Below are 72089 nucleotides of genomic sequence, written 5' to 3' on the forward strand. Positions count from 1 at the left end.
CATTTAGAACCTCAGCCATGCCCTGTGCCTTCATGTGTAGATCTCCTTTTTGGTCCCTAATCGTTCTTACCCCTCCTCTCACTACCAGTTTGCTATTTATATGCCTATAGACGACTTGTAATGACTTGATGAAGGGATCGAGTGTAATGTCTCCAGGTTTGTTGAAGATACAAATCTAGGTGGGAAAGTAAGCTGTGAAGAGGACACAAAGAGTCTACAAAGGGATACAGACAGGTTAAGCGTGTGGGCAAGAATGTGGCAGATGGAGTATAATGTGGGGAAATGTAAGGTTATTCACTTTGGTAGGAAGAACAGAGAACTGAATATTTTTGAAATGGTGAGAAACTATGAAATGTTGATGTCCAGAGAAACTTGAGTGCCTGGACACCTGAACTCCAGGTTGTGCTAACCTAGTATAATCATCCAAAACCTGATGACGGAGAAAGTCTAAAAAAAACTAAGACAATAAACAACCCTTGGTGGTTTCTGAGAGTCAGCAAAGTGGGATGGTTTACGACCATGAGTTAAGATCAGTGGTGCTTACGTACAGAACAATGCAGCCGAATCGTATAAAGATAGGGCATGCTCCCTTCTCAGATGTTAGAGCTCTCAATGGGGGATAGTCAGAAGTCCATTTCCACAGGCAGTCCGCAAAGGTCAGGTCTGATCTACCTGGATTCGCAGACAGTCCAGGTTGTGTTGATTGCTTGTCATTAATGTAATCTGTAGACAGTTGTATTATAATAATAATACTGTTGAATGTAATGTTGAAGACACCTGTCGTGCAACTCTGTTGTAATCAGTCTATTAAAATTGCTATTTTGTAACCACTCGGGCTAATTTCAAGCGGAAGTTATTGTTGATGGATTAACAACCCATAGTTGCGACAGTAACGGGAGAAATCCGCAAACAAACATTCACTTTAAATAGAAGCATCACACCCATAATTTATATTTTCACACGTTCATTTTTGCAGTTCTCACCAAAGTCCAAACATCGAAAGTCCACGTGTTTTTCAGAAGATTCCCATCCTGTTATGTATTTTGAGCAGTTTCCTACATGTATAAACATCACACCCATAGTTTATATTTTCACACGTTCTTTTTTGCAGTTCTAATCGAAGTCTAAACACGGAAAGTCTAAATGTTTTTCAGAAGATCCCCTCCTGTTATGTACCTTGAGCAGTTTCCCACATCCATTTCCTGTGATGTGATAATTCTGGGTGCAGGATGAATGGAATTGGATTTGCTGCAGTCCGCTGACAGCAGGCGATGGAAGCGAGCGCCATGCTGCCGCTGACAGGTGACGGCGACTTCTGATGCTGCCTGACATCCGGTGGGAGTGGGCGGGGATTTGAAAGCCAACCCATTCCACCAATCTCGGAGCTCTAAAGCGGTGCTTGACAAACATTGATAGAAACAAACACGCAATGTAGCATCCAGGCCTCGTGGCGCAACGGTAGCGCGTTTGACTCCAGATCAGAAGGTTGCGTGTTCAAATCACGTCGGGGTCGCAGTTTTTTCCCTGAGAGCCGGTTTGAACAATTCTGCAATTCAAGTTTTCTTTGCGTCTTCACAATGAACAGAACCCTGCTCGAAAGTCTGCCTCTGGCCTGGAGGGAAGCACCTGATGACCTCATTTCTTTAATGCAAATAACAGAAGACAAACACACATCTTCGTTCAAAAACCACCCTGCAGGTGGACACATAGTGAGATAAACACAGGGCAGAGATGCAGACAGTATCCGGAAACATCGGGAAATAGACAAGAGAAATAGATTGAGCGCTTTGTTATCAGAAAATTGTCTGAACCTCCACGGTCAATGAAAGGGCTTTTGTTGGTCGGTTTCCCATTGAACCGGAGAATTCGGGAGAACTTGGTGGATGGTTGGTTCGTATTCCATTGTCCCCAACCATTGGAAAAGGTTTGCCCATCCCACCCGACGAACTCCTTTCAAAAGCCACTCTGTCCAAAGCCAATATATCCTTCCAGATTAAAAGAGAATAAAACTTGAAAAGAGCGTCACTGTGGATCAGTTTTCTCTCACTCAAAATTATCTGTTTAATGAAGTAAAATATGCAGGTGACAAAGAATACGGCAACAGCCACTGTCTCTCATTTTGGCAGGAGAAGAAAATCGATCTGTCTGTTTGTGGAGACCAAGTTCCAACATAATGTTTCCGCCCGGGATCGAACTGGGGACCTTTGGCGTGTAAAGCGAACGTGATAACCGCTACACTACGGAAACCGATGGCATGGTATGTAACACAATGGGTAGCTGAATGGTGTGCTCTCTCTGCTCGGACTTGGAATGTGTTCTTTCCATTGCAGCTGGAGACACAGACAGTGGCTGCTCCCCCTTATCTTTAAAAACTCTCAGGGTTGTGGGTTTGAGCCCCACGTTGGGAGAGTACCGTTTTAAACTTTTATGCTGCTTCCACCCGCCCCCCTCCGTCTCACCCCGCACTTTGGGGCCGCGCCCGGGCTGAATCTCTCCAATTAGGTTTCCGCCCTTGTCGCAGCAAGAAATGGTCCTGATCAAAGTCACAAATGATGCCCTATGTGACTACAACCATGATAAACTATCCCTCCTCATCCTTCTCAAATACAATATCTCACCGTGCTGTTATGCTGTTAGACTAGTTTCATCTCTCTGCTCTTATTTGGAATGTGTTGCTTTTTCGTCTGACAACACTGAGTATCATGGTATTATGTTAGTCCGCCAGAGGAGATCATTCGGCCCCTCGTGCCTGTGCCCGGTCAAACACACGTATTCGTTCAAAAATCGTTCAGAGACAGATTGAGTGTTTTTTTTATCAGAACATTGCCTGAACCCCCACAGTCCACAGCTTTCCTCCCCGCTATCAACCACACGGCCTACTTTTATGTCAACCGCAAATTTCTCAATCATGCCCCCTACGCTTAAGTCCAAATCGTTAATGTATACCACAAAAAGCAAAGGACCAAGTACCGAGCCCTGCGACACCCCAATGGAAACAGACTTCCAGCCGCAAAAACACCCGTTGACCATTACCCTTTGCTTTCTACCACTCAGCTAATTTTGGATCCAATAAGCCACATTCCCTTGGATCCCATGGGCCTTTACTTTTTCGACCAATCTGCCATGTGGGAATTTTTCAAAAGCCTTGCTATAATCCATGCAGACTACATCAATTGCGCTACCCTCGTCGATCCTCCTTGTCATCTCCTCGAAAAATTCAATCAGGTGAGTTGGACACGACCTCCCCTGAACAAATCCATGCTGACTGCCCTTGATTGGTCCGTGCCTTTCGAAGTGACAGTTGATCCTGTCCCTCATTTGAAATGGAGTCTTTCTCCTGCTTGCTGCAATAACAGATAAGGCGGTTATTAGTACTCAGGCCCAGCTAGCTCAGTTGGTAGAACATGAGACTATTAATCTCCGGATCGTGGGTTCGAGTCCCACATAAGGCGAGGACCATTTTTAAGTTTCATGCTGCTATCACTGGCAGAAATAATGCAGAATAAAGCATGATGTCGCTAGTCAGAATGGCCGAGCGGTCGAAGGCGCTGCGTTCAGGTCGCAGTCTCTTCTGGAGGCGTGGGTTCGAATCCCACTTCTGACATTGCTGATTTTTACCAAGACGTGGAAATATTTTATTTGTGGATTGGGCTGCAGCTGATTTTTCTGCGAAGTTGATTTGCTCCTCCCACAAAAGCAACTGGCTTTGTCATGCATATGTGACTTGAGAAGTTTTGAATGGTGAAATGTTTGACATATTAATGACCGGGACAAAGAAATAGAACAGCAGTGGGAAACATTTAAAACGAAGATCGATAGAGTCCAGGAGAAATATATCCCACGACAAAGCAAGAAAAAACTAGCCAGAAATGATACAACAGGGATGAATAAAGAAATAAGGACAAAATTGAAACTAAAGAAAAAGGCACACACGAGACAAGAAAGGAGAGAGGGGAATGTGAAAATACTGGGAAAGTAGTCTAAAGAACTATTGGAAAGGCAAAAAGGAATATCAAAAAAGCGAAGTATTCTGGACACATCAACAGCCAAAGAAAATTTAGGATTGGAATAGGGCCACTCAGGGATACACATGACAAACTCACAGGCAATGACAGCGAAATGGCAGAAATATTAAATAATCACTTTGCTTCAGTATTTACCAGGGAGACGAATATTGTGGGCATGACAGGAGAAGAAGAGATCAAAAAAAATATAAAGACATTTAAGATCGAAAGGGGGGAGATAATTCATAAACTAATCAAACTTAGAGAGGAAATTTCCTGTTAGGAGCCGAACGACAGTTTCAAACCGCTCAGCCACGCTAATTTCCGTATTACTGTTCAGGAGCTCAGTTCACAGGGACACGATTACTGCGCTCCATTTAGAGAGGCTTATTGGCAGGTGGAAATTGACCTATTAATAGAATCATAGAATAGGACAGCGCCATTCGGATGCCATTCGGCCCATCGTGCCTGTGCCAGCTCTCTGAAAGTGCTGTCCAGTTAGTCCCACTCGCCTGCTGTTTCCCCATAGCCCTGAAAAAGTTTCCATTCAAGCGTTTATCCAATTCCCTTTTGAAAACTGTGAGTTAAGAAAAACAATATTGAAAGGGGTGCTGGGGCCTCTGCAGAGTCGATGTAGAGTGTGTGATGATTGAAGTTATCAAGATGGTTGCTTTACACATGGTATGTTGTGCAATCATCCTGAAATATCTTCAATATCCAATACAAATTGAATTGCAAATCTGACGGACAAACACTGGAAAACAAGTCACGAGTGAACGCAAATCATCTGGGACCCGTTTTCAGCCTCACCGCACTTTAAATAAAGTGAAATAACTTTGCATTGAAAAGATTTGGAACTTGCATCTGTGCCTTTATCTGTTCCATTTCTTAAAGTTGCTGGCGTCTGATGATGTACACGCCTCTGCTCCCTCCATTGAACAAGAAAGGAGGTGTTTGACGTTGACGGGACCTGTTGGTTCTGAGCTCATTCTTTACATTGAGTGGGTTCGCGTCCTTCAACTTTAGCCCAGCGGTGAACTTCGCAGCAAACAAGTTCGACACCGTCTCACCGCGGACGCTGACTGCCATGTTTATTGTAAACAATTTTACAACACCAAGTTATCGTCCAGCAATTTTATTTTAAATTCACAAGCTTTCGGAGGCTTCCTCCTTCTTCAGGTGAACGTTTGTTGGAAATGACAAACGTTTCCAACAAACGTTCACCTGAGGAAGGAGGAAGCCTCCGAAAGCTTGTGAATTTAAAATAAAATTGCTGGAATTTAACTTGGTGTTGTAAAATTGTTTACAATTGTCAACCCCAGTCCATCACCGGCATCTCCACATCATGCCATGTTTATTGTTATTTCTTTCAGCCCTAAATAAATAGTGACCGTGATTTTAAATTTGCACTCAGTGATTTTTAGGTAGTCTCCTTTCAGTGTTTCAAAGGCGACCCCTAATTTATGATAGTCCGGCCATTTCACCAGCCGTGTTGAAAACAAAACATGTCTCTGCTTTTCGCGTCTTTTTTTGAAAGGCAAAAAATATTTTTCCCGTGACCTCTGAAGGATGGACAAGTACAGTTCAGAAAGCAGAAGCAAGTTCACCGAGCTTAAATCGTCTGACCACGTTAAAGGCGATATATACAGATATATATATATATATATATATATACACAAGTAGTTGCTGTCTGTTTCTGTGGTTGTCTTTTTTCTGTGTGTGTCCATCTGCAGGTCGATTTTGAATCAATACCAGTATTCGTGTCAGTTTGTTGCATGAAATAAATGAGGGTATCAGGCGCTCCCCTCCCTGCCACTGGGGAGGTACTGAGTCAGGGTTTAGACCAAACTTCTGTTTTGTTTTGTGTGAAAAAGCAATTGAAACCTTCATTCGGGAATTATCCAGTCTCATGTGAGCGGTGAAAGAAACAGTGACCCCGATGTGATGTGAACACGCAGCCTTTTGACCTGGAGTCAGACCTTTGCGCCACGCACTCTGAAGACAGGATCCTGGATGTTATTATATTTTTTGAATGTTTCTCAAACACCGTTTCATATATTGGTTAAATAGATTGGGCTTATCAAATCTCCGCCAGATCCCACCGGGTGTGAGACAGTCTTGGAAGCAGCCTTCACCCCCAATATCACGCTGGCATTCATCGCCTGCTCCCAGCGGACTGCATGAACAGGGCTGGGAGATATGGACTTTGTTCACATCATTCAGCAATGTGAATCGTTAAATATTTAATCATTTTTAATGGCGACAAGGTTTCAAAACGTTCCCGCCCGGTTTCGAACCGGGGACCTTTCGCGTGTTAGGCGAACGTGATAATCACTACACTACGGAAAACTGATGCTTCCAGCTCTGTGATATGGATATCACCCCTCAGCCAAACTAATTTCCGAATTACTGTCCAGGAGCTCATTTCACAGGGATACATTCACTGCGCTGTATTTCGGAAGGCTGCAGAGAAGGACAGGTAGCGATGGTCAGGCAGGGAATCCCAGAGCATCGCGCCCACACAAACATTTCACTGTTTTTTTCATGTACCTGTTATCCGACCGCAGTTTAAACTATTGCGAATGGCATGCTCAGATGATATTGTTCATTGAGTGTTTTCTTGCTCGAAACATCAGCCTTTACGGTTAACAGCCGAACGCGCTAACCGATTGCGCCACAGAGACCAACCGGTGTGGTTTCTTGCAATATACACGAAAGCAGCGTGTCACCTGGCCAAAGTTTCATGTTGCAGCCACAGAAATGTAGTTGTCCACTATCAGTGTTACTTTTCCAGAAATAAAGGAAGGAACATTGTTTGTGGAAACATGGAAACGGTCTGATCTCGCTCACAGCATCGATATCACCGCCAACCAGCTCTCCTGCAACCGGCGCGCTAATCGCTGCTTTGTCTGTTACTTATTAGCACTGCGGGAGAACCTTCGTCACATGGATTGCAGCGGTTCAACAAGGCGGCTCACCACCACCTTCTCAAGGGTAATTAGGGATGGGCAATAAATACCGGCCTCGCCAGCGACACCCACATCCCATTAACGAATAAAAAAAATTATTAATTTCAGATTCTGCATCAGTTTGAGGTGCTGTATTGGATTAAGTTTTGTATTTGTTTGAGGTACTTTATTGCTTTGAGATACTGTATTGGATTGAGATGCTGTATGAGTTTGAGGTATTAATTTATGTTTCAGGTTCTGTATCGGTTTGAGGTACTGTATTAGTTTAAGGTGTTGTATTTGATTGAGGTACTGTATTAGTTTGAGGTACTTTATTAGATTGAGATGATGTATTAGCTTGAGGTATTATATTAGTTTCAGAATCTCTATCCGTTTCAGGTATTGTATTAGCTTGAGGTACCGTATTAGTTTGAGGTACTGTTTTAATTTGAGAAGCTCTATCAGTTTGAGGTGTTATATTAGTTTGGGGTATCTGTATTGTAAGGAAAGAGTTATTGAATTAAGATTAACCTTTAGCTTTTGCCTCTTAAGTAAGGAAGTATAAATCTCTGTTGGGAGAATGAAACTACAATCATAAGACAGATTTGCTTCATTTTATATGCATGCATATGTTTAATATAGAGACGAGTAGATTCTGAAGTCTAGAAACTCTTGGATCGGAGCTGATATCATAATATTCATAAGTTTAATTATCCTTTTGATATAAACAATTCTCTGACAATCATAACAAGGCCTTTAAATCAGTCAGAGCTGGTGTGTATGTGTGTCAGACAGCATTGTGTGCTATTCGTCTTACCAGCTTCAAAGGGAAGCAGGAGAGGTGTGACATCTGTATAATTGCTACGTATCATTCCAAGCTGACGCAGCGGGAAAGGGCTGCACTGGTGAGAGATAAACACCATTCTGCTCTCTGGTCAATGGGCAAGGCCATATGTTTTAACTAACAAGTTCAAAAGTTATAGTTATAATTAATGCCTAAAGCAGAACACCTGGCTGTGCCGAAGGAGCCTGTTTGCACCACAAGGCTGCATCTCGTGGAGGAGTGTAGTTAGGTGATGAGGGAAGTGATACTCTGATAACAGAGAAAATGCTGGAAACCCTCAGCAGGTCAGGCAGCATCTGTGGAGAGAGTAACAGAGTGAATGTTTCAGGTCAATGACCTTTCATCAGAACCACGTTGGGCAGTTGTGTTAGGTAATAGTATGAAACATTGGAATTGTTTCACTCCTGTGGGGTGATTCGGGTACCTTCATCGCCGTTGGATCCTGGAACTCCCTACCTAACAACACTGAGGGAGAACCTTCACCACACGGACTGCAGCGGTTCAAGAAGACGGCTCAACACCACCTTCTCAAGGGCAATTAGGTTTGGGCAATAAATTATGGCCTTGACAGCGACACCCACATCCCATGAACGAATAAAAAAAATCTCTGTGCTCCTCCAATTCTGGCCTCTTGCGCATCCCCGATTTAAATCGCTCCACCATTGGCGGCTGTGCCTTCAGCTACCTAAACTCTGGAATTCCATCCTTAAACCTCTCCGCCTCTCTCTCCTTTAACACATACCTTAAAACCTACCTCTTCGACTAGGCTTTTGGTCACCTGTACCAATATCTCCTTCTGTGGCTTAGTGTCAAATTTTGTTTAATAACGCTACCGTGAAGCACCTTGTGACGTTTTACTACGTTAAAGGCGCTCGACAAATGCAGGCTGTGTCCTCTGGTTATCGACCCACCTGCCAATGGAAACAACTTCTCCCCATCCATTCTATCAAAATCCCCTCATAATTTTGAATACCTCTATTAAATCTCCCCTTAACCTTATTTTGCTCGAAGGAGAACAATCCCAGATTGTCCAGTCACTCCACATAACCCATCCCTGGACACGATGCAAGGCGGAGGTTTGCAACCAGGATTGCAAATTATTGCCAGTCGGGAGCTGGACAAATCGAAAGGAACCGAAATGACAAACAGCTTTGTGAATCTGTAGATACGCTTTGGGAAACGGAATTGGAGGCGAATAAAAGACTGACCAGACAGGCGGCCAAGACGCAGCTGAGTCGGCATGTCCCCCTGGAACAGTTACTCTGATGTTGTGGATGAAATTAAGAGTTCGGAGCCATTTAAAGCGCTCCCAGTTCCTGCAGATCAGGGATCAAAACCTGACATCAGCGTCAGGACGCTTAGAATATTTGTTCATGGGATGTGGGCGTCGCTGGCGAGGCCGGCATTTATTGCCCATCCCGAATTGCCCTTGAGAAGGTGGTGGTGAGCCGCCTCCTTGAACCGCTGCAGTCAGTGTGGCGAAGGTTCTCCCACAGTGCTACTGAGTGACAGACAAAGCACCGGTGGGCGCGCCGGTTGCAGGAGAGCTGGTTGTCGGTGATATCGATGCTGTGAGCGAGACCAGACCGTTTCCATGTTTCCACAAACAATGTCCCATCCTTTGTTTCTGGAAAAGTATCACTGATAGTGGACAATTGCATTTCTGTGGCTGCAACTTGTAACTTTGGCTAGGTGACACGCTGCTTTAGTGTATCTTGCAAACACGTGCATTGGGTGGTCTCTGTGGCGCAATCGGTTAGCGCGTTCGGTTATTAACCAAAAGCTTTGGTGGTTTGAGCCCACCCATGGCCGAAAATTGCACCTTTTTCTTCCCACTTTCGGATTCATTGCCTCATTCTGATCGCCCTGAAGCCGGTGCCATGTTTTAATTCCTGGTCTGCAGCAACTGGGAGCACTTTAAATGGCTCCGATCTCGTAATCTCATTTCAAGTTTTCGAATGTGTGATTTGGCGACAAGAAAACACTCTGTGAACAATGTGATCTGAGCATGCCTGATTCGCTACAGTTCAAACTGCGGTCGGATATCAGGCACATGAAAACAGTGAAATGTTTGTGTGGGCGCGATGCTCTGGGATTCCCTGCCTGACCATCTCCACCGATCCTTCTCTGCAGCCTTCCGAAGTCCAGCGCAGTGAATGTATCTCTGTGAAATCAGCTTGGCTGAGGCGTTATGTCCCAAACACGGGACTGCAAGCTTCAGGTTTCCGTAGTGTCGTGGTTATCACGTTCGCCTAACACGCGAAAGGTCCCCAGTTCCTTTCGGGCGGAAACCTTGTTCCCATTAAAAATGAATAAATATTTAACGATTCACACTGCTGATTAAATGTGAACAAAGTCCATAACTTGCAGCCCGCTGAGAGCAGGCGATGAAAGACCCGTGATATTGGGGGTGAAGGCTGCTTCCAATACTGTCCCACACCCGGTGGGACCTGGTGGAAATTTGGTAAGTCCTGTCTATTCAACCAAGGTGGGATAAATGAAACGGTGTTTGAGAAACATTCATATATATATATATAATAACATCCAGGATCCTGTATTCAGAGTGGATGGCGCAAAGGTCTGACTCCAGATCAAAAGGCTGCGTGTTCACATCACATCGGGGTCACTGTTTCTTTCACCGCTCACATGAGACTGGATAATTCCCGAATGAAGGTTTTAATTGCTTTTTCACAGAAAAGAAACAGGTGTTTCGCCTAAATCCTGACTCAGCACCGACCCAGTGGCAGGGAGGGGAGCGCATGATACACTCATTTATTTCATGCAACAAACTGACACGAACACTGGTATTGATTCAAAATCGACTTGCAGATGGACACACACAGAAAAAAGAGAACCACAGAAACAGGCAGCAACGACTTGCATATATATCTGTATACATTGCCTTTAACGTGGTCAGACGATTTAAGCTCGGTGAACTTGCTTCACCTTTCTGAAATGTACTTGTCCATCCTTCAGAGGCCAGGGGAAATATATTTTTTCCCTTTCGAAAAAAGACGCGAAAAGCAGAGACATGTTTTGTTTTCAACACGGCTGGTGAAATGGCCGGACTATCATAAATTAGGAGTCGCCTTTGAAACATTTAAAGGCGACTATCTAAAAATCACTTCGTGCAAATTTAAAATCACGGTCACTATTCATTTTGGCCTGAAAGAAATAAAAATAAACATGTCAGTCAATGCCCGCGGTGAGACGGTGTCGAACTTGTTTGTTGTGAAGTTCACCGCTGGGCTAAAGCTGACGCCGTTTAAAAAACGCGAACCCACTCAATGTAAAGGATGAGCTCATAACCAACAGGTCCCGTCATCGTCAAACACCTCCTTTCTTGTTCAATGGAGGGAGCAGAGGCGTGTACATCATCAGACACCAGCAACTTTTACAAATGGAACAGATAAAGGCACAGATGCAAGTTCCAAATATTTTCAATGCAAAGTTATTTCACTTTATTTAAAGTGCCGTGAAGCTGAAAACGGGTCCCAGATGATTTGCGTTCACTCGTGACTTGTTTTCCAGTGTTTGTCCTTCAGGTTTGCAATTCAATTTGTATTGGATATTGAAGATATTTCAGGATGATTGCACAACATACCATGTGTAAAGCAACCATCTTGATAACTTCAATCATCACACACTCTACATCGACGCTGCAGAGGCCCCAGCACCCCTTTCAATATTGTTTTTCTTAACTCACAGTTTTCAAAAGGGAATTGGATAAACGCTTGGATGGAAACATTTTCAGTGTTATGGGGAAACAGCAGGCGAGTGAGACGAACTGGACAGCTCTTTCAGAGAGCTGGCACAGGCACGATGGGCCGAATGGCATCCGTATGGCGCTGTCTTATTCTATGATTCGATTAATAGATCAATTTCCTCCTTTCACTGAGCCTCCCTAAATGGAGCGCAGTAATCGTGTCCCTGTGAAATGAGCTCCTGAACAGTAATACGGAAATTAGCGTGGCTGAGCGGTTTGAAACTCTGGTTCGGCTCCTGGCAGGAAATTTCCTCTCTAAGTTTGATTAGTTTATCAATTATCTCCCCACTTTCGATCTTAAATGTCTTTACATATTTTTTGATCTCTTCTTCTGCTGTCATGCCCACAATACCAGTCTCCCTGGTAAATACTGAAGCAAAGTGATTATTTAATATTTCTGCCATTTCGCTGTCATTGCCTGTGAGTTTGTCGTGTGTATCCCTTAGTGGCCCTATTCCTATCCTAAACTTTCTTTGGCTGTTGATGTGTCCAGAATACTTTGCTTTTTTTGATATTCCTTTTTGCCTTTCTAATAGTTCTTTAGACTTCTTTCCCATTCTTTTCACATTCCCTTCTCTCCTTTATTGTCCAGTGTGGGCCTTTTTTTTTCGTTTCAATTTTACCCTTATTTCTTTATTCATCCCTGGTGTGTCATTTCTGGCTCGTTTGTTCTTGCTTTTTAGTGGGAGATATTTCTTCTGGACTCTATTGATCACCGTTTTAAATGTTTCCCACTGCTGTTCTATTTCTTTGTCCAGGTCATTAATATGTCAACCATTTCACCGTTCGAAACTTCTCAAGTCACATATCCATGACAAAGCCAGTTGCTTTTGTGGGAGGAGCAAATCGACTTGGCAGTAAAATCAGCTGCAGCCCAATCCACAAATAAAATATTTCCACGTAACAGTGAAGATAACAAATGTCAGAAGTGGGATTCGAACCCACGCCTCCAGAAGAGACTGCGACCTGAACGCAGCGCCTTAGACCGCTCGGCCATCCTGACGACCGATTTCATGTTTCATTCTGCATAATTTCTGCACTGTTGGCCAGTGAAAGCATCATAAAAGTTTAAAATGTTACTCATCCAACGTGGGGCTCGAACCCACGATTAAGAGCTTCGTGCTCTGTCCAACTGAGCAAGCCGGGCCTGAGTATTGTTCACCGCCTGATCTGTCATTACAGCAAGCAGGAGAAAGACTCCATTTCGAATTATTGCAATCAATTCTGAGGGATCGGATGAACTGTCACTTCGAAAGTCACGGATGAATCAAGGGCAGTCAACATGGATTTGTCAAGGGGAGGTCGTGTCTGACGATCCTGATTGAATTTTTCGAGGAGGTGACAAGCAGGATCAATGACGGTAGCGCAATTGATGCAGTCTACGTGGATTTTAGCAAGCCTTTTGAAAAGTTCCCACGTGGCAGATTGGTCAAAAAAGTAAAGGCCCATGGGATACAAGGGAATGCGGCTTGTTGGATCCAAAATTGGCTCAGTGGCAGGAAGTTAATGGCCGACGCGTGTTTTTGCGGCTGGAAGGCTGTTTCCAGTGGGGTGCCGCAGGGCTCGGTACTTGGTCCTTTGATTTTTGTGGTATCCATGAACGATTTGGACTTAAACGTCGGAGGCATGATAAAGACATTTGCGGGTGACACAAAAATAGGCCGTGTGGTTGATAGCGAGGAGGAAAGCTGTAGACTGTGGGGGTTCAGGCAATTTTCTGATAACAAGGCACTCAATCTATCTCTGAACGAATCTTGAACGAATACGTGTGTTTGACCCGGCACAGGCACGATGGGCCGAATGATCTCCTCTTGTGGACTAACATAATAAGATGATACCAAGTGTTATCAGATGGAAAAGCAACATATTCCAAATAAGAGCAGAGAGAGGAAACTAGACTAACAGCAAAACAGCACGTTGAGATATTGTATTTGAGAAGGATGAGGAGGGATAGTTTATCATGGTGGTAGTCACATAGGGCATCATTTGTGACTTTGATAAGGACCATTTCATGCTGCGACAGTCTCTGGTACTGTGTGTGAGTGTGAGATTCATTCTGTATCTGTCAGTCTCTGGCACTGTGTGTGAGTGTGAGATTCATTCTGTATCTGTCAGTCTCTGGTACTGCGTGTGAGTGTGGGATTTATTCTGTATCTGTCAGTCTCTGGTACTGTGTGTGAGTGTGGGATTCATTCTGTATCTGTCAGTCTCTGGTACTGTGTGTGAGTGTGGGATTCATTCTGTATCTGTCTGGCTCTGGTACTGTGTGTGAGTGTGGGATTCATTCTGTATCTCTCAGTCTCTGGTACTGTGTGTGAGTGTGGGATTCATTCTGTATCTCTCAGTCTCTGGTACTGTGTGTGAGTGTGGGATTCATTCTGTATCTGTCAGTCTCTGGTACTGTGTGTGAGTGTGGGATTCATTCTGTATCTGTCTCTCTCTGGTACTGTGTGTGAGTGTGGGATTCATTCTGCATCTGTCAGTCTCTGGTACTGTGTGTGAGTGTGGGATTCATTCTGTATCTGTCAGTCTCTGGTACTGTGTGTGAGTGTGGGATTCATTCTGTATCTGTCAGTCTCTGGTACTGTGTGTGAGTGTGGGATTCATTCTGCATCTGTCAGTCTCTGGTACTGTGTGTGAGTGTGAGATTCATTCTGTATCTGTCAGTCTCTGGTACTGTGTGTGAGTGTGGGATTCATTCTGTATCTGTCAGTCTCTGGTACTGTGTGTGAGTGTAGGATTCATTTTGTGTCTGTCAGTCTCTGGTACTGTGTGTGAGTGTGGGATTCATTCTGTATCTGTCAGTCTCTGGTACTGTGTGTGAGTGTGGGATTCATCTGTATCTGTCACTCTCTGATATGTGTGTGAGTTTGGAATTGATTCTGTATCTTGTCAGCAGTGTGTGTGAGAGTTTGTGATTAATTCTTTATATAAAACTGTGTGTTAGTGTGGGAATCTTTCGGTATCTGTCAGTCTCTGGTACTCCATGTGAGTGTGGGATTCATTCTGTATATACAGTCTCCAGTACTGTATGTGGGAGTTGAATTCATCCTAGATATGCAGTTACTCATACTGCATGTGATTGTGGGATTCATTCTGTATATACAGTCTCCAGTACTGTATGTGGGAGTTGAATTCATCCTAAATATGCAGTTACTCATAATGCATGTTAGTGTGGGATTCATACTGTACCTGTCAGTCTCTGGCACTGTGTGTGAGTGTGGGATTAACTGTGTGTCTGTCAGTCTCTTGTACTGTATGTGAGTTTGGGATTCCTTCTGCATCTGTGAGAGTTGGAGTCATTCTGTGTCTCTGTGTCTCTGGTACTGTCTCTGAATGTGAGATTCATTCTGTATCTGTACATAATTATTCTGTACAGATTACATTATGGCGTTCAATATTGTAGCTTTAATATCTCGATGTTTAAATAGTTTTACTCATTGTTTAATTGGTAAATATGGACATACTTTAGGATATGATGCTGGAGGTTTTAATCCGATAATTTGTGTGCTTTTTGGAGTACTATTAAATCTGTATCTCTGTGAGTACTGTTGTGGATATTAATGTATCTTTCAAACTGATAAGGTGACATTTTTGAATTGGTATGTAATGTGTGGATCAGTCTGCAGAAATAGAATTGACACCGTATCTTTCAATCTAATATTGTATGAGATTTTTGGACTGGTATGTAATGTGTATCTCAGTCTGCACGAATAGAATTGACAATCTATCTTTAAATCTCATTCTACGAGTACATTCTGAACAAGTATCTAATTTGTTTCTCAGGTTTACAATCTTTCAATATTTCTCAATCTGATACTCTACCTGAGTTTTGGACTTGTGTGCAATTTGTATCATATGATACACTTTTCGAATGGATATTGCATGTATTAAAGTCATGTGTGAGAGTTCTGGGCTAGTATTCAATTTGAATCTCGGGGTACATTATTGGGATTCATTCTGTACCTTTGAATCGGGTACCATGTGTGATTTCTATCTGGTATTTAATTCGTAGCTAATTTTGCTCTATTGTGAGATTGACACAGTGCCTTTCACTCTGAGAGTGTGATTTTGGACTGGGATTTTTGTATCTACCTGTCAGCGGGACTGAGTTAGGGGGAAATGGAACAGTGCCAGCCTCACCTACTCTGCTTGACTGTTGGATTGAAAATGTGTCTCTGGAAATTGTGATCAGTGTGGGACTGACTACTTCTGCTGTCTGAGACTGTGGAACTGATGACCTGTCTGTGTCTCTGTGCTCTGTGAGTGATAATATACCGACTGTGTGTGAGAAGGAGCTGGCTGCACTGTTCCTTCTGCCTCGGGTGGAGGAAGCATCACATGTATTCTGGATCGTTCAAGGGTTTGCCTGGAGAAAGAAAACTATCTCTTGTTACTCAGGAACACGTGAGGTCGAAAATACAGAAGTGATCAGTTTAATATCTCTGTTAATGATCATTTTGAATATCCACAAATGAAATCCAGTGATACAAACAGTGTCAGTGTCTGACTCCACTGCAGTACTGCAGCACTCAGCTTCTGCATACCAGGGGTGTTGGGATGTTTTACAACAATTTAATGGCATCCAGACACGGCCCAACCCCTGCACTGATCCATGAATGGGACTACCCGATGGGGCAGGGACCTTTGTACAGGTCAGGTTTCTAATCCCCTCTCCCATGGGACTAACCGTTCAACCGAAACCAAACAGCCGCTGTTTAAAATGTGTCCTTCACACTTCTCACCTGATGCCTGCAATAGATGCTCTTTGTATAACTCCCCACATCCTTACTGTCCGGCTCTGTTTCCACTCTTCACTGTCCAATAACGATAAACAGGGGGAGGCTGGAACTAAACCAGGACCATTGACTCCTGGTTTGGGGAGAGAAAGCAGCAATGATTTTTATAGCAGGTTCTTCCCATTCTCTCTCCCTTCCCCTGGACACACCCTGTACACACACAGCCCGAGAATGACCTCTCCCTTCCCCCCTCTCACTCCATGTTCCGGGACCAGTTCCTGATCCACTCCGCCTCTTACAAACAGCCCCCGGACTGCCCCTGAACTTCCCCCGGACTCAATGCCGATCTCTGAGCCCATCTGCGGACACGGTCCCGAAGCGATGATCTGCTGTAACGAGGCTGCTCTTTGCTCCCTTCCCCCGGGGGCCGTGATCTCTCCATTCCCGGCTGTTTTAAACCATCTTCTTCCGCTCACTGAGGGAATGGCGCCCACAATTCCCAATCCAAAAATCGATGGAAACTTTCCCCAATTCGATTTATTCCGAGTCTGAGCAAAGGAAGTGGGTCTGGGGGAAAGGTCAGAGGGAATGGGGTCCACAGGCAGTGCAGGAACAGGCACCAGAATGGGAAACAGATGGGATTCCACCAGTGCCTCACGCTGAAATCCAGACCGACTTTACAATCTCCAACTATGAAACTAGATGTTTCCATCCCTGCTGTTTCTCTCGGGGTCTTTTGATGGTAAAGAGCCTTTCAGAGATAAAGTGAGCGGCTGTGAAATCAGCCAATGGATTCTCTTAATTAATGGCCCCTATAATGTGTGACTGAGAGAGGATTTCTCAAACCAATCCTGGAGAAACATGGGAGGAAAGTGGGAGTCGGTGTATTTGCTGGGACCGTGTAGGGTTAATATCAGGCAGCAACAGTCGCAGATTAATTTAACCGGAGTGAAACTGTAGGTCACTGAGAGTAATATCGAACAGCCCTGAGCTGTAAAACTGCAGATAGTACAACAGGCATTAGAGGGTTAAATGTGGCCCATTGTTTCTGTCCCTCTCTGTACTGTCCCTGAGTGTGGGATGAATAGTGTTTCTGACCCTTGTACAATATCAGTGAGAGATGTGATTGCATCTTCTGTCTCTCCAACGCGATCTTTCTGGATAAAACGGCACTTTACCGGTCAGTCTGGAACTAATACTGTTAACGTCTGTCTGTCACTGTGTCTCACCGCTCTCTCTGTCTCTCTCACCGTGTCTGCCTCCCCCTCTCTCTCTCTGGTGCTGTATATGAAGGTGGATACTGCTATTGAGCGTGATTTGGACACAGATAGGGAGTTTAAGACTGATACTGTCTCTCTCTCTCTCAATTGCTGGACATGATACTGTCTGATATAAAATAGAGAGAATGAGATGTCCGGGCCGGGCCTCACTGTAACTGGTATTGTGTTCGGCTCCAGTCCCAGTTCATGGTCATAATCTTTTCACAGATTCAGGGCGAGAGTCTCTGTGAGACGGAAACACTGGCGGAGAAATTCCGCATCATAACTCAAACCCCAACACATGAGATTCTCCAAGTAAGCTTGAATAAGGTTTTTGTAAAACGCTGAACCCGTCTGGGAGGGGATGTGTGGGGAGACAGAACAAGGAAACAGACTGAAATGGAGGAGCCGAGTTGACTTGTTATTGAATGGACTGTATTTAGGCAGGAATATGAACGATTTCTCATTGTAACGGGGCTTATTTGAAAGCTTCGGGTTTTGGGAATCCTTGAATATGAAGCCCGGGTCTGTCAGGGTTTGTGCGGAGCGCTGAGGTTCGGTTCTATTATCGATAAACGGTTTGAAACTGTCGGATGGAGAGAACTGGAGGTGGAGCTGGGAGATCAGAGGCCGCTCTCCGCTCTGTCACTCTGACTGTCTCCTCCCCTCCTGATTTCTCTGTTTAATCCCCCATATGGAACCAAAGCGGGTCGGTGGACTCGAAACACGGTTTACTCGTTAACAGGACGAAAGGCGAGTAATGTTCCTGATCTCCTGGGCACCAGGCAATTCACTGTTATTTGTTTCTGTACAGAGTTACATTTCAGTGATTCCCCAGTGCGTTATGTAAATAATCCAACAAAATAGAACAGAAATGGAGCGAAGCGCTGAATTCCACAGATGTAGAAAGGTTAGTCGAGCAGTTCTGATGATTCTTTACGAGCCCAGCATGGCAAGTAGTTTAAATAAATACAAGAAATCTGGTGATGTGTGGGCTGGGGTCTATAAGTCACCGTTTAAAGTACCGGACTGTGGTCACTGCCGCGACTCCAGTCCCATTAATACCTCATCTCGTCCACAACCAGACAAAAGCAGCTCAAAGCCACACTGGGAGCATGATATCAGCGTCTCCCTTCAGACAGTAACCAGTCCTTTCACAGATACAGAGGGTGGCTCTGAAAAGAGCCTTTACATCGAGTTACATTGAAACTACAGCACAGAAACAGGCCATTCGGCCCAATTAGTCTATGCCGGCGTTTATGCTGCTCATGAGCCTTCTCCTTCCTTACTTCATCAAACCCTATCGGCATATCCTTCTATTCCTTTCTCCCTCATGTTCTGATCTATCTTCCCCTTAAATGCCCCGATGTTATTTGCCTCAGCTACTCCTCGTAGTTGCAAGTTCCACATTCTAACCAGTCTCTGGGTAAAGCAATTTCTCCTGAATTCCCTATTTAATTTATTAGCGACAATTTTATGTTTATTACCTGAAGTTTTGGACTCCCCACAAGTGGAAACATTTTCTCTACATCTATCCTAACAAACCCTATCATTATCTTAAAAACCTCGATCAGATCAACCCTCAGCCTTCTCTTTTCGAGTGAAACGAGACCCAGTCTGTTCAGTCTTTCCTGATAAGAATATCCTCTCATTTCTGGTATCATCCTTGTGAATCCTGTTTGCAACTTCTCCAATTCCCCTATGTCTATAATATGGAGACGAGACCTGTTCGCAGTATTCCAAGTCTGGTCTAAACAAGGTTCCATACAAGTTTAACATAACTTCTTTGCTTTTCAACTCTATCCCTCTAGAAATGAATCCTAGTGTTTGATTTGTCTTTTTATGACCTGATTAACCTGGGTCGCTACTTTTAGTAATTTGTGTATCTGTACCACTAGATCCCTTTGCTCCTCTATCCCGTTTAGACTCTTATTATCCAAGCAGTCTGTGACCTCCTGATTCTTCATTCTGCAAGTTTATTAATGCCCTCTTGCATTTTGATGCATTTTTCCTTTGTATTAACTAAATCCCCCAATTTGGTGTCGTCCACAAATTTTGGAATTGTACTTCCGATTCCCGAATCCAAATCGTTAATGTAAATTGTGAAGAACAGTGGTCCCAGCAACTGGAACTCCACTTCCCACCTTTTGCCAGTCGGAGTAGCGACCCTTAATCTCTATTCTCGGCTTTCAGTTTTGTAGCCAACTTACTATCCATTCTGCCACCTGACCCTGACTCCACGGGCTCTGAACTTCGCCTTGAATCTACAATGTGGTACATTATAGAAGGCCTTCGGAAAATCCAAATATATCACATCTACTGCATTAAACTTGTCTGCACTTTCTGTTCCTTCTTCAAAGATTTCAATCAGGTTGGTCCTGTCCTTTGGGTTATCAGATTAAGCCTTGCCAGGTTTACTTGCTCTTGGAGCTCACAATGCTGGTTTTCTTCGGCATCAGCACGGCCTGGATATCAGGCAACACCCTGAGCGATGTTCACCCGTCCCAGCAGCTTGTTGAGCTCCTCGTCGTTGCGGATGGCCAGCTGCAGGTGTCTGGGGATGATGCGGGTCTTCTTGTTTGTCCAGGGCCGCGTTGCCGGGCAGCTCGAGGATTTCAGCCGTCAGATACTCGATGCACAGCAGCCTGATAGACCGGGGCTCCGGCACCCACACGTTCAGCATAGTTCCCCTTTCGCAGGAGCCTGTGAACACGGCAAACACGGAACTGCAGTCCGGCCCGGGATGAGCGAGACTTGGCCTTGGACCGAGCTTTACCGCCGGTTTTTCCTCTTCCAGACATTTCCACAATCTCACAAACACTTTCACAAAGAATGAAGAAATCCTCCCGCACTCGCCCTTCTTATACCTTCTGGAGGAGTACAGTGGGGGCAGTTGTGATGGGTCTCTCTCAGAGTGTTTACACTGCCCGCTCACCCTCACTGATATTCTATCTTTGAACTGCTGTAATATTGACCTTTAGTAATATTGCTGCTCCTCCTCCTTTCCCTATTTCCCTGTCCTTTCCAAAGATCTTATAGACTTGAATATTAAGCTGCCATTCCTGCCCAGTTGGTGGTCAGGTCTCTGTAATGATTTAATGTAATTATTTAACTTTACTCAATGGCTGATGTGAGCTGTGGTAAAATGTATTTCCAGCTGGTCAAGTATTGCAGGTATCGACTGTCTCTTCAGTCCGATATCAGGTGAAGAATTACTGGCTGGTGTGGAATTTCCATTGATTGGGGGTTGGTGAAATCTACTGGGCGGAAACAGGAACTGCAACAGAGCGAGAAAGGATCCGTCAGAAACCAGTGAAAATGAAGAACAAAATCCAACAGTCTGCAGTGTCTGGTCAGGATCTGATGTTTGGGAACTATTTTATTGTTGATTATTTTTAGCGATGGTGGTATAGTGGTGAGCATAGCTGCCTTCCAAGCAGTTGACCCGGGTTCGATTCCCAGCCATCGCAGCTAAGTGTTCTTATTCGTTTATTTCCATCAGAAACTCTTAAGTTTATAATCGAATTTCATGCAGTTCAATTGGATATTATTTCCAAAACATAATCGAGTGTAATTATCGTAAAATGTTTTCAACCTTCATTTCTTTTCCCTACAGAAGGAAAAGAGGAAAAACATGCTGGAAATACTGAGTTACCAAGGGTCTAATGAGAGTGAGGAAGGGAAATGATATGTTAGCCTTTATTGTAAGGGTGTTGGAATATAAGAGTAAGGAGGTCTTGCTGCAATTGTGGTATGAGGAAATATTGTGTAAAATTGGCCAATATTCGGTGGAGTTTAGAAGAATGAGAGGTGATCGCATTGAAATGTATAAAATTCGTGGACGGCTTGACAGTGTAGATGCTGAGAGTCTGATTCCCCTGGCAGGAGAGTCAAGAACTCGAGCTCATAGTCTCAAGATAAGGGCTCGGCCATTTAGGACCGACATGAGGAAACATTTCTTCACTCAAAGGATTGTGAATCTTTGGAATTCTCTACACCCCAGAGGGCTGTGGATGCTCAGTCGTTGAGTTATATTCAAAGCTGAGATCGATAGATTTTTGAACTCGAGGGGAATCAAGGGATATGGGGATCGGGCGGGAAAGTGGAGTTGAGATCGAAGATCAGCCATGATCTTATTGAATGGCGGAGCAGGCTCGATGGGCCATTTGGCCTATTCTGCTGCTATTTCTTATGTTCTTATGCAGAGAGGTTTATTTCCAAGTGTGCTGATGACAATTTAGGTAGCACAGTAAACATTGTCGATGGGAGCAGAAATTTGCAAAGGGACATTGATAGATTAAGTGAGTGGGTAAAACTGTGGCAGATGGAGTTCAACGTGGGGAAGTGTGAGGTCATCCCTTTGGACCTTAAAACGATCGATCAGTGTATTTTCTAAATGGCAAGAAGCAAGGAAATGTGGGGGAGGAGAGCGATTTAGGGGTCCAATTGTAGAAATCACTAAAAGTGATTACTAAATCACTATAAAAATATTAAAATGGAGATTAAATTTTGATCTTTATCTCAAGGGAATTCGAATAAAAAGCAGTGGAATTTATGTCACCGTTATACAGAGCTCTGGTTCGGCATCATTTAGAGTTCAGTGCTCAGTTTTGGGCACCGCACTCTCTATAATGGCTTGGAATGAGAAGGGGTTTTTCATTAAAGGAAGCTCACTGAACTGCAGGGTTTTTGAAGAGTTATGCTCAGAAATGGGAGCGGAGCTCATTTACTGCTTCACACTGTTACAACACATTGAGGAGAACAGCATCAATGAAGAAAAAGGGAATGAAATGAAATGAGTCACACAGTTGCATCTCGCTGCTCTGTCTGACCATTTTAGTCGCTACTTCCCTGCAGAGGGATTTGAAAATTTGAAGGAAAAGCGTTGGGTGAAAGATCCTTTTGCTTTCGAAAATCCTGAATCAATAATGAAGCTAAACTTGATGCCTGAGCAAGAAAACGAGCCGGTGTGACTCACCTGTGAGCACACTGAAAACACGCCACAAGTCATTCAGTTTGTCATCTTTTTGGATCAGTGCTTTCAAAGTATATCCTCTGTTATGAATACTGCTCTGTTGTTGCTGCCGTTCACAACAACCTACCTGTGCGAACTGGGATTTTCGACTTTGACAAGGTTAAAAACAAGAGAAAGAAACTCAACAGCGCACCTGATATGCGTGAAGCACTTTCATCCTGTGATCCAGATTGGAACGAGATCATGAACAACTGACAGACCCACCCCTCACATTAAGTAAGTGAAACTCAACCTGATCTTCTTTTACTGTATTTATACTGTATTTAAAATGTTTTTCAAGCAACGTCGATGTCTAATTTTAGTTATTACTTGAAGTGAAGTGAAGAGCGAGCATGGACTGACCTTTATTGGGATTTGATGAAAACTCCAGTCTGAAGTTATTATTTGGGATCCTGCGGGAAGTGTTCAACTTCAACTGGGTCACGAGAAAAATAGTTTGAGAAACTATGTTCTACATTGTCCGGTCAGTGTCTGTTCAGCAAACCCGCTCTGAATTTCTCAGTCTGCATATCCAGAAACGGTTCTGTGCGCTCCGCAGGCAATAAAACACTGACCCACAACCTGCGACTAATGGCGGCTGGAGGGCCCACAATCCCCCGCGCCACAGGAACCCCTCTATCTCTCCAAGGTGCTGATTTCTCCGGCCAGCGGCCCTTGCAGCGCCTGCGCATTGCGCCCCTTCGAATGGAGATAGACCGTATTCTACCGCGCGCGGCATTCTGGGTAAGGTCATCCACCATTGTAAACGCCGCTTGCTGATAATTCTGTGATGGGGTTCAGAAGGACGAGGTTTATTCAATCAAAAGCGAAATAATGCGGATGCTGGAAATGTGAAATATAAAGAGAAAATGCTGGTAATCCTCAGCAAGTGAGGCAGCAAGTCATCCTTAGGTTTCTGTTTGGAACTAGCGAACGTGCTTTTGGAGGAAGCAGCAATGAGCTCAAGACGGTTCTCTTAACTTTACAGGCAGCCTACAGCTTAACATTTTGCTGCTGAGGGACAGGATACCTCTTTTCCTTTCTCAAACCTAAAAGCTTTCTGTGTCTGCCCGAACACGGCTGTTTTGCTCGAGCATTTGCCGCTGCTCACCAGCAGGGAGTGCCTTTGAGTAACAACACGTCAAACCGCTTTCAGGACAAAAAGCCTCCCATCAGTCAGACAGACAGGGCTCTCGCTGTTTCCTCAAGCTCGGGCTGCTGTTCTTGTCCGATAACCTCGTCTGCGTTCCGCAGGCTCGGGCTCTTCTCGGCATCATTCACGATTACTGTGCCTTTCCGTTCTGCGATTGCTCACTTCCGAATACTCGATACCGCGAATTGGAGCAAAGTATTGAAAGTATTCAGGGAGGGGCTAACCCAAGGCAAGATTTCTCTGCTGGTGATGGAGCTGCTTGGAGACGAGTGCAAAGCAACTACTGTGAAGGGCAGGTACCGAGTAAATCTCCGTCAGGCCAACGTGACTGCACGAGTCGGGGTGTTAAAAACGGTGAACAATCACCAAACAGAAGGATCTTTGCTGCTTCCCTTCGATCGCTCAGCTGGGAGAACAGAGGATTATTGTGGAAAACAAAGCAGAGTCACCCAGAGGTTGCTGGTTGAATTCCGGCTCCAAGCAGCGAATGTGATTTTGGAAAAAGCAGCAGTTAGATCAAGGCCGCTCACTGTGGCTTCCCGTTCTGCTGTTGCTCACTTGCTGACACGCGATACCGCCGATTGGAGCAAAGTATTGAATATATTCAGGGAGGGGGCAATTCGTGACGCTGCTTGGAGGCGAGTGTGAAGCGACCATTGTGAAGGGCAATCTTCTGACAGTAACTGGGGAATTCGCTCAAATGGTAAAGCGCTCGCTTAGTATGTGAGAAACAGCGGGATCGATGCTCGTATACTCCACTCACTTTTTTTACCTTGGGGAATTGTCCCGAAACAAAAATGGTGTCAGTTTTCAACAAATCCACAACCCACGGAAATCCTCAGCTTCGATCAAGAGAGGTCAAGCGGCAGCAAATCTTTTGGTGTGCTGCAGTAAGCAAAAGTTTTTGATTTTGGTGATCAGCAAAGATGCAAAGATGAATTGAGACATGGAAAAAAGCTTCACATGTCCTGATGTCTTTTCTGTGGATTGAACTCAGGGTTTACAAAGTTAATAAAACGAATGCATTCCCTGCTGTGTTAAGAGCGCACGAACGGTGGAGACTGCGAGGCAGTACTGCCAATTAGGTCAGTTTGCAAGCTACCTGAAGTCATAAAGTAATGGACAGTTTGCAAAAACAATCCAATCAGGTTATAGTTCACCAGACAATATTCTGGTTTGCCATAAGACACGATCTCCACTTCTACACTGGCAAAGGGTGTGCAGAGAAAGGAGCAGCTCACACTCCCACAGCGCTGCGGTCTGAAAGGAACCGAGTCAGTCTCGGTCATGCACATGTGACTCCACGAGTCCGGGAGTGTCAAAAGGCGCACAGTGAATATTTACCAAAGAGAGCAATCTTTGCTGCTTCCCTTCGATCGTTCAGCTGGTACAGCGGAGGACTGTAATAGTATTAACAGATAAAAATCATCCTTAGCTTTCTGGTTGGAACGAGCGAACGTGCTTTTGGAGTAAGCAGAAATCAGCTTATGGCCGTTTTCTTTACTTTACAGACAGCCGACAGCTTAACATGTTGGCGCTGAGGCACAGGAGACCTCCTTTCCTTTCTGAAACCTGAAAGCTTTTTGTGTCTGCCCGAAACCGGCTGTTTTGCTCGAGCACTTGCCTCTGCTCACCAGCAGGGAGTGCTTTTGAGTAACAACACGTCAAACTGCACTCACTTTCAGGCAAAAAGCCTCCCCTCAGTCAGTCAGACAGACAGAGCTCTCGCTGTTTCCTCAAGCTCGGGCTGCTGTTCTTGTCCGATAACCTCGTCTGCGTTCCGCAGGCTCGGGCTCTTCTCGGCATCATTCACGATTACTGTGCCTTTCCGTTCTGCGATTGCTCACTTCCGAATACTCGATACCGCGGATTGGAGCAAAGTGTTGAGAAAATTCAGGGAGGTGACAATACGTGGCGCTGTTTGGAGGCGAGTGTGAAGCGACTATTGTGAAGGGCAAGTGGATTCGCTAAGGAGGGGAATTAGCTCAAATGGTAGAGCGCTCGCTTAGCATGCGAGAAGTAGCGGGATCGATGCCCGCATTCTCTACTCACTTTTTTACCTTGGGGAATTGTCACGAAACAAAAATGGTGTCAGTTTTCAGCAAATCCAGAACCCACGTCAATCCTCAGCTTCGATAAAGAAAGATCAAAGAGCAGCAAATATTTTGGTGTGATGCAGTAAGCAAAAGTTTTTGATTTTGGTGTTTAGCAAAGATGGAAAGATGAAGTGAGACATGGAAAAAAGCTTCACAGGTCCTTATATCTTTTCTGTGGATTGAACTCAGGATTTACAAAGTTAATAAAACTAATGCACTCCCTGCTGTGTGAAAAGCGCATGAACGGTGGAGACTGCCAGGCAGCACTGCCAATTAGGTTAGTTTGCAAGCTATCGGAAGTCAAAAAGTAATGGACAGTTGGCAAAAACAATCCAGTCAGGTCGGAGTTGTCCAGACAATCTTCTGATTTGTCATTAGACACGATACCAACTGCTCCACTGGTCTCGGGTGTGCAGAGAAAGTCGCAGCTCACACGGCCACAGCGCTGCGGTCTGAGCAGGAAATGAGTCAGTCTCGGTCATGCACACGTGACTCCACGAGTCCCGGAGTGTCAAAAGGCGCACAGTGAATATTTACCAAAGAGAGCAATCTTGGCTGCTTCCCTTCCATCGTTCAGCTGGTACAGCGGAGGACTGCAATACAATTAACAGATAAAAGTCATCCTTAGGTTTCTGGTTGGAACGAGCGAATGTGCTTTTGGAGTAAGCAGAAATTAGCTCAAGGCCGTTTTCTTTACTTTAGAGACAGCCAAAAGCTTAACATGTTGGCGTTGAGGCACAGGAGACCTTCTTTCCTTTCTGAAACCTGAAAGCTTTTTGAGTCTGCCCGAAAACGGCTGTTTTGCTCGAGCACTTGCCTCTGCTCACCAGCAGGGCGTAACTTTGAACAACAACACGTCAAACCGCACTCACTTTCAGGCAAATCAGCCTTCCATCAGTCAGTCAGACCGACAGACAGACAGAGCTCTCGCTGTTTCCTCAAGCTCGGGCTGCTGTTCTTTTCCGATGACCTCGTCTGCGTTCCGCAGGCTCGGGCTCTTCTCGGCATCATTCACGATTACTGTGCCTTCCCGTTGTGCGGTTGCTCACTTGCGAATACTCGATACCACGGATTGGAGCAAAGCATTGAGAAAATTCAGGGAGGTGGCAATTCGTGGCGCTGTTTGGAGGCGAGTGTGAAGCGACTATTGTGAAGGGCAAGTGGATTTGCTAAGGAGGGGAATTAGCTCAAATGGTAGAGCGCTCGCTTAGCATGCGAGAAGTAGCGGGATCGATGCCCGCATTCTCCACTCACTTTTTTACCTTGGGGAATTGTCACGATACAAAAATGGTGTCAGTTTTCAGCAAATCCAGAACCCACGTCAATCCTCAGCTTCGATAAATAGAGATCAAAGAGCAGCAAATCTTTTGGTGTGCTGCAGTCAGCAAAAGTTTTTGATTTTGGTGTTTAGAAAGATGGAAAGATGAAGCGAGACATGGAAAAAAGCTTCACAGGTCCTGATATCTTTTCTGTGGATTGAACTCAGGATTTACAAAGTTAATAAAACTAATGCACTCCCTGCTGTGTTAAGAACAGACCTACTGTTAAGACTGCCAGGCAGCATTGCCAATTAGGTTAGTTTGCAAGCTATTGAAAGTCATAAATAATGGACAGTTTGCAAAAACAATCCAGTCAGTTTGGAGTTGACCAGATCTAATTTGTCATTCGACACGATATCCACTGCTCCACTGGCCTAGTGTGTGCAGAGAAAGTAACAGCTCCCACTCCCACAGTGCTGCGGTATGAGCAGGATACGAGTCAGTCTCGGTCATGCACACGTGACTCCACGAGTCCGGGATTTTCATAAGGCGCACAGTGAACATTTACCAAAGAGAGTAATCTTTGCTGCTTTCCTTCGATCGGTCAATTGGTACAACGGAGGACTGTCATACAATTAACAGATAAAAGTCATCCTCAGCTTTCTGGTTGAAACTAGCGAACGTGCTTTTGGAGTAAGCAGAAATTAGCTCAATGTCGTTTTCTTTACTTTACAGACAGCCTACAGCTTAACATGTTGGCGCTGAGACACAGGAGACCTCCTTTCCTTTCTTCAACCATGAAGCTTTTTGAGTCTGCCCGAATACGGCTGTTTTGCTCGAGCATTTGCCTCTGCTCACCAGCAGGGAGTGCCTTTGAGTAACAACACGTCAAACCGCACTCACTTTCAAGCAAATGAGCCTTCAATCAGTCAGTCAGACAGACAGAGCTCTCGCTGTTTCCTCAAGCTCGGGCGGCTGTTCTTTTAATAAGGACATATGAACATAAGAAATAGGAGCAGGAGTAGGCCAATCGGCCCCTCGAGCCTGCTCCGCCATTCAATAAGATCATGGCTGATCTGATCCTATCCTCAAATATAAATTCATGTCCAATTTCCTGCCCGCACCCCATAACCCCTAATTCCCTTTACTTCTCGGAAACTGTCTATTTCTGTTTTAAATTTATTTAATGATGCAGCTTCCACAGCTTCCTGGGGCAGCAAATTTCACAGACCTACTTCACTCTGAGTGAAGAAGTTTCGCCTCATCTCAGTCTTGAAAGAGCAGCCCCTTATTCAAAGATTATGCCCCCTAGTTCTAGATTCACTCATCCTCGGGAACATCCTTACCGCATCCACCCGATCAAGCCCCTTCACAATCTTATATGTTTCAACAAGATCGCCTCTCATTCTTCTGAACTCCAATGAGTAGGGTCCCAATCTACTCAATCTCTCCTCATATGTCCGCCCCCTGATCCCCTGGATTAACCGAGTGAACCTTCTTTGTACTGCCTCAAGAGCAAGTATGTCTTTTCTTAAGTATGTAGACCAAAACTGTATGCAGTATTCCAGGTGTGGTCTCACCAATACCTTATATAATTGCAGGAATACCTCCCTGTTTTTATATTCTATCCCCCCAGCAATAAAAGCCATCAATCCGTTGGCCTTCTTGATCACCTGCTGCACCTGCATGCTAACTTTTTGATTTTCTTGCACTAGGACCCCCAGATCCCTTTGTACTGCAGTACCTTCCGGTTTCTTGCCATTAAGATAATAACTTGCTCTCTGATTTTTCCTGCCAAAGTGCATAACCTCACATTTTCCAATATTGTATTGCATCTGCCAAATCTCCGCCCACTCACCCAGCCAGTCTATATCCCCTTGTCGGTTTTTTGGTCTCTCCTTCTCCTTAACCATTACGGACAAATAATCAAATGTTAATCCCGTTTTTTCAGGAGTTCACGTTTTGGTGTTTAATTCCCTCACTGCACTGCTGTCTTTGCGTTAAACACCAGTTAGTCCCAGTCTCACTCAGTTTGTATCTTTAACTATAGTGCAACAGTAATTTAACAGGAACAGTAAATGCACCCCCTCCGTCTCTCTCACCACAACAAGCTCCACCTTGCCCCTCACCCTTCCTGATGCCAATTTTGCTTCCGGTTCAATGCGGCTATTTTGATTAAACTTCATGGCCGCCATTTTTTTTAAGATGCCCACCTTGTCCCTCAGTCAGATGGCCACCCTACCCGTCAGCAAGATGGCTGCCTCACTGGTGGCCATTTCGTTTCAGGTTCATGGCAGCCATTTAGTTTAATCTTCAGGGCAGCCATTTTGTTTAATCTTCAGTGCAGCCTTTGGTCTAACATGATCACCTTGACCCCAATAAGATGGCCATCTTGCCCCCAAGTATGATATCCAGCTTGCACCTCAGTAAGATGGCTGCCGTCGAGGCGGCTATTTTGATCCCTGTCCCAGACTTTGAAATTGTTGTTCCTAGTATCATAGTGGGTACAGCACAGGAGGAGGCCATTCGGCCAACCGTGCCTGCTCTGGCTCTTTGAAAGGTCGATCCCATTTCCCTCTCAGATCTTCCCCCTCCCCCAATCCTTATCTGGGCCATGTAGTAGTGGTAATGTGTAAATATATATATATATACACAAGTTGTTGTTGTAGTAGTTGCTGTAATGTGTAACATTACAAGTTGTTATGTCCACAAAGATTGCAGCTCATTCTTTACATTTATCGCCTTTATAAACTGGGCTTTGTTTCTGTGTAAATGAATGTTGCTGAGAGATTGTCCCTGTAACTGAGTGAGGGATCTTGCTGTCTATTTGTTTTTTTCAAGTTCTTTGCTTTGGCTCTTTTAAATGACATGAATTTGTTTGAACTCTTTGGCTCATTGGAAAAAACCACAAACTGAACGTTGACCACAAACTACAGGATTTTTATCCACTGCTAATTAAAATAAGAGAAAAGAGCAAAGGGAAAGTTTGTTCACTTTTTTGTTCCCTGTTCCAGGAACAGAAGAGAAAAGAAACTCGGGGCAGTTTGGACCCTGCAGCAAATATTGACCAGGACAGACAGTCAGACCGACACATTTTAGGGGGAATGAGTGAGTGGCAAAGCAGGAGAGAAAACCCTGAAAACTTGTATTGGAGAAAGAGTGAAACAACATGCGCTCTTCAGTCTGTCCCGAGTCTCTCCCTCCCAACATCCCTCTCTTCTCTTTAGATTCTCTGCTTTGTAACTGGGGATTATATCAATGGTGTTTGCTAAGAGATTGCCCGTGGAACGGAATGAATGTGAGTGAGTGTGAGTGTGAGGGAGCTCTGGGCTCTTGCTGTGCCTTTTTAATCCCTTGCTTTGTTTTTAACCAATTCCTTATTTCTCTCTCTCTCTCTCTCTCCAGTGGAGTATTTTGTGTGGAAATGCCGTAACATGAAGATGTGGAAAGAGAAATTTTGGGAGGAGGAGGAACCTTTGGAAAAGAAGCTTTCTCTCCAGAGAGGACTGACCAAGGCCTTCACCACAGATTGCATCCAATGGAGCTCACGTGAGTTGTGTCTGGGTTATTGTGGGATCACTGGGAGCACTGTGGGGTCATTGGCTCACTGTGCGATCTCTTTGGGACATTGAGGGATCAATTGATCACTGTGATCACTGGGTCACTGTCGGATCATTAATTCACTGTGGGATCACTGGGTCATTGTGGGATCACTGGGGGACACTATGGGTTCACAGTTGGATCACTTGGTCACTGTAGGATCACTGTGTCATTGTGGAATCACTGTGGGACACCGTGGGATCACTGGGACACAGTGGGATCACTGATCATTGTGGGATACTGTGGGATCAATGGGACATTGTGGGATCACTGGGATATTTTGGGATCACTGTGAAATTGTTTGATCACTGGGTCACTGCGGGATCTCTGTGGGGCTTTGAGGGATCACCTGGTCACCGGGATCAATGAGTCAATGTAGACTGCTCCTGTTTCTGTGCAAGAGCCTTGATGTGGTGAATGGTCTCCTCCTGTTCCTATGTAACAGGCTTGAGGTGCTGATTGGCCTCCTGTTGCTGTCTAACAGAATTGAAGGGCGGAATGGCCTCCTTCGTTTTCTGTGTAACAGCCTTGAGGGGCTAAATGGCCTCCTCTTTTTCCTGTGTAACAACCTCGAAGGGCTGAATGGCCTCCTCCTCTTCCTGTATAACAGCCTTGAGGGGCTGAATTGCCTCCTCTTGTTCCTGTGTAACAGTCTTGAGGGGCTGAATGGCCTCCTCCTGTTACTATGTAATAGGCTTGAGGGGCTGATTGGCCCACTGTTCCTGCATAAAAGACTTGAGGGGCTGAATGGCCTCCTCCTGTTCCTATGTAATAGGCTTGAGGGGCTGATTGGCCGACTGTTCCTGCGTAACAGCCTTGAGGGTCAGAATATCCTCCTCCTGTTCCTATCCAACAGGCTTGAGGGGCTAATTGGCCTCATCCTGTTCTTGTGTAACAGCCTTGAGGGGCTGAATGGCCTCCTCCTGTTGCAATGCAACAGACTTGAGCGGCTTATTGGCTTTCTGTTATTGCGTAACAAGATCGACAGGCTGAATGGCCTCCTCCTGTTCCTGTTTATCAAGCTCGATGGGCTGAATGGCCTCCTCCTGTTCCTGTGCAATAGACTTTGATGGCTGAATGGCCTCCTCTTGTTGTGTAACAAGCTCGAGGGGGTGAATGGCCTCCTCCTGTTCCTGTGCAATATGCTTTAAGGGCTGAATGGCCCCCTCCTCTTCCTGTGTAACAGGCTCGAGTGGGTGAATGTCCTCCTCTTGTTCCTATGTTTAAGGCTCGAGGGGATGAATGACCTGCTTCTGCTCAAAAGTGTATAAGAAATCACAGCAGGAGTAGGCCATTTGTCCCCTCGAGCCTGCTCCACCATTCAATCTGATCATGGCTGATCTGCAATCTCAACTCCACTTTCCCGCCCTATCCACATCTCCCTTGATTCCCCTCGAGTCCAAAAATCTATCGATCTCAGTCTTGAATATATTCAATGACTCAGCATCCACAGCCCTATGGGGTAGAGAATTTAAAATATGCACGACCCTCTGAGTGAAGAAATTCCTCATCATCTCAGTCCTAAATTGCTGACCCATTATCATGGGTCTATGCCCCCTAGTTCTAGATTCCACAGCCAGGGGAAGCAACCTCTCAGCATCCACTCTGTCAAGCCTCCTCAGAATCTTATATGTTTCAATTAGATTACATAGGAACATAGGAACAGGAGTAGGCCATTCAGCCCCTCGTGCCTGCTCCGCCATTTGTTGAGATCATGGCTGATCTGTGATCTAACTCCATATAACTGCCTTTGGCCCATATCCCTTAATACCTTTGATTGCAAAAAGCTATCGATCTCAGATTAAATTTAGCAAGTGAGCTAGTATCAATTGCCGTTTGCGGAAGAGAGTTCCAAATTTCTACAACCCTTTGTGTGTAGAAATGTTTTCTAATCTCGCTCCTGAAAGGTCTGGCTCCAATTTTTCGATTGTGCCCCCTACTCCAAAAATCCCCAAACAGCGGAAATAGTTTCTCTCTATCCACCCTATCTGTTCCCTTTAATATCTTATAAACTTCGATCAGTTCACCCCTTAACCTTCGAAACTCTAGAGACTACAACCACAATTTGTGTAATCTCACCTCGCAACTTAACCCTTGAAGTCCGGGTATCATTCAAGTAAACCTACGCTGCACTCCCTCCAAGGCCAATATGTCTTTCTGAACGTGCGGTGCCCAGAATTGCTCACAGTACTCCAGGTGTGGTTTAACCATGGTTTTTTATAGCTGCAGCATAACTTCTGCTCCCTTGTACTCTAGTCCTCTCGATATAAAGGCCAACATTCCATTAGCCTTCTTGATTATTTTCTGCACCTGTTGATGACACTTCAATGATCTATGTACCTGACCCCCTAAGTCCCTTTGGACATCCACTGTTTTTAACTTTTTACCATTTAGAAAGTACTCTGTTCTATCCTTTTTTATCCAAAGTGGATGACATCACATTTGTCTACATTGAATTCCATTTGCCACAGTTTTGCCTATTCACCTAATCTATCAATATCGCTTTGTAAATTTATGTTTTCATCTACATTGCCTACAATGCCACCAATCTTTGTGTCATCGGCAAACTTAGATATGAGACTTTATATGCCTTCATCTAAGTCGTTAATAAATATTGTGAATAATTGAGGCCCCAAGACAGATCCCTGAGGGACTCCAGTCACATCCTGCCAATGTGAGTACCTACCCATTTTCCCTACTCTCTGTCGCCTTTCGCTCAGCCAACTTTCTAACCAAGTCCGTACTTCAAAAAATTCAATCAGGTTTGTCAGGCACGACCTACCTTTCACAAATCCATGCTGGCTCTCTCTGATTAACTGAAAATTCTCGAGGTGTATAGTCACCCTATCCTTAATTATAGACTCCAGCATTTTCCCCACTACAGATGTTAGGCTAACTGGTCTATAGTTCCCCGGTTTCCCTCTATCTCCTTTCTTAAAAAGCGGACTGTAACAGAAGATTAAATGGGTGGGTAGGATCCATGGTGGGGTAGAGTGTACATGGGCTTTGGGAGGAGATTAATTGGATTGGTAGAATCCATGATATGGTCGAGTGTACATGGGCTGTGGGACGAGTTAAATGTGGGTAGAGTTCATGATTGGGTGTAGTGTACATGGGGTGAGGGAGGAAATTAAATGGGTGGATAGAATCCATGATAGGGGAAAGAATGCCTCGGCTTTGGGAGGTGATTAAATGGGTGGCAGAATCCAAGTTAGGGGAAGAGTGTAGATGGGCTGTGGGAGGAGAGTAAATGGCTGTGTAGCATGCATGATTGGGTGGAGTGCACACGGAGTGTGGGAGTAGGTTAAATGGATGGGGAGATAACACGATAGGGGAGAGCGTACAGGGGCTGTGGGAGGAGATTAAATGGGTGGAGCAGATTCCATGATAAGTTAGAATATACGTGGTATGCGGGAGTTGAGGAAATGGGTGGGTAGAATCCATGATAATTAGAGTGTATATGGGCTGTGGAGGACATTAAATCGGTGGGTAGAATCCATGATAGGTAGAGTGTAGATGGGCTGTGCGATAATTTGAAGTGTTCATGATTACGTGTAGTGTACATCGGGTGAGAGAGGGGACTAAATGGGTGGGTTGTGTCCATGATAGTGTAGAGTGCACAGGGGCTGTGGGAGGCAATTAAATGGGTGGTTGGAGTCCATGATAGGGGAGAGTGCACATGGGCTGTTAGAGGAAATTAAATGGGTGGGTAGAGTCCATGATAGGGTATTGCATAGAATGTAAAGTACAGAAACAAGCCATTCGGCCTAACAGGCCCATGCCGGTGTTTATGCGCTACACAAGCCTCCTCCCGCTCTATTTCATCTAACCTTATCAGCAAATCCTCCTATTTATTTCTCCCTCATTTGTTTATCTAAATTCCCATTAAATCCACCTATGCGAGTCACCTCAACAACTCCTCATGGTAGCGAGTTCCACATTCCAATTACTCTCAGGGTAAAGAAGTTTCTCCTGAATTCCCGATTGGATTTATGAGTGACTATCTTCTACTTGTGGCCCCTAGCACTAGTCTCCCTGCAAGTGGGAACGTGTTCTCTAATTCTACCCGAATAAACGCTTTCCTAATCTTAAAGACCTGTCTCAAGTTTCCCCTCAGTCTTCTCTTTTCTAGAAAAAAGTGCCCTAGCTTGCATAATCTTTCCTGATACATATCACCTCTCAGTTGTGGTATCATCCTAGTCAATCTTATTTGCACCTTGACCAGTGCCTCTCTATATTTTTTATAATGTGGAGATCAGAATTGTAGAGTGCACATGGGCTGTGGAAGGAGATTAAATGGGTGGCTAGAGTCCATGATAGGGGAGAGTGTACATGGGCTGTGGGAGGAGATTGAATGGGTGAGTAGAGTCCATGATAGGGGAGACTGTACATGGGCTGTGGGAGGTGATTATATGGGCGGGTAGAGTCCATGATAGGTGAGAGTATATATGGGGTGTGGGAGGAGATTAAATGGGTTGGTAAAGAGCATGAAGGCGGAGAGTGTTCATGGGCTGTGGGAGGAGATTAAATAGATGGGTAGAAATCATGATGGGGGAGAGTGTACATGGGCTACGTGAGGAGATTAAAATGGGTGGGTAGAGTTCATGAAAGGGGAGAGTGTTCATAGCCTTCCAGAACCCACTTGGCCTGAGAGAACTCCCCTGCACTTCGTCCAATTCGATTCCATCCTGTAACTCACTCACGGGTATCTGTTATGCTATATATAACAACACCCCCCCTCCCCCAGCCCACGCTGAACACCTCGATTAGATTCCAGCCTGTAACTCTCTCCCGGGTATCCGTTATTCCATTTATAAACCACCCGAGCCCCTCGATTAGATTCCAGTCTGTAACTCACTCCCAGGTCTCAGTTATTCTGTTCATAAACTTTCCAGGGCTCAGTTCCGCACCAGGTGAGATCAGTTAACTGAGAAAAGAGGGCTGTTGTCAGGAGCATCTTAAAGGAGGAAAGGGAGAGGTTGTATAGATTTAGGGATGGAATTCCAGCGCTTAGGGCCAAGACAACTGAAGGCACGGTCGCCAAAGGTGCAGCAATCAAAACTAGGGATGTGCAAGAGACCAGAATTGGAGGAGCGCAGGGATCTCGGAGGGTCGTTGGGTTGGAGAAGGTTACAGAATTAGGGAGGGGGCGAGGCCAGGAAGGGATTTGAACACGAGGATGAGGTTTTTAAAATCGAGGCATTGCAGGACCGGGAGCCAATGTAGTAACACACGAACAGAAACTTACGGTTCACTGCCCGGCAGACAGGTGGAGAAGACATTGATGTCCGAGGGGGAACAGTCAGGGTCACAGCGACAGGCGAGTTCACAGACTCCCCCAGTCAGGTCACAGGTACAAATGGCAACTGCTGGAACAAGACACACACAGAGTGATCTTACAACAGAGCACGGACGGTCTCAAAGACCACCTCCCTCCCTTGTCTGAATCAACGATCGCCGTCATCTCCATCGCCCAAAATTAATCTGCAGACTTATCCTCCCACTGCTTCCTACTCACCGAATTACAGCCTCCAGATACCCAGCGCAACCCACTTAATAAAAAGTAACAATTACGGTTTTTTTTGTTGTACAATTTTCAATGGGGTGCAGGAATAGAGAGACTTTATGATGGCAGGGCGGTGTTAAGGCTGTTAAATAAGCACACGTGATCCTTGGCTTTATCAATAGAGGCACAGAGTACAAAAGCAAGGAAGTTATGCTAAATCTTTATAAATCACTGGTTAAGCCCCAGCTGGAGTAATTCTGTCCAATTCTGGGCACTGTACTTTGTGACGGATGTCAAGGCATTGGAGAGGGTGCAGAGCAGATTTACCAGAATGGTACCAGGGATGAGGGACGTCAGTTTGCGGAGAGACTGGAGAAGCTGGGGTTGCTCCCAGTGGCAGAAGGGTCGGTAATCAGAGGAAACAGATTTAAAATAATCGGCAAAAGCGTCAGGTGGGGAGATGAGGAGACGAGGGTGGTGGAAGCAGATTCAATAATAACTTTCAAAAGGGAATTGGATCAATCCTTGAAGGGGGGATATTTGCGAGACTGTGGGGAAAGAGCAGTGGAGTTGGACTAATCTGCTCGCCCTTTCACAGAGCCGGCACAGGCGCGATGGGCTGAGTGGCCTCTTTCTGTGCTGTTTGATTCTCGGTCACTTTCGGGCTCCGACTCACTGCCCATTTGACTGGGAGACGGCAGAGTGACCGCTCCATCCTCCCCTTCCCCCGAGCCCAGCTGTTAATTGTATCCATGTGATTTATATCAATTAGTGTTAATTGTATTCAGCTGGTGCGTATCAATTCGGGACTCTCTTGTATCATTCATACAAGAGATTATCCAGGGGGTGGGTTGTGTCGATCTCTGTGAATAAAAGTTTTGGAAGCAACTGAAGACCAGGCTTTAGTATTCTCTCCTTCAGCACATGGATCTCCAGTTATAACACCAGCTGGAAACCGGGCGCTGTGAAAGTCGATATTCACAGACTACGCAGGAGGCCCCAAGTAACTCCATCCATCTCCACACTTCAACTCCTTCAAAACGTCCCCCTCCCCGTCAGTCCCTCCCCCAGTTACCCTCCTCAGTCTCTCCCATTCCCATCTCCCTACCTCGCCCCCTCTGACCTTCACCATCCCGTCCCTCCCCGTCTCACCCAGAGGTCCTCCCCGCCCCTCAGTTCCTCCACCCGTCTCCGCACTCAGTCCCTCCACTCCCCGTCTGCCCACCTCTCCGCCCTCAGACCCTACCTCTGCCCCATCAGTCCCTTCTCCCGTCTCCCACTTCAGTCCATCCCCTCCCCGTCTCCCAAACTCTCCGCCCTCAGACCCTCCCCTTCCCCCAGCAGGCCGTTCTCCCGTCTCCCTTCTCTCGTTTTAGTCCCTCCCCTCCCCGTCTCTCCACATCTCCGCCCTCAGACCATCTCACTAACCCATCAGTCCCTTCTCCCGTGTCCACCATCAGTGCCTTCTCCCGTTTCATTCCCCCCTCCTCATCTCCCCATCTCTACGCACTCAGTCCCTCCCCCTCCCCATCAGTCCCTTCTTCCCACTCTCACTTCAGTCCCTCCCCTCTCTGTCTCCCTACCTCCCGCCATCAGACCCTCCCGCTCTCCTTTATTCCGTCCCATGTTTACCCCCTCAGTCCCTCCCATTCCCGTCTCGCCATCTCTCCCCCTCAGACCTTCACCCTCCCGTCCTTCCCCGTCTCCCACTTCAGTCACTCCCCTCCCCGTCTACCCATCTCCCCTCCCTCAGATCCTCCCCCTCCCATTTCCTGCCTTGCTGTTCCAAGTCGCGCTTTTTGCTCTTACATCGGCTGGAGATTGGGTCCCTCCGTCCCATAGGTCGCGGTCCCTCCGTCCCGGGGGTCTCTGGCCCTCCGTTCCGGGCGTCTCGGTCCCTCCGTCCCGGGGTCGCGGTCCCATTAACGTCGCTTAGGCCTGGAATCGGATGAGCTTCAGCTCGGGCCGCCCTCACTGCACCATTCCCGGGTGCGGGCCCTCCCTCTGTCGGTCTCGCCCCCGCCCGCCAAGCCCAGCCCGAGGCCGCCATCATCATCCTTCCGGCGCCGGCCTGTTTGCATGGGAATGCGGCACAGGGACCGCGCGGCGCATGCGCGGCGTCCCTCGGGTGAGGGCACGACGGACCCTACATGTCGCTTTCGCGTGTCACGTGATGGGAGGAGTCAGCCCAGGCGGAGGCGGGGGTCTGGGTTGGAGGTGAGAGCTGTCAATCAAAGAGCCTGGAGTCAGCATTCACAGCGCACAGGGTTTGGATATTTTGTTTAAAATGCAACATCTGCAAGAATGAAATTAGGACAGAAATGTACAATAAAGGGAATAAACCGCAAATGCAATAATCTGCATTTAAAACAGAAATGTCCAAACTCACATAAGGCTGTGACAGTCTTGAAATTGGGATCTTTATTTTATACATGCGCACTAACCTTTATTATAGAAACATGGAAACATAGAAAATAGGAGCAGGAGTCGGCCATTCGGCCCTTCGAGCCTGCTCCGCCATTCAATATGATCATGGCTGATCCTTTATTTCAATACCATATTCCCGCTCTCTCCCCATACCCCTTGATATTGATTGGTGTACCTGGACATCCAAACCCCTACAGTCCCTAGTTTCTCACCATTAAGAAATTACTCCTATTTCTCACCTAATGCCTGCAACAAATGCTCTTTGCATAACTCCCCACATCTTTACTGTCCAGCTCTGTTTCCACTGTTTAGTGTCCAATAATAACAGACACGGTGAGATTTTAACATTTTTTTGATTTCTAAATATTCTTTATTTCATTACATTTATGGACACACACAGTTCAATGTAAATACAACAGTACCAATTCAAAACAATACAATGCAGATCGTACACACTCCGATTCCATTATTACAATTCAAAACAGGGTACATATCTTCTAATACATGGTGTACAATGCAAAGTGAAATGGCCTTACACAGTGGCCATTCCCCATAGAGCCTTTGCATAGGTCGCACTTTGCTTCAGTGCGTCCCACAGCACGTACTCCTGGACCTTGGAGTGTGCCAGTCCGCAACACTCAGTCTTGGACAGATCCTTCAGATGGAAGACCAGCTGGTTTCGGGCGGACCAAAGGGCCCCCTTCACCGAGTTGATGGTCTTCCATCAGCAGTTGATATCTGTCTCAGTGTGTGTCCCGGGGAACAGTCCATCGAGCACAGCGTAATGTGTTATTGAACTGTTGGGGGTGAAACCCTCTTCGACTCCATTGTATAGGGGTCCTGTCTCTGTGGAGGGGGGTTATCACCTTTTACCTGAATACACGGATCCATTCGACCGCATTCATGTCAGTGATTGGCAAACACTGTCTGAATGTCTTTCATGACCTGTCGAACCTTGGGGTCAGAGACGTGGGGGTAATTTCACCTTCACTGCTTGGACGGAGAAGAAATTAAAATTTGGGCGGTTATATGAGGGGCGGGTGATCCGCTCTACCAGATCAGCCCCCAGCGATGGTGAAAATTTCCCTCTACATGTTGTGAACCGGTGGCGTTTGAGACAATGGACCAGCTAGTGGGCTTCGAAGATTGATACTAGAGCGTAGGTCAGGAAAGGTGTGGCCGATTTTAAGTATCCCCGCCTGGCGGAAATGGGGTGGTAGAGGCTTGTAAATGGTGTCAGTTCACTAACAGTCCCTTTATCGGTGACGTTCCTGCCTCCATCATCGTGAGTAGGGTCCTGAGAGGAGCGGCCGGACCTCCGCCCTAGTATCAATCTTCGAAGCCCACAAGCTGGTCCATTGATTCAAACTGCATCGGTTCAAAACATGTGGAGGGAAATATTCTGGTCAGGTCACGTGTAATATGTAAATCAGAGTATTATGACGTACGTGGGACACCATTTAATGTTGGATACAAATGGGTGAAGGAGCCGCCCTTTCGATGGGCATTGAGTGATCCAGAACACGGAGAAGTTTCTTTTTAACTTATAATTTGTTGAGCAAGGAGAAGCAGGAGAGCTTTCCCTTGGCCTGCTGCGGCCGTGCGAAATCTCCCGGCTCCTGATCGTCTCGGAAATGTATGAGGAGGTTTCCCTTAAAATCTGTGTAACCAGGTCCAGCCTCATGTCCCATTAATCTCGCTTCAGTTATTAAATATTGCTGTACAACAGCTCAGAGAGGAAACAATCTCCGGAACTCCCCACTGGAGTTTGAAAATACATTAATATTTTACCGGTTAGTAACGGTCCGGGTGTTGGTCCATTATTATTCTGTTCTGGTCAAAACAAATGTCCCAATGAACAGGACGCTGTCTGACCCTGACAACTCACCCTCAGTCCATCGGGCAGTGAGTGTGATGGGAAATAATCATCAACCGAAAAGGAGGATTTGATTTTATACATTTCAGGATTAAACATTTAATATTGAAATCATATTATTTCCAAACTAATAACAGCAAACCATTTCATGTTAGAATCACATCTTGTATCATTTCACAACACCGCATTTATCGGGTAAAATATAATTCCTGTCTGGTATTTCCAAATGTATTTCAAGTATTGGATTGATATCAGTTACTTTAGTGAACTCATTGATGTCAATGGATAGAAAATCAGGTGCGTTGAAAAATGAGCTCCTGATCCACTCCTGATTACGCCACCGACAAACATGAAAATCTACACTAATTGACTTTTTATTTAATTTCGGATGAAAGGTCTTCAGATGGTTCTATGATTTAACTAATGTAACAATTAGATTGAGTGGGTATTTCACCGCGTTCTTCAGCTCCTCTCTGAATTTAGTCTGGGTCACAGCATAAATACACGTGTTGGTGCAGGAACTGAGAAGTTGAAGCATGAATCCGGCTGACTCAATGTCACTCTCCTTATCGTACTGGGCGTTTGTTACACGCAGAGAAGTAAAATAAAAAACGAATGTGCTCCATAACAATATAAAACTGCCTGATATACTAAAGAGTAAAATAATGGATTTCCTTCGGTTCTCCATCTCTGAATCCTTGTGATTCTCTCCATTGCTGCGGCCCCGGAGTTCCCGGCGGACTCTATTGGCCGCTACAATGTGCCTGGCGGTGAGAACATTGAACAGCAAAATCAGAATGAATGGGAGACAAGGCATTAACACAAGACTAAACAAGTCAAACGCTGCCCATTCGGGTGAAGTGAAAAAGGTCAGTTTCAAGACACAACCCCGGGGTACATTGTCCATTATATATTCCGGGTCAAATACAAAGTACCAGGGAATGTTTAGTAAACAGCTCAGCGCACTCACCGCCCCGATAACAGCAGCCGCCGTTTTCTCGGTGCAATATTTTGTTTTCAGCTTCTGACAACAAATGGCCACAAATCGATCAAAGGTGAAAACCACTGTGAACCAGATAGAGGCTGTTGTAGTTGTTGAAATCAGGATAAGAATTAGACGGCACACGGGGCTAATGGTCAAGAATGAAACTGGGAAATAAATCTCAGCAATGCGCCACATTATGACAGCAGTGATAACGACCAGGATATCGCCCACTGCCATTCCCACCAGGTAGCGAGTGATACATTTGGAGAGGCCGCACTTTCCTCGGGACAGGATCACAATCGCCATCAAGTTAACTGTAAGAGAGAGAAACAGAAGCAAATAAATTACTGATCAGGCCTAGAGTGAAAGCAGCAGTTTGACAGGATCTGGGGTGAAATTTCCAGCTTTGTTGCTGCATCAAACGGTGGAAACTGATTCACTGACCTGGGCAGCGCGTTCGGGCAGAGAAATGTTTTCAAACACAATTATCATTAATGAATTGGGACATTGATATAGAAAGTGAATAAAGTGAGCACCAGATCCACTGGAAGGGCCGAGTGAGGGCGCAGTGCCGGTGGGGAAGGGAGAAGGCATTTTAAAGACCGGGAATCCAACAGGTTAAATCCGGATTTGGGCTCCAAATGGACGAGAAATTGAGCGAAGAGCCGGGAAGGTGAGAGGACAGGGGGAGGTGCTGCTGGTTTGTTGCTCTGGGTGAAGAGAGCCGACACGGACCGGCACAAAACGGGAAAGACCAAGATCCGTGGCGGTGAGTTTGAGCTTCGGATTGGATTGGAAGAAGCAGCTGCAGGCCGAACGAGTGAGTGAGATTGGGAGGAAGACAAGGAAAAGGACATGTTGGAGCTGGAGGGGAGTCAGTAGCAGATCGTTTGGGAAAACTAATAAACTGAGGCAACGGATGAGGAGAAATAGGATTCAATGCAGTGGGAGGAGAGGCTGGGATTCACAGGGAGAGACTGGAGCGGAGTGTTAGAGGAAATCTAATCTATAGGTCCCAGTAACATGATCCATTCAATAAATTCAACCTTTAATTGCTTTGGTTTTTGGTGTCAATGAACTGCTCGTTGGTTACATAATGTGTTCAATAAATTTAATTTGCATAATCAATTAAAATGACATTAAAATACAATCATTGAATTAGCCTCGTCCTTTCTTCAATGAAGCTGACACACAGCTTCTAGAATACAATATCCCAATAATTCATTGCGATAAAGAAATCACTGATTTTGTTCTTTAATTACATTTCAATTATGTTTATGTATTCAATCAGTAAACAAGTAAATGGAACATTCACATGAACAGACTGAGGACCTGCTATCGATAAACACACACGGCGAGAGTACAATAAAACTCTCAAAATCTGACAACATCCTAATAACATCTTCAAGTCACATTTCCTCTTCATAATTGTACTGGAAGTTTCAGCAGTTCATTCCGATGAATTATTCACACCGCTGCTGCTCTCTCTCTCCCCTCTCTCGGTCCCTGTGTGTGTATCTTTCTCTCTGTCTCTCTCTTTCTCTCGTTTCTTCTCCCCCCTACCTCTCGTTTTCCTTCTCAGTTACTTTCTCTATCGCTCCTCTCTATGTCTCTGCACTGTCTCCACTATCTTTCTCAATGCGCCTTTTCACATCCGAGTAAATCCTAACATCCTGCACCTGCTTTCTCTTTCACCAGCCCCGCTTTCCAACGATCCTATTCTTAATGTCAGATTGTTAAATGGTGAAGCATCTGTGAACTGTTTAATATGTCCACAGATCATCCAATGCTCCACCTGTTCACCTACACTGTTCACTTCATCTACAATGCATGGAATAAACAGAATTGAATCCCTCTTCCAGACATACCTCACAATGATTGAAATTCCTTCCCCTGTAATTACAAAGTACAGCGTTAGATGGTGGCATTTTTCAATTAACAAAACACCAACATCACCGCTGCTACTTTTCATCTACAGATACATAGAGGGCTCGTGATTACAACAGATAAAGTGCAAACTGATACAACATGACCTCGAAATATTGCATTTTACAGTGAATTCATCCACAGTTAATCAGAGAATGAGATGTGAAAGAATCAGCATTAAACTCAGTTCAGTAACCAGACATCTGAAGCGGCGTCAGATACACACACAATGAAATAATCTTTCATAACATTGATAACCAATAATTACATTGAAATCCGTTAAACTGAACCATGTTATCTGGGAGGGAGGACATTGCACTGCCTCCTTGGAACACCGAGACCGTGAGCTGTCTCATGACCAATCACTGAAAACACATTTATGAAAAAAATTTCCAGGAGAGGTTCGTTCCACAACATGAAACTGTTAACAGCTCCTGGTGGTCTGATACCAGCTCTTAGCCCAGACACCTGATTCAAAAACATTCAGCACAGAGAATATTTCAGTAACAATGACAAGGTTAGATATACAAGATCATAACGCATACAATGCAACAGCTGCAAGACAAAAAGACAAGAGACTTAGGACAGTCGATCAACTGATAGAACAGAACAGTCCACTGCGCAATGCACGATCACGATGGGAGAAAAATAGTGCCAAGTACAGCAGCAGAGTTAATATCGATTTACACCACGAACAGCTGAGATGATGGCTTACCTGGAATCCCAACGGCTGCAAGAACAGGATAATAAATACATTCTATCTGATACATTACTGAATATCCCATTTCTGTGAGAAGCAATGACTTCTGTTGGCCTGGAAACCGCGGCTCCGGCAGGCAGTCTGTGTGGATTCATTACAGCGATCCCTGATTTATACAGGGGGTAAATCTCCACTGACACGGTTATACCCCTGATCATTGCTATTAGTTACAGTCATTTGAACAAACACATTTCTTCAGCAGCTTTGCCTCCATGCAAATGATGACGTGGATATATTACAAACTTCTCAAAGTTCAGAACTTGTCTTAATGAGACCTCTCTCAGGAATAAAGTTCAAAGCTGTGCTCAGAAAGGACATGTCCAACAATGAGCGGGTCCATTTAAAGTTTTGATTTAATTGTATTGACCATGTTCACTCCTGGAGATTCATTTATACATTTTACAGATTTCTTTACTTTGTACATTGAATCCAGGGACACAAGCAGACTGGTTTCACTCTGTTCCTGCAGTTTCCCAGTTAAAGTATGAATTTGGAGTCTCTGACACGAAGGCAGCCTCTAAAAGGGACCCCATCCTTTCAAGCAATGCTTAACAACACTGTGTGTGAAAACTATTCTCCTCACATCCCCTCTAGTTGCTTTGCAAATTATTTTAAACCTATGACTTCTGGTTTTCAATCCAGTTGCCAAAGTAAACAATTTCCCATATTTGCTCTATAAAAACACGTCATTATTGTCAACACCTCCCCTTAACCTTCTCTGATCTGAGACGAACAATCCCAGCTTCTCCAATCCCTCCACATAACTGAAGTCCCTCATCCCTGGTATCACCCTGGTAAATCTCCACTGAACCCTCTCCAAGGCCTTGACATCCTTCTTAACGTGTGATGACCAGTGTTGCACACAATAGACCGGCTGAGGCCTAACCAGTCTTTTGTAAAGGTTTAACATCACTTCCCTATTTGTGTATTCAATGCCCCTATTTACAAACTCATCTATCCCTTACACTTGCTTAACCGCCTTATCAACTTGCCCTGCTACCTTCAAAGATTTGTGAATATGCGCCACCAGGTCCCTTTGCTCTTCCACCACCCTCAAAATAGTACATTGACTGACATCGAAACTCCAGCACGGAAACAGGCCATTCGGCCCAACTGGTTTATGCCAGCTTTTTAGCTGCATACGAGCCCCCTCCCTCCCACTTCATCTAACACTATCAGGGCACCTTATTCCTTTCTCAATCTTGTGCTTATCGAGCTGCCCCTTAAATGCCTCTGTGTTAATTCCCTCAACTACTCCTTATGGCAGCGCATTCCACAGTCTTACCACTCTTTGGGTAAAGAAGTTTCTCCTGAATTCCCTATTGGATGCATTAGTGACTATCTTATATTTATGACCTCCAATCTTGGACTCCCTCACAAGTGGAAACATTTTCTCTACGTCTACCCTATCAAACCCTATCATTATCTTAAAGATCTCTATCAGGTCACCCCTCACCTTTCTCTTTTCTGCAGAAAAGAGATCCAGCCTCTTCACCCTTTCCTGATAAGAATACCCTCTCAGTTCTGGAATCAACATTGCGAATCCTTTTTGCACTCTCTCCAATGCCTTTATATATGTTTTTAATATGGAGACGTGAACTGTGCGCAAAACCACAAGTGTGGCCTAACCTCGGCTCCACACAAGTTTTACATAACTTCATTAGTTGTAAATTCTATCCCTCTAGATTTGAAGCCCAGTGCGTGATTTGCCTTTTTTAACCTGTGTCGCTACTTTTAGTGATTTGTGTATTTGTGCCCCAAGATTTTATTCTTCTAGTACATTCTGTGCAATACAATGTGAAATAGCCTTACACGGTGGTCTTTCCCCATAGACCCTTTGCATAGGCCGCACCTCGCTTCATTATATCCCTCAGCAGGTACTCCTGGACCTTGGAGTATGTCAGTTGGCAACACTCGATCATGGACAGCTCCATCAGCTGGAAGACCAGCAGGTTTGGGGCGGACCAAAGGGACTCCTTCACCGAGTTGATGGTCTTCCAGCAGCAGTTGATATCTGTCTTGGTGTGGGTCCTGGAGAACTGCCGGTAGAGCACAGCATCCTGTGTTACTGAGGCGTTGGGGATGAACCGGGACAGATGCAAATGCATCTGTCTCCATACCTTCTGCACCAAAGAGCAGCCCGCCAGGAGATGGACGACGATCTCCTCCCCGCCGCAGCCTCAGAGGGAAGCTCACGGTAGGGCTGAGGACAGTGAACCTACTGCTGATCGGAGCAAACGTCGGTGACGTCGTCCATTTGTTGGGAGGCCATAACCTGAGACCATCCGCTGCCTCGGGTAGTCGCCCCCTGATATCTGCATCCTACCTGATCAACGCAGCAAACTGCTCGATGCCACATACGATCAAGGCCGCGGAGAGAGGACAGACCTGCCTGACTCCAGATCTGATTGGAGGGCTCTCCGACACTTACGCGTTGGTTAGGACTGTGCTACGGATGTCTGTGTAGTGCAGCCAGATCTAATCGCGGATTCCATCCCCAAAACACATTTTGGAGAGCACGCCCATCATGTACGTTTGGGATATTCTGTCAAAGGCCTTCTCCTGGTCCAGGCTGATCCATGAGCAGCACAAGGCTATCGGAGATCTTCCTGTCGGGTACGGTACAGTTCTGATCCGGATGGATCACCAGCTCCAGAGCAGACTTGAGCCTATTGGCGATGACCTCGGACAGAATCTTGTAGTCGACATTTAGCAAGGAAATGGGTCACCAATTTCTGATTTCCCCCCTCTCCCCCTTCTGCTTGTCGATGAGGGAGATGATGCCTTTCCTCATGGACTCTGACATGCTGCCTGCCAGAAGCAAACCCCCGTAAACTTCCAGCAGGTCTGGGCCTAACCAGTCCTTCAGAGCCGAGTGCAAGTCAACCAGTAAGCCATCGCTCCTGGGACTTCTACTCTTCTCGAAGGACCAGACGGCATTTGTCAGCTCGTCCAATGTCAGTGGCCGATCCATGCTTTCCTGCTCGATGTCCTCTAAGACCTCAGTGATAGAGAACAGGAAGGACTAGTAGGCCGTGCTGTCTGTGGACTTTGAGTCACAAAGCCCGGCATAAAAGGACTTGCTGATCCTCAGTATGTCGGTCTGTGAAGACGTCACCGAGCCCTCTTCCTCCTTCAGGCTGCTGATCACCAGAGGTCTCTCTGTGCAGCTTCTGGAAGAAGAAGCGCGAGCACTTCTCGCCCTGCTCCACGGTGCAGACTCTGGGCCGGAAGGTGATCTTTGAGGCCTCGGAGGTGAAGAGCGAGGCTTGCCGGCCCTTCACCTCTCTGAGATCCCCCCCACTCCACCCCCTCGACATCGCCCCGCATCGACTGCAGCTGGAGTAGATCCTCTATGCTTTTCTGGAGTTGTGACACTTCCCTCTGTCTGCCTCTCTCGCCTTCTGAACACCTTTGAGGATGAAGAACCTCTTGATATTGCCCTTGATCGCTTCCCACGAGTGCACCGTGGAGTCGAATAAGGGTTTCATGGTCCTCCAACCTGTATAATTCCTCTTTCCATCCTCAATGTTCTTCGGGGTCAACAGTGTCAAGTTCAACTTCCATCTCCCCCTGCCCGCCCTCTGGTCCTCCTGTGATTGACAGTCGGCCAGTAGGAGGCAGTGGTCAGAGAGGAATACCGGTTGGAAGTCGCTGGATCTGACCTTGAGCGTTGGGGACACATACAGGAAGTCTATCCTGGAACAGATGGTCCCACCCGGCCTGGACCAGGTGTCAGGGTTGCGGAACACATCGCAGAGTTTTGCATCTTTCACCGCTTCCATCAGGAGTTTGGACGTGGTGTCCAGTATTTCCCCGGCCCTGCTGGATCGTCCAGCGTCATCGAGGATGCAGTTGAAGTCTCCGGCGAGAAAGACCGACCAGTAGGACGCCAGCGGCATCCGGAGATGCTGGAAGACCTCCAGCCGTTCGCTCCTGAGCTTCGTGGCGTACATATTAGAATTAGAGAAAGGTTACAGCATGGAAGGAGGCTATTCGGCCCATCGAGTCCACGTGCACTTTATGTAAGAGCAATCCAGCTAGTCCCATCCCCCGCCCTATCCCCGTAGCCCTGCACATTTTTCCTTTCAAGTACTTATCCAGTTCCCTTTTGAAGGCCATGATTGAATCTGCCTCCACCACCCCCTCGGGCAGAGCATTTCAGATCCTAACCACTGGCTGTGCAGACATTTTTGAATACCTCTATCAAATCTCCTCTTGAACTTCTCTGTTCCAAGGAGAACAATCCCAGCTTCTCCAGTCTATCCACTTAACTAAAGTCCCTCATCCCTGGAATCATTCTCATAAATCTCTTCTGCACCCTCTCTAAGGCCTTCACATCTTTCCTAAAGTGCGGTGCCCAGAACTGAACACAAAACTCCAGTTGTGCCCTAACCAGTGTTTTATAAACTTTCATCATGACTTCCTTGCTTTTGTACTCTATGCCTCAATTTATAAAGTCCAGGATCCCGTCTGCTTTTTTAACCGCTTTCACAACTTGCCCTGTCACATTCAATTATTTGCGCACATAGACCCTCAGATCTCTCTGCTCCTGTAACCTTTTAGAATTGTGCCCTCTAATTTAAATTGCCTCTCCTCGTTTTTCCTACCGAAATGTATCAATTCGCATTTTTCTTCGTTCAATTTCATCTGCATAGATTTAAGGTGATTGGCATTTCACCAGCCTGCCTATATCTTCTTGAAGTCTATCACTATCCACCTCACTGTTCGCTACACTTACAATTTTTTTTCGTCTGCAAATTTTGAAATTGTTCCCTGTACACCCAAGTCGAAGTCATTATTATATATCAAGAAAAGCAGTGGTCCCAGCACCGACCCCTGGAGAACATCAATGTACACCTCCCTCCAGTCCGAAAAACAACCATTCACCACTACTCTCTGTTCCCTGTCACTCAGCCAATTCTGTATCCATTTTGCTACTGCCCCCTTTATTCCATGGGCCCAATCTTGATGACAAGCCCACCATGCGGTACTTTATCAAACGCCTTTTGAAGATCCATATACACCATATCAAATGCATTGCCCTCATCTACCCTCTCTGTTACCTCATCAAAAAACTCTATCAGGTTAATTGAACACGATTTGCCTTTAACAAATCCGTGCTGGCTTTCCCTAATCAATCCACACTCTTTCAAGTGACTGTTAATTCTGTCCAGGATTATTGTTTCTATAAGTTTCTCCACCACCGACGTTAAACTGACTGGACTATAGTTGCTGGGTTTATCCTCACACCCTTTTTGAACAAGGGTGTAATATTTCCATTTCTCCAGTCCTCTAGTCCCATATCTACGGATGTTTGGAAGATTATGGCCAGTACCTCCACAATTTCCACCCTTACTTCTGTCAGCAACCGAGGATGCATCACATCCTGACCGAGTGACTTATCTACTTTAAGTACAGCTAGCCTTTCTAGTATCTCTTCTTTATCAATGTTTAGCCCATCCAGTATCTCATCTTCCTTTACTGAGACTCTGGCAGAAGCTTCTTCCTTGGTAAAGTCAGATATGAAGTACTCATTTCGTACCTCGGCCATCCCCTCTGCCTCCATTAGTAAATCTCTTTTATGGTCCCTCATGGGCCCTCCTCTTACGACCCGTTTACTTTTTACAGGCCTGCATAAGACGTTTCGATCCACTTTTATGTTGGCCGCAGTCGGAGCGGGGCATTAATGTACAGAACGTCTGCTACGAGCAGGCGGCCACCCACCAACTCTTTAACCTCTGGAATGGTGAATTGAAGCAGAATCCCCAGGCCCGAGGAACGACTATCGTTGATTCCCGACCAGTTCGATTGCTACTGGGTCCACATGCGTGACCACTGCCGGTAGTTGCTGAGGTGCGGGATCCCGCACTCCTGCAGGAACAGCAGGTCCCTCTTGACCCTGGACAGGTAGTTCAGGGTCACAGCACATCGCGAAGTCTGTTTAAGACTACGCACGTTTATGGATGCAATTTTGAAAGCCGTTTTAAAAATACAAAGGACAACAATTAACGTCTCCCAATTGCATCAGTCCAGGTTCTACGTTACCGTCCATTTCCAATCCTGGGTCCAGATTCTGCATTGGTGTCGTTCCCTGGAACTTATCGACCGTTCTTGGGATGAGGAAGGAGGCCTGTCCTCCGTTGATGGAGGGTCAGCGTCTGTTCCTTCTCCAGTGGGAGTGTGAAGAGCGGCTCATCAGTGAGAAATGACAGTGGCCTTCCCTTCCGCTTCTCCTTGAAGGCCTGGGGCAACTTTTGCCATTTTGCGACATCCTTAAAGGTCACTTCCACGTATCTGCTCCTCGGGAAACCCTCATCCATGCTTTTGTTACCTCCAGACTCGACAACTCCAATACTCGCCTGGCCGCCCTCCCACCATGCAGGAAGACGATGTCTGCAGTCTTGAAACCGCAGGTTTCGAGAAGAACCTTCTTCAGGAAAATATTTCGTTGCCATGGCGAAGTTCCTTCACCCGCCCTCGCAGTCAGCCTGACGGTATTTCACACCTCGGGCTCAGGTGCTCGGGGAGCCCTTGTCAACACGTCCGCTGCAAATTAGTTTTCACTTTACTGGAGAAAGGTGTTCGACTTGTCTCCGGCCAGCATGAGGATCCACCTCTACATCAGCAAAGCTTAAACTGGTACTAGCTGACTCTACTTGATATGGCGCCTTCCTCATAATGGGATCTCCCCTGTCAGGTAAGCAGTTGATATCGCACCTTTCACTAACTCAGGGCGTCCCAAAGCTCTTTACAGCCAAAGAAGTACTTTTTGAAGTGTAGTCACCTCTCCTCTCCTCCATTGTCCAGCTGGATGGGACTGGCCTCACCTGGTTTATTTCGTGTCTATCCAGTCATAGCCAGAGAATCACGTGCAATGGCTTCTCTTCCCACTCCCCCAAGGATCTATCCTTGCCCCCCTCCTATTTCTCATCTGCATTCTGCCCCTTGGCTACATCATCCAAAAACTCGTTTTATTTCACATGTACACTGCCGACACTCAGCTCTACCTGACCACCACCTCTCTCCACACCTCCATTGCCTCTGATTCATCGCACTGCTTGTCTGATATATATCAGTGGATGAGCAGAAATTTCCTCCAATTAAATATTGGGAAGACCAAAGCCACTATTTTCGGACCCTGCTATAAATTCCCTCCCCCTCCCTGACCAATGTCTTAGACTAAACCAGACTGTTCGCAGCCTCGGTGTCCTTTTTGACCCTGAATTAAGCTTCCGACCCCAGATTCTCTCCATCACCAAGACTGCCGACTTCCACCTCCATAATATCGCCCGTATCCACCTCAGCCCATCTGCGACTGAAACTCTCACCCATGATTTTGTTACCGCCAAACTCGACAATTCCAAGGCTCTCCTGGCCGCCCTCCCATCATGCACACTCCATAATCTTCAGCATATCAAAACTCTGCTGCCCGTATCCTAAATCACACGAAGTCCCATTCACCAATCCTCCTGCTACAAAAGAAAGAACTGGCATTTATACAGCGCCTTTCATGACCGAAGGACATCCCCAAGCATGTTTGAAGTGTATCCTCTGTTATAATGCAGGAACCGCCGCAGCCAATTTGCCCACAGCAAGGTCCCACAAACCGTAATGGTGTATTGGGCAGATAATCTGTTTCAGTGATGTTGATTGAGGGGTAAATATTGACCAGGACTCCTGGGAGAACTCCCCCCAAGTTCTTCGAAATAGTGTCATGCGATCTTTTACATCCACCTGAGATGGCAGGCGGGAATCGATTTAATCAGCACTGCAAGTCCCTCAGCACTGCAAGCCGAGATTTTGTGCTCCATTAACTACGTTATTTCAGCGACCGTACCTAATCAGTTCAGTGCAAACTCTTACTGATGAGTTAAAAACCGATAAAAGGAGGGGAAAGCAACAGATAGCAGTACGAGCTCGGCTGAGGTGGCAAAGACTGACACTCTTACTGGAGGGAAGCACCTGTAAATATAAAATAATTGACAGATAAATATTCCTACTTTTGAGCTGTAGAAACACGAACCACTCAGAATGCATTTCCTTCTTCCACTTCTCGCACACTGAGAGAAGGGAACGGTCATCAATGGCCACAAGCGCTGGTATAAAACAACACTTGCAGCCTGCTTCACGCTCAGAAGGAAAAGCTACATCTCCTCCTCGCTGGTTAGTGAGACCAAACATTTCAGAACACAGTTCTCAAGTTCAAAAACTATAGAAATGATCCCTAAAAGTATAGTCTTACTGAAAGGATGCCGCAACACCGCTCTCCACCCTCAGCGAGCCCCCTTTAACACAGGCTGAGCGCGGACCAATTCTTCGACCATTCATTGCACCCGGCAGGGAATCGAATAAAAACGCAATTAATCTTCGCTTCACCCTTTGTAAACTTATAATTCTGTGAAAAAAAAGCGTTTCTGTCGTGCAGCCATGACTCAGTAGGCACTAATTTGCATAATGTAGATACCAGCCTCCAGCAACTGTCCTGATCATCAGAACATAAGAATGTAAGAAATAGGAGCAGGAGTCGGCCATACAGCCCCTTGAGACGGCTCCGCTCTTCAATCAGATCATGGCTGATCTTCAACCTCAACTCCACTTTCCTGCTCGATCCCCAGATCCCTTGATTCCATCCAGAAGGACAAGAGCAGCAGGTACATGGGAACAACACCACCTGCAAGTTCCCCTCCAAGTCACACACCATCCCGAATTGAAAATATATCGCCGTTCCTTCTTTGTCGCTGGGTCAAAATCCTGGAACTCCCTTCCGAACAGCACTGTGGGAGAACCTTCACCACACGGACTGCAGCGGTTCAAGGATCCGGCTCACCACCACCTTCTCAAGGGCAATTAGGGATGGGCAATAAATGCTGACATTGCCAGCGACGCCCACATCCCATGAACGAATAAAAAAATCCAAATGTCTATCCACCTTAGCCTTGAACATACACAACGACTGAGCATCCACAGCCCTCTGGGGTAGAGAATTCCAAAGATTCACCACCCTCTGAGTGAAGAAATTCTTCCTCATTTCAGTCTTAAATGGCCGACCCATTATCCTGAAACCATGCCCCCTATCTAAACTGTCCAGCCAGGAGATACAATCTCTCAGCATCTACCCTGTCAAGACCCGATGATTTACACAGTGGGTGGGTGACCCAGCACTGTGATCATTGATTCACACAGTGGATGGGTGACCCAGCACAGTTATCATTAATTCACACAGTGGGTGGGTGACCCAGCACTGTGATCATTGATTCGCACAGTGGGTGAGTGATCCAGCACTGTGATCATTGATTCCCACAGTGGGTGGGTGACCCAGCACTGTGATCATTGATTCACACAGTGGATGGGTGACCCAGCACTGTGATCATTGATTCACACAGTGGGTGGGTGACCCAGCACTGTGATCATTGATTCACACAGTGGGTGAGTGACCCAGCACTGTGATCATTGATTCACACAGTGGATGGGTGACCCAGCACTGTGATCATTGACTCACACAGTGGGTGAGTAACCCAGCACTGTGATCATTGATTCACACAGTGGGTGGGTGATCCAGCACTGTGATCATTGATTCACACAGTGGGTGGGTGACCCAGCACTGTGATCATTGATTCACACAGTGGGTGGGTGAACCAGTACTGTGATTATTGCTTCACACAGTGGGTGGGTGACTCAGCACTGTAATCATTGATTCACACAGTGGGTGAGTGACCCAGCACTGTGATCATTGATTCACACAGTGGATAGGTGACCGAGCACTGTGATCATTGATTCACACAGTGGGTGTGTGACCCAGCACTGTGATCATTGATTCACACAGTGGGTGAGTGACCCAGCACTGTGATCATTGATTCACACAGTGAGTGAGTGACCCAGCACTGTGATCATTGATTCACACAGTGGGTGAGTGACGCAGAACTGTGATCATTGATTCACACAGTGGATGGGTGACCCAGCACTGTGATCACTGATTCACACAGTGGGTGGGTGACCCAGCACTGTGATCATTGATTCACACAGTGGGTGGGTGACCCAGCACTGTGATCATTGATTCACACAGTGGATGAGTGACCCAGCACTGTGATCATTGATTCACACAGTGGGTGAGTAACCCAGCACAGTTATCATTGATTCACACAATGAGTGGGTGACCCAGAACCGTGATCATTGATTCACACAGTGGGTGGGTGACCCAGCACTGAGATCATTGATTCACTCAGTGAGTGCTTGACACTGAAACTGTAATAATTGATTCACAGTTATGTCCTGTCCCACCGGCAGGTCAGACACACCAGGGCTGGCAGTACAGCTGTATACTGTCAGGGGAGAATAGCCCTGGAAGTGGTTAACATTGACTCGGGATCCCAAGAAGTCTCATGTCATCAGGTCAAATATGGGCAAGACAACCTCCTGTAATTACCACCTACTGCTCTCCCTCAGCTGATGAATCAGTCCTCCTCCATGTTGATCACCAATTGGAGGAAGGACTGATGGTAGCAAGGGCACAGAATGGACTCTAGGTGGGGGACTTCAACGTCCATCACCAAGAGTGGCTCAGTAGCACCACTACTAACGGAGCTGACCGAGTCCTGAAGAAAACAGCTGCAAGACTGGGCCGGCGGCAGGTGGTGAGTGAATCAATACGTGGGAACAACCGACTTGACCTCATCATAAGACCTTAAGACCATAAGAGATAGGAGCAGGAGCAGGCCATTCGGGCCCTCGAAACTGCTCAGCCATTTAATGAGATCATGGCTGATCTGATTTTTACCTCAACTCTACTTTCCCGCCTTTTCCTCATATCCTTTGACTCCCTTGCTGATCAAAAATGTGTCTAACTCAGCCTTGAATGTATTCAATGACTCAGCCTCCACAGCTTTTTGGTCTAAAGAATTCCAAAGATTCACGACCCTCTGGGTGAAAAAATTCCACCTCATTTCCGTCTTAAACGGGCGACCTCTCATTCTGAGACTATGCCCCCGAGTTTTCGATTCCCCCATGAGGGGTAACATCCTCTCAGCATCTACCCTATCGAGTCCCCTCAGAATCTTGTATGTTTCAATAAGATCTCCTTCCATTCTTCTAAACTCCAATGAGTATAGACCCAACCTGTTCAATCTTTCCTCATAAGAGAACCCTTCCATCCCTGGAGTCAACCAAGTGAACCTTCTCTGAACTGCCTCCAATGCAAGTATGTCCTTCCTTAAATAAGGGCACCAGAACTGTACGCATTACTCAAGGTGTGGTCACACCAGCATCCTGTACAGTTGTCGCATGACTTCCCTGTTTTTATATTCCATCCCCCTAGAATTAAAGGCCAATAGTCCGTTTGCCTTCCGGATTACATGCTGCACCTGTATGTTGACTTTTTGTGTTTCATGTACAAGGACATCCAGATCCCTCTCTACCGCAGCATTTTGTAGTATTTCTCCATTCAAATAATATTTTGCTTTTTTATTTCCCTCCCAAAGCGGATGGCTTCACATTTTCCCACATTATATTCCATCTGCCAAAATTTTGCCCATTCGCTTAACCTGTCAATATCCATTTACAGACATTTTGTGTCCTCATCGCAACTTGCTTTTCCACCTATCTTTGTATTATCAGCAAATTTGGCCAGAAGATACTCTGTTCCTTCATGCAAGTCATTGATATATATTGTAAATAGTTGAGGCCCCAGCACTGAGCCTTGCGGCACCACAATAGTTACAGATTGCCATTTTTAAAATGACTCTTTTATCCCGACTCTCTGTTTTCTGTTAGTTATCCAATCCTCTATCCATGCCAGTATATTACCCCCAATACCATGAGCTCTTAGCTTGCGCAGTAATCTTTTATGTGGCACCTTATCGAATGCCTTTTGGAAATCCAAATATACTGCGTCCATTGGTTCCCCTTTATCCACGCTGTCCGCTACTTCCTCAAAGAACTCTAATAAATTTATCAGACACGATTTCCCCTTCATAAAACCATGTTCACTCTCCTTGATTGTATTATGAGTCTCCAAATATAGAGTCATAGTGTCATAGAGTTATACAGCACGGATAGAGGCCCTTCGGCCCATCGTGTCTGCGCCGGCCATCAGCCCTGTCTACTCTAATCCCATATTCCAGCATTTGGTCCGTATCCTGCTGCTACTTCCTTAACAATGGATTCTGGCATTTTCCCAATGACAGATGTTCGGCTAACTGGTCAAAAGTTACCTGCTCTCTGTCTCACTCCCTTCTTGAGGTTTGCGGCTTTCCAATCCGCTGGGACCTTTCCAGAATCTAGTGAATTCTGGAAGATTACAACCAAAGCATCCACTATCTCTGTAGTCACTTCCTTTAAGACCCTCGGATGCAAGCCATCAGGTCCAGGGGATTTGTCAGCCTTTCGACCCATTAGTTTACCAAGTACTTTTTCTCTAGTGATAGTAATTGTTTTTAGTTCCTCCCTTCCCTTTGTCCCTTGGTTTTCTGCTAGTTTGGTACATTATTCGTGTCTTCTACTGTGAAGGCAGATACAAAATATCTGTTCAATTCCTCTGCCATTTCTTTGTTTCTATTATTATTTCCCCAGTCTCATCCTCCAAGGGACCAATGTTTACTTCAGCTACCCTTTTCCTTTTTAGATACTTGTAGAAGCTTTGACTGTCAGTTTGCATATTTCTTGCTAGTTTACTCACATGATTTATTTTGTCCCTCTTTATTATTCTTATCGTCATCCTTTGCTGGTATTTAAAGTTTTCCCAATCTTCGGGCTTACCAGTAATCTTTGGCATGTTGTATGCTTTTTCTTTTCACCTGGGACCATCCTTGACTTCCTTGGTTAGCCATGGTTGGTTCATCCTTTTTGTGGCATCTTTCCTCCTCACAGGAATATATTTTTGTTGCGAGTCATAAAATATATTTTTTAATGTTTTCCACTGCTTATCCACCACCATACCATCTAATCTGTTTGCCCGGTCCACTTTCGTCAATTCCGCCCTCATTCGTTTATAATTGCCCATGTTTAAGTCTAATATAGTAGTTTCAGACCCAAAATCCTCGCCCTCAAACTGGATGTGAAATTCTATCATGTTATGATCACTGATTCCCAAGGGATCCTTTACTTTGAGATCATTAATTAAACCTGTTCCGTTACCCATTACCAGATCCAAAATGGCCTCTTCCCTTGTTGGTTCCCGACGTATTGATCGAAGAAACAGTCCCTAATATGCTCCATGAACTGTGATCTCACGGTGTGACCTATCCAGTAAAAGGGGCCTCGCCCTGTGATCTCACGGCGGGGGGCGGGAGGGGTGTGAGGTGACCCGTCCAGTTAAAGAAGCCTCAAGCATCATCTTCCGGTCCAGAGTCCGCTGCGTGGAGCAGGACGAGAAGTGCTCGCGCTTCGTCTTCCAGAAGCTGCACCGAGAGACCTCTGTAATCAGCAGCCTGAAGGAGGAAGAGGGCTCGGTGACGTCTTCACAGGCCGACATACTGAGGATCAGCTCGTCCTTTTATGCCGGACTTGCTGAACTTCAAGGCCAACCCACCTTGTATTGTACAGAATGTAATCTAAGATATGTACTGAGTCCAGCCCACCTTGTCTTGTACGGAATGTAATATAAGATATGTGCTGAGTCCACCTCACCTTGTCTTGTACAGAATGTAATATAAGATATGTGCTGAGTCCACCCCACCTTGTCTTGTACAGAATGTAATATATGATATGTGCTGAGTCCACCCCACCTTGTCTTGTACAGAATGTAATATAAGATATGTACTGAGTCCACCCCACCTTGTATTGTACAGAATGTAATATAAGATATGTACTGAGTCCACCCCACCTTGTATTGTACAGAATGTAATATAAGATATGGACTGAATCCACCCCACCTTGTATTGTACAGAATGTAATATAAGATATGTACTGAGTCCATCCCACCTTGCATTGTACAGAATGTAATATAAGATATATACTGAGTCCATCCCACCTTGCATTGTACAGAATGTAATCTAAGATATGGACTGAATCCACCCCACCTTATATTGTACAGAATGTAATAGAAGATATGTGCTGTGTTTTGCATTGAATTAATGGGATCACAGCGTGTGCGAACTATTTTGTATTGTTTTGAACTGTAATTGCGATTTTTACGCTGAACTGTGTTTTTCCTTAAATTTTATGAAATAAAGTATATTTTGAAATTTTATAAAGGTGGCTGCTCAAAGCCGCTCCCTGCTGGTGAGTAGAGAACAATGCTCGAGCGAAACAACCGTGTTCGGGCAGACACAGAACGCTTTTAGGTTTGGAGAAAGGAAAAGAGGTGTCGACATGTTGAGAGCTGTCGACTGCCTGAAAAGTTACAAGAGCGGCCTTGAGCTAACTCCTGCTTAATCCAAAAGTGCACTCGCTCCTTCAAACTGGAATTGAAACAGTGATCTGAGAATGATTTTGCTTTGATGTTAATTAATTATACTCTCCTCGACTAGCTGAGCTCAAGAAGGGAAGCAGCGAAAAATCCTTCTCTTTGTTGATTGTTCATCGTGCACCTTTTGACACTCCCGGACTCGAGGAGTCGCGTGTGCATGACCGAGACTGACTCGGTTCCGGATTATATCACAGCACTGTGGGAGTGTGAGGTGCTACTTACTCTGCGCACGCTGGAGCAATGGATAATATGTCCAGATGATTGTCCGATCGAATCCTATCTGCCTGGATGGCTTTTGCAAACTGCCCATTACTTTTTGAATTTCGAGAGCTTGCAAACTGTCTTCCTTGGTAGTGCTGACTGGCGGCTTCCATCGTGAGCGCATTTTGAACACAGCAATTAGTGCATCGGTTTCATTAACCTGAATGGTCCTGAATTCAATCCTCAGAGAAAAGCATCAGCATTTGTGGATCTTTTTCCATCTTTGCAGAGCACCAAAATCAAGAACTTTTGCTCATTCCAGCACACCAAATGATTTGCTGCCCCTTGACCTCTGTATTGAAGTTTAGGATTTCCGTGGGTTATGGGCTCACTGACAACTGACATCATTTTTGTTTCTGGAAAATTGCCCTCAGGTTAAAAAAAAGTGGAGAAGGCGGGTGTCGATCCTGCTACTTCTCATATGCTAAGCGAGCGCTCGACCATTTGAGCTGATCCCCCAGTTATTTTTAGTAAATTTCCCTTCACAGTAGCCGCTTCACACTTACCTCCAATTGCAGAGAAATCTTGCCTTGGATTGGACCCCTCCTTGAATACATTCAATACTTTCTCCAATCGGCGGTATCGAGCATCATCAAATGAGCAACAGAAGAACGGGAAGCCACAGTAATCGTGAATGATGCTGAGAAGAGCCCGAGCCTGCGGAAGGCAGATGAGGTCACAGGAAAGGAATAGCGGCCTCGAGATAGAGGGAGCAGCGGGAGTCCTGTCTGACTGATGGAAGGCATTTTTGCCTGAACGTGAGTGCGGTTTGACGTGTTGTTGCTCAAAGGCACTCCCTGCTGGAGAGCAGAGGCAAATGCTTGAAAAAACAGCCGTGCGAGGGCAGACACAGAAAGCTTTCAGGTCTGAGAAAGGAAACTCGTGATCTCCTGTGCCTCAGCGCCAAAATGTTAAGCTCCAGGCTGCCGAGAAAGTTAAGAAAGCGGCCTTGAGCTAATTGCTGCTTACTCAAAAAGCACACTCATTTCTTGGAGCCAGAATGAAACCAGCAACCTAAGGATGACTTTGCTTTGTTTTCGACTACAGTCCTCTGCATTACCAGTTGAGCGATCGAAGGGAAGCAGCAAAGATTGCTGTCTTTGGTGATTGTTCACTCTGCGCCTTTTGACACCAAAGAGTGGGACCTTTGCTGCTTCCCTTCGATCGCTCAGCTGGTCGAGCGGAGAACTGTTGTAAAATAACAGATCAAAATCATCCTTAGGTTGCTTGTTTGAAGTAGCGAACGTGCTTTTGGAGTAAGCAGCAATTAACTCAAGGCCGTTCTCTTTACTTTACAGGTAGCCGACGGCTTAACATGTTGGCGCTGAGGCACAGGAGACCTCATTTCCTCCCTCAAACCTGAAAGCTTTTTGTGTCTGCCCGAACACGGCTGTTTTGCTCCATCATTTGCCTCTGCTCACCGGCAGGGAGTGCCTTTGAGTAACAACACTTCAAACCGCTTTCAGGCGAAATCGTCTTCTATCCGTCAGTCAGAGAGACAGACAGGGCTCTCGCTGTTCCCTCAAGCTCGGGCGCCTGTTTCTTTCCTGTAACCTTGTCTGCCTTCCGCAGGCTCGGGCTCTTCTCAGCATCATTCACGATTACTGGGGCTTCCCGTTCTGCTGTTGCTCACTTGCTGATGTTCGATACAGCCGATTGGAGCAAAGTATTGATTGTATTCAGGGAGGGGGCCAACCCAAGGCAAGATTTCTCTGCTGGTCGTGGAGCTGCTTGGAGGCGAGAGCGAAGCAGCTACTGTGAAGGGCAATTTACAAGAAACAACTTCAAATATGGAATAAAGGGGGCCGTAGCAACATGTATGCAGAATTGACGAAGGGACAGGAAACAGAGAGTAGTGGTGAACGGTTGGTTTTCTGACAGGTGGGAGGTATACAGTGGTGTTCCCCAGGGGTTGGTCCTGGGACCATTGCTTTTCTTGATATACATTAATGACTTGGACTTGGGTGTATAGAGCATAATTTCCAGATTTGCAGATGACACAATACTTGGAAGAATAGTAAACAAAGAGGAAGATGGTGATCGAATTCAAGAGGATATAGACACGTTGGTGGCATGGGCGGACATGCGGCAGATTAAAATTAATGCAGAAAAATGCAAAGTGATGCATTTCAGTAGGAATAACGAGGAGAGGCAATATAAATTGGAGGGCACAAATCTAAAAGGGGTACAGGAACAGAGAGATTTGGGGGTGTATGTGCACAAATCATTGAAAGTGGCAGGGCAGGTTGAGAAAGTGATTAAAAAGCACACAGGATCCTGGGCATTATAAATAGATTACAAAAGTATGGAAGTCATGATGAACATTTATAAAACACCAGTTTGGCCACAACTGCAGAATTGTGTCCAGTTCTGGGCACCGCACTTTAGGAAAGATGTGAAGGTCTTGGAGACGGTCCAGAAGAGATTTACTAGAAGTATTCCAGAGGTGAGGGACTTTAGTTACGTGGGTAGACTGGAGAAGTTGGGGTTGCTCTCCTTGGAAAAGAGACGGTTGCGAGCAGATTTGATAGATGACTTCAAAATCACGAAAGGCCCAATTAGAATAGATAGAGAGAAACCATTCCCATTGGCGAAAGGATGAAGGACCAGACGTCATAGATTTAAGATGATTGGTGAAAGAACCAAAAGGTGACATGAGGAAAAAGTTTTTTACACAGCGAGTGGTTAGGAACTGGAATGGACTGCCCGAGGGGATGATTCATCATGGAAAGGAAAAAAATGGAAGGGCTACGGGGATGGGGCGGGGGAGTGGGACTCGCTGGATTGCTCTTGAATAAATCCAGTGTGGACTCTCTGCGTCGAATGTCCTCCTTTCGTGCTGTAATTGTTGTCTGATTCTGGTCGAGTGCTCGCTGAGCATGTGAGAGATAGCAGGATCGATTCTTGCATTCTCCACTCACCTTTTGACTTGGGTCAATTGTACAGAAACAAAAGTGTCGCCAAAATACAGCGAGCCCATGGTCCATGTACTTCTTAAACTTCACTTCGTGCTACGGTACAGAGAGGTCAAGGGGCAGTAAATCTTTTGGTGTGCCTCGGGAAGCAAAAATTCTTGATTTTGGTCTTGAGCAAAGATGAGGTGAGAGATGGACAAAAACCTTTATGATGTTTCCTCTGACGATTGAACTCAGGACCTGCAGATTATGAGACTGACGCGCTGCATGCTGCGCTAAGAAGGCACGTAACGGGAAATTTATCAGGCATCACGACCAAGTAGGAAAGTTTACAAGGTGTAAAGTCACAAACTAATCGGCAGTTTGAAAAACCATCCATCCAGGTCGTAATCGAATCAATAATCATCTGAATTCTGGTCAGACACGTTACCCATTGCTCCATTGCGTGCAGAGTAAGGAGGAGCTCACACGCTCACAGCGCCGCGGTATGAGCAGGTACCGAGTCAGTCTCGGTCATGCCCACGCGATTCCACGAGTCCCGGAATGTCAGAAGGCTCACGGTGAACAATCATCAAAGAGAGGGACCTTTGCTGCTTCCCTTCGATAGCTCAGCAGGTAATGTGGTAAAACTTGTAGAGATTAAAACTTGAAAGCAAAATCGCTGGTTTAATTCCGGCTCGGAGTAGCGCATATGCTTTTGGAGTAAGCGGTACTGAGCTCAAGGCCGCTTTCTTAACTTTACAGACATCTTATTGTTTAAAATGTTGGCGCGTTTCCTTTCTCAAACCTGAAAGCTTTCCATGCCTGTCCGAACACGGCTGTTTTGCACTAGCATTTGCCTCTGTTCACCAGCAGGGAGTGCCTTTGAGTGACAAAATTTCAAACCGCTTTCAGGCAAAATAGACTTCTCTCAGTCAGACAGACAGTGCTCCCGCTGTTCAGTCAAGCTGGGGGCAGTTGTTCCTTCCGGTAACTTCTTCAACCTTCCACAGGCTCGGGCTCTTCTCAGCATCATTCACGATTACTGTGGCTTCCCGTTCTGTTGTTGCTCACTTGCTAATGCTCGATAGCGACTATTCGAGCAAAGTATTGATGTATTCAAGGAGGGGGCCAACCCAAGGCCGGTCGTGGAGCTGCCTGGAGGCGAGTGCGAAGCAGCTACTGTGAAGGGCAATTTACAAGGAACAACCTCAAATATGGAATAAAGGGGTAGTAGAAACATAGATACAGAATTGGCTAAAGCACAGGAAACAGAGAGTAGTGGTGAACGGTTGTTTTTCGGACGGGAATGAGGGGTACAGTGGTGTTCCACAGCCGTCAGTGCTGGGACCACTGCTTTTCGTGATATATATTAATGATTTGGAGTTGGGTGTACAGGGCACAATATCAAAATTTGCAGATGACGCAAAACATGGAAGCTTCGTGAACAGTGAGGAGGATAGTGATAGACCTCAAGAGAATATAGACAGGCTGGTGGTATGGGCGGACATGTGGCAGATGAAAATTAACGCAGAAAATTGCAAAGTGATGCATTTCGGCAGAAATAACAGGGGAGGCAACGTAAACCAGAGGGCACAACTCTAAAAGGGGTACAGGAAAATAGAGATCTGGGTGTATATGTGAACAAATCGTTGAAGGTGACAGGGCAGGTTGAGAAAGCGGTTAAAAAGCATAGGGGATCCTGGGCTTTATGGATAGACTACAAAAGTATGGAAGTCATGATGAAACTTTATAAAACACTGGTTCGACCACAACTGCAGAATTGTGTCCAGTTCTGGGCACCGCACTTTAGGAAAGATGTGAATGTCTTGGAATCGGTCCAGAAGAGATTTATGAGAATTATTCCAGGCGTGAGGGACTTTAGTTACGTTGGTAGACTGGAGAAGCTGAGGCTGTTCTCCTTGGAACAGAAACGGATGCGAGCAGATTTGATAGATATCTTCAAAATCACGAATGGCCCAATCAGAGTAGATAGAGAGAAACCGTTCCCATTGGCGGAAGGGTGAAGGACCAGAGGACATAGATTTAAGGTGATTGGTAAAAGAACCAAAGGTGACCTGAGGAAACACTTTTTTACAAAGCGAGTGTTTAGGATCTGGAATGCACCGCCCGAGGGGGTGATTCAATCATGGAAAGGAAAAAAATGGAAGGGATGGGGCGGGGGAGTGGGACGAGCTGGATTGCTCTTGAATAAATCCAGCGTGGACTCGATGGGTCGAATGGCCTGCTTCCGTGCTGTAATCTTTCTATGATTCTGGCCGAGTGCTCGCTGAGCATGTGAGAGATAGCAGGATCGATTCTTGCATTCTCCACTCACCTTTTGACTTGGGTCAATTGTCCAGAAATAAATGTGGCGTCAGTTTTTAGCAAGCCCATGGTCCATGTATTTCTTAAATTTCACTGCGTGCTACGGTACAGAGAGGTCAAGGGGCAGAAAATCTTTTGGTGTGCTGCAGGAAGCAAAAATTCTTGAGTTTAGTCTTGAGCAAAGATGAGGTGAGAGATGGTAAAAAAAATCTTTATTATGCCTTCTCTGAGGATTAAACTTGGGACCTTCAGATGATGAGATTGACGCGCTGCCCGCTGCGCTAAGAAGGCACTTAACATGTCACTTGTCAGGCAGCACTACCAAGTAGGACAGTTTGCAAGGTGTAAAGTCATAAACTAATCGGCAGTTTGCAAAAACCATCCATCCAGGTAGAAATCAAACCTACAATCTTCTGAATTCTGGTCAGACACGTTACCCACTGCTCCACTGGCCCAGGTTGTAGAAAGCAAGTAGGAGCTCAAACTCCCACAGCGCTGCGGTATGAGCAGGAACCGAGTCAGTCTCGGTCATGCACACGCGGCTCTACGAGTCCTGGAGTGTAAGAAGGCGCACAGTGAACAATCATCAAAGAGAGGGACCTTTGCTCCATCCCTTCGATAGCTCAGCTGGTAGTGCGGAAAATTTGGAGAGATTAAAACTTGAAAGTTAAATCGCTGGTCTACTTCCGGCTCAAAGTAGCGAACATGCTTTTGGAGTAAGCGGTATTGAGCTCAAGGCCGCTTTCTTAATTTTACAGACTGCTTAAAATGTTGGCGCTTTTCCTTCCTCAAACCTTAAAGCTTTCCGTGTCTGTCCGAACATGACTGTTTTGCTCGAGCATTTGCTTCTGTTCACCAGCAGGAAGTGCCTTTGTGTAACAACACTCCAAACCACTTTCAGACAAAAAAGTCTTCTCTCAGTCAGAGAGGGCTCCCGCTGTTCCCTCAAGCTCGGGGCAGCTGTTCCTTCCTTTGACTTCTTCAACCTTCCACAGGCTCGGGCTCTTCTCAGCATCATTCACGATTACTGTGGCTTCCCGTTCTGCTTTTGCTCACTTGCTGATGCTCGATACCGCCGATTGGAGCAAAGCACTGAATATATTCAGGGAGGGGGCCAATTAAAGATTTTTCCACCATTCGTGGCGCTGCATGGAGGCGAGTGTGAAGCGGCTACTGTGAAGGGCAATTGATTACTAGCAACGGGGGTTAACTCAAATGGTAGAGCGCTCGCTTCGCATGTACGAGGTAGTAACGTCGATACCTGTATTCTCCTATCACCCTTTATCTGGGGGCAGTTGTCCAGAAACTAAAATGGTTGTCATTTGTCAGCGAGGCTATAACCAACGTAAATCCTAAGCTTCGATGCAGAGAAGTCAAGGGGCAGCAAATCTTTTGGTTTGCTGCAGTGAGCAAGAGTTCTTCATTTTGGTGCTCAGCCAAGATGGAAAGATGAGAGATACAAAGATGCTTCATAGGTCCCGATATCTTTTCTGAGGATTGAACTCAGAATTATTCAAGGTTAGTGAGACTGATGCACTACTTGCTGTGTTAAGAACGCACTTATGCCGGAAACCGGCAGGCAACACTTCCAAGTAGGACAGTTTGCAAGGTATCTAAAGTCATCAAGTAATGGGCCGTTTGCAAAAACCATCCAGCCAAGTTGGAGTCAAACCTACAATCTTCTGATGTGTCGTCAGACACGTTATTTATTGCTTGACTGGCCCAGGGTGTGCAGAGTAAGTTACAGATCACAGTCCCACAGCACTGCGGGATGAGCAGGTACCGAGCAAGTCTCGGTCATGCCCACACGACTCCACGAGTGCGGGAGTGTCAAAAGGCGTACGGTGAGCAATCACTACAGAGAGGGACCTTTGCTGCTTCCCTTCGATAGCTCAGCTGGTAGAGCGGAAAATAACAGTTAATTAAACTCAAAATAAAGTTATCCTTCGATCGATGTTTCAATTCCGGCTTGAAGGAGCGAGTGTACTTTTGGAAGAAGCAGCAATTAACTCAAGGTCGCTCTTTCAACTTTCCAATGGAAGGAATCTTACAACACCAGGTTATAGTCCAACAATTTGATTTTAAAATCACAAGCTTTCGGAGATTATCCCCTTCGTGAGGTGCTGCGTGCTATGGTACAGAGAGGTCAATGGGCAGCAAATCTTTTGGTGTGCTGCAGGAAGCAAAAATTCTTGATTTTGGTCTTGATCAAAGATGGAAAAAGAAAGCTTAATTATGCCTTCTCTGAGGATTGAACTCAGGACCTTCAGATTATGAGACTGACGCGCTGCCTGCTGCGCTAAGAAGGCACTTGATGTCTAGATGTCCAGGCAGCACAAACATGTAGGACAGTTTGCAAGGTGTAAAGTCATTAACTAATCGGCAGTTTGCAAAAACCATCCATCCAGGTCGAAATCGAACCATCAGTTTTCTGAATTTTGGTCAGACACGTTCCCCATTTCTCCACTGTCCCAGGGTGTGCAGAGTAAGTGGGAGCTCACACTCCCACAGCGCTGCGGTATGAGCAGGTACCGAGTCAGTCTCGGTCATGCCCACGCGACTCCACGAGTCGGGGAGTGTCAAAAGGCACACAGTGAACAATTCCCAAAGAGAGAGACCTTTGCTGCTTCCCTTCGATAGCTCAGCTGGTAATGCAGAAAATGTGTAGAGATTCAATCTTGAAAGAAAAATCACTCTTAAATGGCTGGTTTAATTCCGGCTCAAAATAGTGGTTTTGGAGTAAACGGTATTGAGCTCAAGGCCGCTTTCTTCACTTTACAGACTGCTGACTGCTTAAAATGTTGGTGCTTTTCCTTTCTCAAACCCGAAAGCGTTCCGTGTCTGTCTGAACACGGCTGATTTACTCGAGCATTTGCCTCTTTTCACCAGCAGGGAGCGCCTTTGAGCAACAACACGTCAAACCGCACTAACTTTCAGGCAAAAAAAGACTTCTCTCAGTCAGTCGGACAGGTCTCTCGCTGCTGAAAGGCGTGCCTTTGAGCATCAATTCTTTTTACTTTCAAAATATACTTTAATTCATAAAATTTAAGGATACATACAGTTCAGTGTAAAAGTCGCAATTTCAACTCAATACAATACAAAAACAGATCGCACACACTATGATCCCATTATTTCAATAGAAAACACAGTACAAATCTTACAATACATTCTGTATAATAAAAGGTGGGATGGCTTCATACAGTAGCCTTTCCCCATCGAGCCCTTGCATAGGCTGCACCGTGCCTCAGTGCGTCCTGCAGCACATTCTCCTGGACCTTGGAGTGTGCCAGTCGGCAACACGGTCGTGGTCAGCTCCTTCAGCTGGAAGAACAGCAGGTTTTGGGCGGACCAAAGAGCCTCCTTCACCGAGTTGATGGTCTTCCAGCAGCAGTTGATATCTGTCTCGGTGTGCCTTCTGGGAAACTGCCCGTAGAGCACAGCGTCCTGTGTTACCGAGGTGTTGGAGATGAACTGGGACAGATAGCAACGCATCTCTCTCCACATATTCTGCGTGAAGGTCCAGTCCACCAGGAGACGGACAACAGTCTCGTCCCCATTGCAGCCTTGAAGGCAGCTCGAGGTGGTGCTGAGATTCCGTATGTGTTGGAAGGACCGCACTGGGAAGGTCCTACTCACCACCATCCAGGCCACATCCTGGTGCCTGTTGGTCAGTTGCAGCGACGAGACTTTCTGCCAAATGGCATCAACCGTCTGGTCGGGGAACTGCCTGAGTGGATCCACCCTCTCCTTTTCCGGCAGGACCCCCAGAACGTTCCTCGTCGACCACTGTCTGACGGCCTTGTGGTCGAAGTGATTCCTCCTCAGGAACTTCTCCACCTGGGACAGGTGGGGAGTGGAGGGGGGGAGCTGGGTCGGTCCAGCTGGACGTGGCGTTCCTGCTTCTGCTCAGTTTTCTCAGTGTATTGGACAGGTAGAAGCTCAGCACGTAGAGACACTTGGTGTTTGCAGACCGGGGCACTACGCACATCCGGAGGCAGCCACACGCAAAGGTGTCCATCAGGATCAGGGCAGCATTGGGGACGCTTCTGCCCCCTTTGTCTGGGGGGCTTGTACATGGTGTCCCTGGAGACACATTCTACCGTGGAACACCAGACAAAGTGGAAGATAGCTCGGATGACTGTGGTGACGGAGCTGTGGGGAATGGGCCAGACCTGGGCCACATAGAGAAACACCGCGAGTACCTCACACCTTATCACTAGGTTCTTGTTGGCTACGGAGAGAGAGCGTCCCCCCAACATACAAAGCTTCTGTTTGGCCTTGGCGACCCGCTCCTCCCATTTTTTGGTGGAGTCCTGGGCCCCCGAACCCGATCCCCAACAGCATCAGGTAGTCGGACCTGACGATGAAGTGGACAAAGGATCGGGTCTCCCACCTGCCATTGAACATGTCCTCACTCTTACTGCGGTTCACTCTGGACCGCAAGGCCAGCTCGAGTCGTTCGCAGATGCCCATCAGTCTGTGGACCGACTGCTGATCGGAGCAAAAGACGGTGACGTCATCCATGTTCAGGGAGGTCTTAACCTGAGAGCCTCCACCTGGGATCGTCATCCCCCTGATACCTGTGTCCTTCCTGATGGACACGGAAAATGGCTCGACTCAACGCATGAACAAGACCGCAGAGAGAGGACAGCCCTGCTTGACTCCAGATTTAATTGGAAAACTCTCTGACTCCCGCCCATTGATTAGGACTGCGCGATGGATGTCCATATGGAGCAGTCGGATCCAATCGCGGATTCCCTCCCCAAACCCTATTTTGGAGACCTTGTCCATCATGTATGTGTGGGATATTATGTCGATAGCCTTCTCCTGATCCAGGCTGATCAGGCATGTGTTCACCCCTCTGCCCTGCACGTAGGCGATCGTATCCCAGAGCAGCACAAGGATATCAGAGGTCGTCCTGCCGGGTAAAGTACATGTCTGATCGGGGACGTTCACCCACTCCAGAGCAGATTCGAGCCTGTTGGCGATGGCCTTCGACAGAATCTTGTAGTCAGCATTAGCAGGGAAATGTGTCGCCAATTTCTGATTTATTCCCTCTCCCCCTTCTGCTTTTAGATGAGGGTGATGATGCCATTCCTCATGGACTCTGACATGCTGCCTGCCAGAAGCATACCCCCGTACACTTCAAGTAGGCCTGGGCCAATCCAGTCTCACAAAGCCGAGTACAAATCAACCGGTAAACCATCGCTCCCCGGAGTTCTACTCTTCTCGAAAGACTGGACGGCCTTTGTCAGCATCGTCCGAGTTCAGTCGCCGATCCAGGCTCTCCAGCTCGCTGTCATCTAAGACCTCCGTGACAGAGGACAGGAAGGTTTGAGAGGCCGTGCTGTCTCTGGGCTTTGTATCATACAGCCTGTCATAAAAGGACTTGCTGATCCTCAGTACGTCGGTCTGTGAAGACGTCACCGAGCCCTCTTCCTCCTTCAGGCTGCTGATCACCAGAGGTCCCTCTGTGCAGCTTCTGGAAGAAGAAGCGCGAGCACTTCTCGCCCTGCCCCACGGAGCGGACTCTGGACCAAAAGGTGATCTTCGAGGCCTCGGAGGTGAAGAGTGAGACTTGCTGGTCCTTCAACTCCCTGAGTTCCTCCCCGACATCGATCCACATCGACTGCAGCTGGAGCAGATCCTGCATGCGTTTCTGGAGCTGGGACAATTTCCTCTGTCTCTCTCTCGCCCCTTTAACTGGACGGTTCAAACCGTGCAATCACAGGGTGAGGCCCCTTTAACTGGACAGATCAAACCGTGAGATCAGAGGATGAGGCCCCTTTAACTGGACGTTTCACACCGTGAGATCACAGGCTGTCCACCTGGACTCACCCTGAGATCTCAAGGTTTTACGCGTCCCCTTTCACTGGACGCGTAAAACCTTGAGATCTCAGGGTGAGTCCCCGTTAAGTGGACGGGTAACAAAGTGAGACCACAGTGTGAGACCCCTTTAACTGGACGGGTCACACCGTGAGATCTAAGGGTAAGGCGCTGTGATTACAGTTGGTATTTCCTCGCTCGACTAATTTAAATATGTGAGGTGGTGAGAGTGTTGGAGAAATGAAGGCTTGAGATGGCAGAAGCACGGGGTCTCAGCAGCAGTGGGAGCAGGACTGTACTTTGTAACTGGTGCAGGGAAACAGCAGTGGGAACGGAAATCACAAAATCACAAGAGACTTAGAGGTCCATGTATATAGATCATTAAAATATTATGGACAGGTACAGAAAATATTCTTAGAAGGCTAATGGAATGCTGGTCTTTATATCTAGAGGACCAGAATACGTGGGTAGAATTATGCTACAGCTATACAAAGTCCTATACACCTGGAGTACTGTGTTCAGTACTGGGTACCACACCTTAGGAAGGACATATTGGTCTTGGGAGTGCAGAGCAGATTTACTGGAATGATACATGTGAGAATCCCTGTGTGGTCAGTGTCCAGTAAAATATTAAAATGCCTACGTGGCAAAATAGCAGAATGCAAAATGGTTAGGAAAGGGTTAATAAGTTGATAACTGAGGTTGGTAAAGCCCTCCCACCCCCCTGCTGGGCCATATGTTTGCGTTGTCAGCAGGCCTGCATTGTCTTATCAATGTAGAGTATTTGATGTGTTTCAGGGTCTGGTCTGAGTGTCTCCATGCTGCGAGCTAATCAAGATTGGTAACACCTTAGCAAGACCAAAAGGCACATTCCCAGTGAGAAGAAAGGATGCATCCATCAGTGTCTGTCACTGCGGCATGATCAGGCCATGGGCTACCTGTGATTGGCTTGAAATTAGGTAACCTCGCATGGCCAGTCTATGTCCAGCTTATGATTGGTGTTGACTCTTGTGTTAACGATGTTCCAACCCCTATTGATCTGTATAAAGGTATGAATTTTTGTATATGTCTTTGTCTCCTTATTCTGTTAGAATCGTTCGGACTCCCTCAGGAGTCTGAATCGAAGCTACAGACTAAGACCTGCTATTAAAGTTGTGTTGAACTTTAAAGGTGTATTCGACTCAGTGTTTACTGAACCAGACTGAGGGGATAAAAGAATCCAGTTCATCATTTGATGGCCCGTACGGGGATCTCAACGGTCGTTCACCGAGAGTTCGCGGAGTAAGAGGCGGATTTGTTTTGGACACGGAGGAAGGAGAGAGCGCGCCCGATGCGAGTAAAACCTTTTTTTACCAATTCGGCTTTCCTAAATCTGTTAAGTCTGACGACGAATCGTCCAATCGCTAACACTCGTGTGGCGTCCTTACTAGATTCAGGTCAGTCTGGCGAATACACAGAAATAGCAGGAAGAGGTCAGTGGTTAAATATCACTGAGGGTCAGTACAGGTACTGAGGGAATAACTTGTAAGCGGTAGGTCAGTGATCGAACTGTCTCTGAGGGTCAGTGATTAAAATTATCACTGAGAGTTAAAGTTCGAGTTCTTGGTAATTGGATATAAAACGGAACTTCGGGTCAGTGATCAAAATTATCACTGAGAGTTAGAGTTCGAGTTCTTGGTAATTGGATATAAACCGGAACCTCGAGTCAGTGATTAAAAATCGCTGAGGATTAGGGTTCGAGTTCCTGGTGATTGGGTATAAACAGGAACTTCGAGTCCCTGGGGATTGGGTATCAACAGGAACTGATTGCTTGTGCTGATCGACTACAGAAGAAAGTGCCTGTCTCAAACGCGCAGCTTTAGACCGGTTGTTAAGAGGGGAGATCCCCCACGCGAAGGTCAGGACCCTGAAGTGGGCGTAGAGACCAAAGGCACTTAGGATTGTGAGGCACAAGGAGTCAGGTCCATCCTTGAATTCTGTTCGAATACGGTTGTATTAATTAGCTGACTAAGAGTAAAGGAAAACGGGACATAGAAAGGGTAATTTTCTGGATGCCACTGCAGAACCGCATAGTGCCTAACAGACTTTGTGTGAAAAATATCCGGACGAGGCAAAACAATTTAGACAATTGTCGGGCGGGTTGAATAAAAAATTGGGGAATGGTCAATGGCCGTTGGGAGGAACTAAAGACCTAGATACTGCCATAAAAGCACA

The 72089-nt window shown here is 46.1% G+C and overlaps 8 non-coding genes across 8 annotated transcripts; 3 read left to right on the forward strand and 5 right to left on the reverse strand.

The window, feature by feature from the left end:
* The first annotated feature begins 1441 nt into the window (after positions 1-1441).
* On the forward strand, positions 1442-1513 carry trnaw-cca (transfer RNA tryptophan (anticodon CCA)). The gene has a single exon. It is a non-coding gene; the product is annotated as a tRNA-Trp (tRNA).
* A 661-nt stretch (positions 1514-2174) lies between these two features.
* On the reverse strand, positions 2175-2247 carry trnav-uac (transfer RNA valine (anticodon UAC)). Its single transcript has one exon. It is a non-coding gene; the product is annotated as a tRNA-Val (tRNA).
* A 1274-nt stretch (positions 2248-3521) lies between these two features.
* On the forward strand, positions 3522-3604 carry trnal-cag (transfer RNA leucine (anticodon CAG)). The gene has a single exon. It is a non-coding gene; the product is annotated as a tRNA-Leu (tRNA).
* A 2676-nt stretch (positions 3605-6280) lies between these two features.
* On the reverse strand, positions 6281-6354 carry trnav-aac (transfer RNA valine (anticodon AAC)). Its single transcript has one exon. It is a non-coding gene; the product is annotated as a tRNA-Val (tRNA).
* A 6128-nt stretch (positions 6355-12482) lies between these two features.
* Positions 12483-12565, reverse strand: trnal-cag (transfer RNA leucine (anticodon CAG)). Its single transcript has one exon. It is a non-coding gene; the product is annotated as a tRNA-Leu (tRNA).
* Positions 12566-20958: 8393 nt separating this feature from the next.
* trnag-ucc (transfer RNA glycine (anticodon UCC)) lies at positions 20959-21030 on the forward strand. Its single transcript has one exon. It is a non-coding gene; the product is annotated as a tRNA-Gly (tRNA).
* A 31156-nt stretch (positions 21031-52186) lies between these two features.
* Positions 52187-52405, reverse strand: LOC137317704 (small nucleolar RNA U3). The gene has a single exon (XR_010961750.1). It is a non-coding gene; the product is annotated as a small nucleolar RNA U3 (small nucleolar RNA).
* Positions 52406-66285: 13880 nt separating this feature from the next.
* trnam-cau (transfer RNA methionine (anticodon CAU)) lies at positions 66286-66358 on the reverse strand. Its single transcript has one exon. It is a non-coding gene; the product is annotated as a tRNA-Met (tRNA).
* Positions 66359-72089: the final 5731 nt, after the last annotated feature.

The sequence above is a fragment of the Heptranchias perlo genome, unplaced genomic scaffold (genome assembly GCF_035084215.1).
Source record: "Heptranchias perlo isolate sHepPer1 unplaced genomic scaffold, sHepPer1.hap1 HAP1_SCAFFOLD_63, whole genome shotgun sequence".
In the NCBI taxonomy this organism is placed as follows: Eukaryota; Metazoa; Chordata; class Chondrichthyes; order Hexanchiformes; family Hexanchidae; genus Heptranchias; species Heptranchias perlo.